The 52,045-nt window shown below is 36.1% G+C and overlaps 3 protein-coding genes across 3 annotated transcripts; 2 read left to right on the forward strand and 1 right to left on the reverse strand.

Annotated features, from left to right (window-relative positions):
• Positions 1 to 951: 951 nt before the first annotated feature.
• On the reverse strand, positions 952 to 15,884 carry LOC132551176 (mucin-2-like). The gene is made up of 13 exons (XM_060215284.1): positions 15,796 to 15,884; positions 14,461 to 14,542; positions 13,711 to 13,899; positions 11,165 to 12,482; positions 10,849 to 10,886; positions 9,588 to 9,702; positions 7,085 to 8,772; positions 6,513 to 6,671; positions 5,508 to 5,861; positions 4,809 to 5,188; positions 3,990 to 4,115; positions 3,348 to 3,406; positions 952 to 2,715 (listed from the first exon to the last, which is right to left on the reverse strand). Exons 1-13 carry the CDS (start codon positions 15,882 to 15,884, stop codon positions 1,172 to 1,174), a joined length of 6,141 nt encoding a protein of 2,046 aa, XP_060071267.1. The 3' UTR covers positions 952 to 1,171.
• Positions 15,885 to 20,007: 4,123 nt separating this feature from the next.
• LOC132551177 (mucin-2-like) lies at positions 20,008 to 25,044 on the forward strand. Its single transcript, XM_060215285.1, has 4 exons — positions 20,008 to 20,087; positions 21,219 to 21,323; positions 23,208 to 24,495; positions 24,586 to 25,044. Exons 1-4 carry the CDS (start codon positions 20,008 to 20,010, stop codon positions 25,042 to 25,044), a joined length of 1,932 nt encoding a protein of 643 aa, XP_060071268.1.
• Positions 25,045 to 42,248: 17,204 nt separating this feature from the next.
• On the forward strand, positions 42,249 to 51,353 carry LOC132551188 (solute carrier family 49 member A3-like). Its single transcript, XM_060215296.1, has 11 exons — positions 42,249 to 42,410; positions 43,132 to 43,290; positions 44,793 to 45,009; positions 45,460 to 45,542; positions 46,260 to 46,394; positions 46,774 to 46,890; positions 48,547 to 48,699; positions 49,026 to 49,183; positions 50,076 to 50,167; positions 50,447 to 50,494; positions 50,687 to 51,353. The coding sequence occupies exons 1-11, from the start codon at positions 42,249 to 42,251 to the stop codon at positions 50,830 to 50,832; spliced, it is 1,470 nt and encodes a 489-aa protein (XP_060071279.1). The 3' UTR covers positions 50,833 to 51,353.
• Positions 51,354 to 52,045: the final 692 nt, after the last annotated feature.

Here is a 52,045-nt window from a genome sequence, read left to right on the forward strand (position 1 = left end):
AAAACTACTGTAAAATACGTAAAAATGAAAGACTTCAAAATTTGATGACTACACTTTTGTATCAATGAACTCCTTTCCTCATAGTTAAGCGCTAAAAGATTAGACCAGTTCAACCAGTAATGAAATACAAAAAGAAGTACTATTAAAAACAAAAAATTTAAAAAGCACAAAGAATAATGAACATTGCATACACATGACTACAACAGAATTCAGTTCACCTTTAACCACTCAAGTATTACAGTCTGGTAATTTCTAAACCATACATATGGCTTTTGTGTTAATTTACGAATTATGCTGCAGAAATCCATATGATAAGGAAGACATTGTTCACCTCAAGGACCAATAGCTTAATACATGTCATGCAAGATTTCAATTAAGCAATGGATGTACAGTAAAGAAATGATTGATGAGGATGATGATAATGATGTCGGTCAAAGCAAATGATAAAGACAACAATACAATACATGGTATGTACAATGACTGATTTAGTTCAGGGCTTATATATTAAAATTTTAAACACAACTTTTAAATACACGAAACAAAAATTTCCAAAGAATGAGAGAGTTGTACAGAAAGACAGAAACAGAATGAAAAATAAAAGAACACAATTCCACTAACAAAGTGAATGTGTGATGAGCCTTAGCAAAATAAAAATTTCATTTTTTACAATTTTTTCATAACACATGTTCAATGCTATTTAGTATTCCAGAGGTATTGTTTAGAGGTAAAATCTTAAACATTTCAACGGAAACAGAATGAACATGCCAGATAGTTATAATATATGGTCTTAAGAAGACAGTTACACAAAACTATAAATTTGAAAACATTTTCATTTTTTAAAATTAATCCCCAAAGTCTACTAAGTACAGAAATTGGAAAATAATGCAAATTTAGAAGTGTTATAAAGAATGTAAAAAAACATGAATATGCATGAATATATACTCTGTCAGTTTTGTGATATCCAAGTTAAACTGAACTTCTTAAAAGAGCAATTATTGATAACTTTCAAAACATATGTTAATTGAGATCAATTGAAATGTTTTTAACATGATACATCTAAGTTGAGGCATTTACAAAAATATATATAATTACATTTAGATATTTACAGTGAGAATACTTCTATATAAAATATGTACATTTCAGAGGTATGTGTGGAAAGTTTTAAAAGATTTCACTTCCTACTCCTTGTTGTACGTTTGACAGGAGTGGATGCTTTTTTGGCAGAATTTGCCTTTTTCGTTGCCTTTGCTGCCACTGTTTTTGTTTTCACCGGTGATTTTTTTGTTGGACTGGCCGGTTTTCCCCTGGTGACACGTTTTGCTTTAACTGGACTATCTTTGGCTGGTGTAGCAACTTTGACTGTTTTAGTAGCTACCTTTTTACCTTTCTTTGTTGTAGAATCTTTTGCTGGGGAAACAATTTCAACAGGTTTGGTGTCTTCCTTAATAGCCTTCCTTTTGTTTCCTTTACTAGGTTTAGAAGCAGGTGAAGGTTTAACTGGACTTTCTACCTTTTCTTTCTCAGCATTCTTCTTTACTGGTGATGCAGCCTTTACTAGTGTGACTACTTTTCCTCTCGTGCGCTTTACCTTCACTGGACTGACCATGGCTGGTGAAGCAGCTTTTGCTGCTGCCCCTCTTCCACTTTTCTTTACAGGTGAAGGCTTCTTATCCTCAACTGGAGCTGCAATTTTAGGTACCTTTGCTGGACTCTCCTGTTTCTCAGTGGCTTTCCTCTTTGTTCCTCGGTTTGACGCAGGCTTTGCTGGAGCTTCTTTAACAGGTGTGATAACAGCTGCTACTCCACGTCGACCCCGCTTCAATGGAGTCTTTTTAGGAGACTTTGCTGGAGTTGCTACCTTTGCTGGAGTTGCAACTTTTTCCACTTTCTTTTGTGTCTTTTTTGCAGGAGATTTTGCCTTTTCCTCTTCCTTCTTACTTACTTTCATTTTCTTAATTGGTGATTTTACTATTGGTGCACCCCTTCTACTTCTCTTTACTGGAGATACTGTTGAAGCTGTTTTGTCATCCACATCTGATGCCTTCTTGACTTGTGCTTTCTTTCCACTAGTTGGTGCTGCCTTTGCTGGAGTTTTGACTTTTACCTCTGCTGTCTTATCAGATGTTTGTCTAGCTGAGCTACCCCGTCTAGTCCTTTTCACAGGTGTTGTTGTCTTGACGGGTTTCTCAACATTATCAGCAATTTTCTTTGTACTCATCGATGCTACCTTCACTGGAGTTCCAGCCTTCTCTTCTGCTAGTTTATCAGGAGTCTGTTTAACTGCACCACCTCTTCTTGTCTTCTTGACAGGCGTTGCTGCCTTTGGAGTATCTGCCTTGACTGACTTCTCAACAGGAGCACCCCTTCTGCTTCTCTTTGCAGGCGTTTTCTTAACAGGCGAGGGTGTTTTGACTGCAGTGCCTCTTTTCGTCTTCTTCACAAGAGAAGATTTCTTTGGGCTTGGCACTAATACAGTTTTTGCAGGTGATGCTTTAGTTTCCTCTGCACTCTGTGCTTTATTTTCAATAGCAGCTCCCCGCTTTCCCTTTTTTACTGGTGAATCCTTTTTAGGAGTTGGGAGCTTTTTCTTTGCAGGTCCTCCTCTTCGGCTTCTCTGTACTTCTACCTTGGGAGAATTAACTGCAACTGGTTCTGGTATTGTCTTTGTTGTAATTGTTGTCTTTTTGATTGGAGATTTGGCGACCGCCTTTCTCCCTGAAAAAGATGGACATTTACTAAAATGTTAGTTTAACATAACAAATAGTCAATTTTCTTCTTTTTTGAGCCTTTAACAGTGTATCGAATAAAGAGAAGGACTTGTGTGACATTTCAACAACAATAATTTTTAATATGGATTATAAGAAAGATCCAACAAGTCCCATCTGTCATATCCAATATATCAAGAAATAATGCCAACTAACTTGTATAAAACCCAAGTTGCCAAAGTAGGTACTTTTGCTCTACTTTTATAATCAAACTAAAATGGAAAGACGACAACTAGGAATAGGGATAACAAACTTCAACAGTCCACAACCTAATGATGACTACAACACTGTGAAAATGACTTAAGAAGGAATAAAAAAAAACTGGGCTCCTATATTATGGAATAGATAAAAAGTAAGAATTTGTTGAAGGATAATGATGGGCTAGCACTCAATGTAAGCAAAGGCATACCAGTCTTACCTTGACAAATACACCAATGACATTAAAATGAAAGGCAGTATCTTTGCTAAAAAGTCTTTAAAATTTTCCATCTGTAAAAATCATGACATCACTGATTGAGCACTAAATGCAATCAGAAATATTTCCGAAAAAGTCTAGTTCCACATAAGCAAAACCATGTATACCTCGTGTTGATCTTCCTTTAGCTGGAGACTTTGTGGGCGACTTCTTTACACTCCTTGATCTGCAGGGTGGCCAAAAATAAAAAAGGATGATTAACAGCAGTCCTCCTTAACTATAAATTCAGTTAGCTTGATGTCTGTATCATAGTTGAATACAAAGTTAAAGTATCCAACAAAGCAAAGCTGTTCCTTGTCAACTAAAGCTAAAACAAGAGGCTAAAGGCCATAGCAGTCATCTAAGTTCTATAAAAACTGTTTTTGTTTTTGTAATAGCGTAAAATGTGAAGTGCTATCCAGAGTAATTCACTCAATCTTAACATGAATTATTTCTAAAATAGGAACTTTCCTGTATCATTTCAACTGATAGTAAATGCTTTTCAAAGTAGTGTCAACAAAACATCAATGTAACATTTTCAGTTTTTTGATCCATAAATTTTTTTATGTGTAAACATCAATACAGATTTGCTGGTTATTTTCAAATGTATTTAAGTGAACTACAACAGAAGGAAGAAGATACCCATTAAGTAAATGATAACAGGTTGCTTAGCGTCTGTTAAATCAAGGCTTGCACAGAACACATGGAGGTCACTTGTCAACCTGTACTTGGGTGTGAGTAAATGAAAGAATATTTCCAATCACTTTTACCTTGACAATGGTTTTGTAGGAGTGGATTGTTTTGGAAGAATGGATGATTCTACAGCATCATTGGTTTTCACCACCTTACTAGGCACAGCTGGCGATACAGCTTCTGTGGCTGGCCTTTTTCTTCCTCTGTAAAAACAAGATATCATAAGCAAATATCTTTAAGGAATTAAATCTGAATAATTTGTTAACATTTCAAAATACATATACTGATATTCAAATTTAAACAACTGCCTGCCCTGTAAATTAGAAACTTAACTTGATCTTTGACCTTCAGTCCTAAAATGTGTGGGTTATTTCTTCTTCTATATTTCCAGCAGAGAAAAGAAAAGTGAAGCAAATTTCAGTCTGCTATCTGTTTCGTCCACATTGGACAGAAATATGCAAACTTTCTATCAGAATAAGATAAAGATGTTTCTATCCTTTCAGAGAAAGATATCCAGCACACACTGAACATTAATATGCAGAGATGAATTGTTCAAGATGTACCATGGTCAATGGACTTTATAAATAGTTGCAATCTAATCCTCATATGTAAATTAGAAACTTACCAAAAACAATGTAGTTATACAGTCACATATTCTGAATGACCAGTAAAAATTTATGGGGCAGAAAAAGGATCATTCCTAAACTTTAGGGTAAAATAGAGAAATTCCGAGTTTGATATTTTCAAGGATCAAATGTTAACGCAATGAAGCCATTGTTCAGATGACTTATGCCTACAAAGATCTGAAGTTTTCAAACATGTTCCATCTTCAAGCTAACAACCCAGACCCTTGGACTTAACTAGCAAACTTTGTAGCAGTGGGTATAATCACTTACCTTCTGGGTGATGACACTTTCTTTGCAGCAGATTTCTTTGTTGACTTCAGGTTCTTTCTGCTTGATGAAGCAACTTGAGGTGTCTTTGCTGCTGGTGTGACGCTGGGTGTAGCTTTAGCTGGTGTAACCTTAGGTGTAGCATTGGCTGGTGTAACCATGGGCGTTGCCTTAGCTGGTGTAACCTTGGGTGTAGCCTTGGCTGGTGTAACTTTGGGTGTTGCCTTAGCTGGGGTAACCTTGGGTGTTGCCTTGGCTGGCGTAACCTTGGGTGTTGCTTTAGCTGGCGTAACCTTGGGTGTTGCCCTAGCTGGTGTAACCTTGGGTGTTGCCTTGGCTGGCGTAACCTTGGGCGTTGCCTTAGCTGGTGTAACCTTGGGTGTCTGTATCAAAATTAAAGAGATGAAAATGTATGCTCACGATGCATTCTGTCTGAAAGTGAGCTATATTTGTTATTGCACAGCTTATTAATAAATTCGAAATGATCACATAAAAAAAAGCAAGCAGAGATAAAATTCGCTACAAGCGATACTATGCATATCGGCACGAAACAGATTTTCTCTAAGAAGAGTCATTGCTCAGAATTAAGCAGGAAAATAGACAAGCCTCATTACATTTTTGTGCATGTGTACAAATGTATCAGGCTTACAACAAAACTGAGATGTGAAAAAAGCATCTGAAACAATAAATCTTAAAACACACCTTGAATAAGTCAGCGATTCCTGATGGACTGGCTGCCAATGATTTCTGTTTTGGAGTAGCTATCAATCTTTTTATGCCAGTTGGACTTGCTGCCTTTGGAGATTTTTTCCTGTTGAAAAGGTTTTTAACACCAATAAGTTTAGGAGAAGGAGCAGATTTGCGTTTCTTTCCAGTAGAAATGGGTGACACAATCATCTCTCCAGGACCATTTGGTGTATCTGGGATGTCCGAGTACAGGGAATGAGGTGTACCTACAGATGCAGGTGTTTTTGGTGATGATTTTGGTGTCCTTTTTGGGGACTCAAACAGATCAGTCAAACCAGAAAGCGTCACGTTCATATCACCTGCAATTTTCTGAAAAGAAACAATAAGATTAAGGCAACTCGCCAAAACGCAATTACCAAATAAAAAAGCATTATGCAAAACAAATTTTGGAAACACAAAGTTTTTAACAAACAGTAAGACTTCCCATCCTTTCTAAATTCTACCAAAATTTCCTTTTTTGTGTGAAACATTTAGGTGTCAGCTTTTCTCAGGAAAAATTACCTAGCTTCGGTCGGAAAACCCAGTAAAATCGGTCAGTCTTACCTGTTATTGAGCCCTGTTGCAAGTTTCCATTGAACATTAACCATGTGTTTGAATTTAAAAAGAATTCAACAAAAAAAAAAGAGAGAAAAAACCCACTGTAGTCTTTTAACCATAAATCTGTGTTCTGTTTACAAACTTGGCTAAAGGAAACCAGAAGGAAAAACAAGTGATAACTATCGTGCTTATGCAGATTAATACAAACACCAGTTTGTCGACACATTAGTTTACAATTGAAACATTTAATGGATGTACATGTACATAAAAGAAATGTTCTATTTTAATCTTTTTTGGGGTTTATGCTGTTACAGTGTATTTATGCTTCAGTGACGTTGCCACATATTTCATTTGGTCCTGTTGACTTTGATTTATCAGTGTTTTACTGCAAATAGAAACAAAAGCTTTATGAAATACACAAACCTTGACAACCTTTCTAGCTACACTCTTGCGGCCCTTTTTAGGCAGAACTTTTGGTGTTTTTGATGATTTCTTGTGAATTACCAGGGTTCCTGGAGAGTTGACATGTCCTGTTGTAGGGGCTTTTTTTGCAGCCATAGTTCTGGGAGTCTTAGGGGGAGCCTGAAATAGACATTTATGTGTGAATTAAAAGTTACAAAATCTACATCATTTTCTGTGAGTTTTTTTTGCATTTGACAGGAAATTTGGTATAAAATTGATAATGGAGCAAATACAACAATGAATACAAAATATAATCCCTTATGTATTTCACAGAAATGAAGGAATAGCGCGCGACATCAAGCAATATCAAATACTGAAAAGATGACCAGCAAACAGAACGGTAGAGGATTTTCTTATCGACATTAGTTCACTAGTAATTTGCAACAGCAATACATAAATATGAACATTACAATTTTATCTTTCATGAATGTTATACATTCATCTTTTATGGGAAGAGTTTGCACAACATTGGGCTTATCTATTCCCAATGCTATACTATGTTGAAGGCAGGTCAGAGACTATAATATACAAACCTTAAGTGTTTTAGATGAAGTTTTCTTTACATGTACAGGTTTGGGACGAATTGGAGACATTTTTCTGGCCACTCCCTTCTCCATGATTCCTTTCTTGAGTATGTCGGACCAACTTCCTCCCAGACTTGGCACTGCAGCCTTACCATGGATTGCTCTTAAAGCAACAGCATTTTTAAGAGCAGTTGGAGGGGAGCCTTTCTTGGCTGATTTTTTCGATACTGATCTGGGTGTCTTTCCAAGCTTAGGTGTTGTTCTGGGTGTCTTTTTAATCAATTTTGGTGTCTTCTTTGCAGATTTAGGGGTATTTGGTTTGGGGGTCTTTTTGATAACTTTGGGCGTCTTCTTTGCAGATTTAGGTGTATCTGTTTTGGGGGTCTTTTTGCCAGATTTGGGAGTCTTGGGGGATTTAGATGTTTTCTTAACTGATGTGGGAGTATCTTGCTTGGGAGTCATGAGCTTAATTGGAGATGAAACATTCCCATCTGCCTTTGGTGATTTAACTGGACTTTGCATCACAGCTTCCAATAAATCAAAACTCCTGTCAAGGGTCTTGTTCTTTGCAGACTTCGATGGAGTTAAAAGCTGTTTCTTTGTGGATAATCCCAAACTACCAGTGCTTACTCGTCTTTTCTTTTTGCTAGACATTTTAGGTGTACTTGTCATCACAGTTGGTGTCATCATCATTTCCTGGATGCCTGTGAAACTGATGTCTGCAGACACATTAGCTTTTGATTTTGGAGTCTTTAATAGACGCTTTATCCCAGTGAAAGAAGCATCACCGATTCCTCTCCCTTGAGATTTTCTTTTAGAGGCTTTGGAGGAACTCTTCTTTGCCGGTGTTGTAGCTGGAGATGTTGCCTTGGGAGTACTGGCTTTTGGTGACACTGTAGGAGATTTTGCTCTGGCAGGTGTTGCTGCCTTGGGAGTAGTGGCTTTTGGTGACACTTTTGGAGAATTTGCTCTTGCAGGTGTTGCTGCTTTGGGAGTAGCGGCTTTTGGCGACACTGCTGGAGATTTTGCTCTTGCTGGTGTTGCAACCTTGGGTGTAGAGGCTTTTGGTGAGGTTACAGGAGATTTTGCCCTGCCAGGTGTTGCCCCCTTGGGGGTAGTGAGTTTTGGCGACACTGCAGGAGATTTTGCTCTTGCTGGTGTTGCAACCTTGGGTGTAGAGGCTTTTGGTGACGGTACAGGAGATTTTGTCCTGTCAGGTGTTGCCCCCTTGGGGGAAGTGGGTTTTGGCGACACTGCAGGAGATTTTGCTCTTGCTGGTGTTGCAATCTTGGGGGTAACGGCTTTTGGTGAGGTTACAGGTGATTTTGCCCTGCCAGGTGTTGTGGCCTTAGGGGAAGCAGCTTTTGGCGATACTACAGGAGATTTTGCTGTTGATGGTGTAGTAGTCTTTGAAGATTTAGATGTATTCGGAGACTTTGCAGGACTTTCTTCCTTGATTGGAGTAGTCTTTGGTGCAATTGATCTTCGTTTTAACAATGACTGGGGAGACGTTCTTTTTAGAGGTTCCGAGCGTCTCCTTGGAGTTGCTCCTTTCCTGACAGGAGTAATAGGTGGCAATTGCTTGTCAAAATGTTCTGGACTCAATTGAGGACCAAAAGATACTCGCTTCCTTTTAGAACTTGGTGCAATAGATTCTGTTGATTTTCTTTTCCTGTTATCTGGTGTCTTTGGTGATCCTGCAATACAACAAAATGTACATGTGTAAGAAAAATAAGTTTTTAAAACTGCAGTAAAGAAAGCAGAAAATGGGAAACATGAATGCTTGCACTTAACTGGCTGTGAAAGATATATGATGCATATATCAGTATGCCACTTTCTACAAAATATGTATCTGAAAGCCATTTGACGATTTTTCATATGTAAACAAAATGGAAGAGCAAAATAGATGAATATATTACCAGTATTTAAATTAAAAACAACACACTGCAGAGAGTTAAATTCTGTATCCAAATTTCATCTTATACTCTCTAGGTATCTCAATCTTTTCAAGGATGGTGGTCAAGCCCTTGTCCTTATTTTCATCAAAATATGTATAGGTATGTTAGAGTAAAAATTAATGTTTGTATTGAACTTGAGACATAATGTTGGTACATAACTGTCTGCATTACCATGCAAATATTTAAATACACATATACACTGAATGAATAATTGAATACCAAAATCTGCTCTTCGTTTCAGCTCTAAAAAACTGTCACACCCTCTTAAGAGCCTTGAGAGACATTATGGATGCATTTAAAAATGATTCCTTCTGAAATTATAATTCCAATGCTGGCCTTGGTGAAGGCCATCTATCTCCCTTTCTTTTCATTGGGCTGTATTTCTCATATCCATTGGTTCCAGGTCAAAAAATAGAAAGTTAGTGTTCTTTGAAGAAATACGAGAAACAAGATACTATTTGGAAATGCCCTCACTAAAATACCATTAGACACAAATGATTTTAGGTTACGAACATGGAAATCTATAAGTGGCAAAGTTTTTTAAAAATACAAACCTGACTGTCTTGGGCTGGCTGATTCCAGTACAGGTTGTGAGCGTCGCCTCAGCTCAGATAAATTCTTCTTCAGAGATGCAGTTTTAGGAACATATGGGCTTCCTGCTGGCATTGACTAAGGAGAAATTTACATCCAATAATTAATCACATGTAAGGGAGTTAAGCATATTGATCTATAAAACATGAAAATAGTAACAAATCACCTACATTCTCAACCAGTGTTTTTTGGCAACAAGTGATTTCTTTTTTGCTCTTTATTAAATCAAATTAAAGACAATTGCCAAAAAGAGCACAACTTCGGACCAAGTGGCAATTTCAACAGCCCACCATTTGTTGATGATGAAATGGTGGGTTTATTAAAAAATGGTGACAGCAAGTTCAAACAGTTACCTTCAACCTCAAAAACATGAGAGATACTTAAGAGATATTAGTTTTTTTTTTTTTAAATTAAATTAAATTTGATCATTTTTTATATTGTACTTTTAGTATGTTGGAACAGCTTTTTACAACAGCAATAGCCAGTAGATAGATGAACATCTGACCAGGGACAAATAACCAAATAGAAAAATTCAAAAGCATAATTTCAATCGAAATATTATGCCAAAATCCCCCCCTCCCCAAAACAGACTACTACTAAACAGACTATATATGTAGCTTTATTTTATTAGCTGGATGCTAGTTTACCTCTTGGTATTGACTTTTATTCATCAAGCAGATGAAATTTCTAAAGTATTGATACTGATCTTTACAACATATGGCTAATAACACTCGTCTTTTCAATTATCAATGGCCAATATCAAATCTAAACAAGGATGTTGCCAGGTATTTCAGGAACAAAACCTTGCGCTAAAATTGAGCAGACAACTTTAGTACAGTACCTGTTTTATTCAACTGGCTAGATAAGGAAAAGGAAAAATTAAAAGCAATTTATTTTTTCAGTTTTGATTCATTCATTATTACTGGGATGTATCTTTTCCATTCAATCAGCACAGGATTAGCTATCAGTTAAAATTCCCTCGTCCCCTCAAAAATCTTTGGCAACCAAACTATAACATACCTAATGTACATTATTTTAACACGAAAAAATCTTTTTAAGTTAAGACTATCATTTCTTTTGTAAATACAGACTGTCAATTGGAAAAATAAGGCCACATTTAAAAATGACCAAGTTTTGACAACGAAAAGGGCCCATCATTGGACCCTACAAAAAGCTTCATGTTGGAAAAAAAAATCACTTGTATGTTTAAAAATTTTAAACCACCTTTCGTCTTCCTTCTGTGGAGGGAGTTGTCTTCTTTACTGAAACATAATAACAGTCAATTTACACATAAATTGATGTATACATTTGGAGTTTTTCATTACATCAACAGACCAATAGACACCAGTCATCTCCCTATTGCAGTAACTGCATTTTGGATTGTTTATCTAACAACCTTCACATGATCATGATCAATATTTTATTATTATCATAACTTCTATGAAGTAGAAAATATGGAACATGGAGCAGAATCAAATATACCATTCCAGAAAAGTGCAGATAAAAAGCTTGTATGTGAGCATTAGCCAATAAAACTTACTTCCTGCCTCTGGAGATGATGTTCTAGGTGTTGCCTTCGGTGTAGAGGCTTTAGGACTGGCAGCTCTAGGTGTTGCCTTCGGTGTAGAGGCTTTAGGACTGGCAGCTTTAGGTGTTGCCTTCGGTGTAGAGGCTTTAGGACTGGCAGCTCTAGGTGTTGCCTTCGGTGTAGAGGCTTTAGGACTGGCAGCTTTAGGTGTTGCCTTCGGTGTAGAGGCTTTAGGACTGGCAGCTTTAGGTGTTGCCTTCGGTGTAGAGGCTTTAGGACTGGCAGCTCTAGGTGTTGCCTTCGGTGTAGAGGGTTTGGGGCTGGCAGCTCTAGGTGTTGCCTTCGGTGTAGAGGCTTTAGGACTGGCAGCTCTTGGTGTTGCCTTCGGTGTGGAGGCTTTGGGACTGGCAGCTCTAGATGTTGCCTTCGGTGTAGAGGCTTTAGGACTGGCAATTCTAGGTGTTGCCTTAGGGGAAACAGCTTTAGGAGTTGCCTTCGGTGTAACAGCTTTTGGACTGGCAGTTCTAGGTGATGCCTTGGGAGAAACTGCTTTGGGAGTTGCCTTCGTGGTAGCAGCTTTAGGACTGGGAAGTCTAGGTGTTGTTTTTGGGCTAACAGCTCTAGGAGTTGCCTTTGGGGTAGCAGATTTAGGAGTTGCCTTCGGGGTAACAGTTTTAGGACTGGCAGGTCTTGGTGTTGTTTTGGGGGTACCTGCTCTAGCTGTTGCTTTCGGTGTAACTGCTTTAGGACTGGCAGGTCTAGGTGTTGTTTTTGGGGTTACTGCTCTAGGAGTAGCCTTCGGGGTAGTAGCTTTAGGACTGGCAGGTCTAGGTGTCATCTTTGGAGTCTTTTCCACCGATTTTGACTTAACAGCTGCACCATTAGGAGATCCAGAAGGCGTTGCTGACTTTGCTGCTTTTTGAACAGCTTTTGGTGTAGTGGACCTAGGAGTATGCTCCTTTACTGATCTTGCAGCAGGAGATGGTGACTGAACTCGAGTTTTTGCTGGTGTTGCGCTTCTGCCTCTTGCTTCATGACTATTCTCGGACTTGTCAGTGCCTTGACTAACAGGTGTTTTTAATGAAGGTGTCCGGGGTGGTTTAGCCTTGGGAGTTAGAATTTTATGCTGACAGTCATCACCAGATCCCCTTGGTGTTGAAGGCACACTTGCTACAGCTCCAGATGGTGTCTTGGCATTGGGCGTGGCATTCTTTTTTGAAACTTTACTTGGAGATTTCGGTGCAACAGCTGGCTGGAGATCCAACTCCCGGTTTGATGGGGATAAAGGTTTTCTTTGATTAACAGACTTAATGGGTGATGAAGACTTTGTCTGAAAAAAGAGAGAGATTAATGGACAATAATTCAACACCACAATTTTATTACATATTATATTGAATGATATAGAAACATGACTGAAACAAAACAGACACAAAGACTGCAGATTCAAAACAAAAAATGACACTTGTTAAAAGCAGTGTTGCTGGTAAGGATTTTTCTATCCTGTATACTGTATTTTCCCAATCATTAGCTTGTTTTTTTCCCTCTTTGGTTGGGTGCGCTGCTTATATACAAGTGCAGCTTTTAGGTGAATGAAATAATAATAAAATAATATGCATCTTCTAGACATCTGTTCCAAGCTGTTATGCTTTTCAGAATGACCATTTTGCCAAGGCGAATCCACATGCACTTTTAACCTGTGTGACCTCGCAACTTGCTAATTTTGGTTACAGTAACATGTCACTCTTCCAGAAAATCAAAAAATTGTTATCTAAACCAAGGGCAACAGTTCACCAGTACAAGACGTTGTTACCTTGTTTTTTTTTACAAGTACCTGTCCATCACATGTTTGTGAATGAAACAGATCAACTAGAGCTGTTGTTTGCAAATGTATGTAGGAGGATTTTAGGATTGAAATAAAATAACTTTTTCTTGGATTTGAATAATCCTAATAATATCTTCTGAACTTTTGTGGTTACTTCTGAAGCCATAGCAGAAGTTCACAATAACCTGTTGCATCCTGGAATTAATAGGTTATTGGGTCAAATTCTAGAACCGCTTTACTTGTTTACGATAAGAATGGCTTCGCCTAACTAACAAAAAATAATATGGGACTATAAGAATTTTGTCATCATGCAAGGACCTTCGCTAATATTAAACAGTACAGACACAGGTGGAGATATTGTTAACTAAAAAATATGTAATGTCAGGCCCTATATCTCTACGTAAACAATCTTCGAAGGCTCCCAAACTACCAAGTTCAATAACTGCTATTTTATATTTTTGAAACACATCAATTAAATTAAGGATAATCTGTGTTTAATTCATTTGCAAACTTGTTATATTAAATGTTTCACTGACGATCTTGATAACCTTCCGTTGTCTGTTATATCAACAAATTTTGGTCAGCATTGCAAGAAAATGTGTGGTTTATATCATGAAGCTAATATGTGGATCAAATCGAAATCATTAAAATTAGACTCATAACCCACAAAATACAGCATAAAGATCCATTTTCTAAATTCCTCTGGAATCAGGTACACCAGGAAAACACTACAAACCTTGGGGGTTGAAACTTTAGCTGGGGAATTCATTTTCTTTGGAGAGGCTGAAGATCCTTCAGGTAATTCAAAGCGAAAAGACCTATCAATAATTGTGAAAACGTCACTATTCTTCAACTGGATGTCACCGTGAACAACTTTGTCATTCACTTTAATTGGGTTTATAGTGCTCAGGTTGCTCAAGAACACCTGAAATGTGAAATAAATGCATAAATAAAAGTCTCATATGAGTTTTGAATTTTCTAAAATTTCTAAATATTATAAGTTATATAATACTGGGTTTTCCATAAGAGCCGGTCGCCGGCCAATTTGATCATTTGGCCGCCTACACCAATCCAGTTCCGTAATAATGTTCCGTACACGACAGGCCAGCTTCCTACTTTCAATACACAGCCTACTACTAACAAAATTATGGAAAACCCTGATAATATATTATCTTTTTTTTTGAAGATTAATATTTTTCTTCATTTTTTGCTTTTGTTTATAATCTTACAGATTCACAGTATTTACTGGACCATGGAATGTAAGTTTGTTCATTGTTTTCCTTTTTTCATATTTATATAAACAGTACATTGGTAATAGTATACATTTATGGCGCAGGATATGAGATGGTGATGCCCAGACAATTTTAATATGAAGAACTCTATTCACCAAGATTGAATTTTCGATGCAGCATTCAATTCATAGACTGAACTACAAAAGCATATTACCAATGACAATGGAAAAAAATCCACTCCTTCATGACCTCACCTTTCCCTTATCATCCACAGTGACTTTACAGTGTTCCCGGGATACATTTGGTAACTGGATGCGTATGTCACACTCATTGGATCTTGGAAAAACAACAAAAGATTTAAATATTGGTAAAGTATGTAAATTTACACAAATAAGTTGAAAAGAAGTTTTAGAATTGACAAATTCTAATGGCAAAAAAAATAATTCAAAAATTTAACCCACCAATGTTTAGTTTAATTAGAAATATGTTGCCAACCCTTTGTAAATAAACTGCTTGATGTTTTCTTAATTTTTTAGAAGCATAGAATAATTGGAATCCCAAAAAATGGAAGGAAAAAAAGTGTTTAAACAAACTGTTTATAATACTAAATGCTAAAATATACAATGATCTTGTGCCTCACAAAAATAGACTTTCTAAAGAAGTTACCAATCTGCAGACACAAGCTGCAATAACGTTAAGAAATAACTTTTCTTTTGTGTTGTCAACTGGTTGTTGACTTATGCATACAGTAAAAACCTTAATATGTAACTTGCCTATTTTTATCCCTAAATTTCTATAAGTGTATTTTCTTTCATAAAAAAGACATACCAAAGGGATATCTGCCCCCACAATCAATACCTGCTCATAAGAACGGATATTTCAGGATTATGAAAACAATGTATACCTCAAGTGTGAAAAAAGTTCCAGTGACTATTGGAGATTAGCCAGAATGAAATTCAAAGTTTAGACCTACTTTTGATACATGACAGCACCTGTCCAAGATAGGACAGTCACAAGGACAGATGGACACAATGCACTATGGCTATGGATTGGGGACTTTAATACAATATATAGCTATACAATATTATCCAAACAGAACAGTGAAGTCTATATTGAAAATTGAGATTATCTATGAGTTTTACTTTGAAAACATCAGAGAATTTGCATATAAAATGAAAAAAAAACCATTAAGAAATTCGTTTTTCTTGAAACTTAGATATTCATGTATCGATAAGCTTTTCTGCTTAATTAAAGGGATGGATATCAAAGTGACTTGAATGTAACATTCTATGTAATAAATAGTTTCAGGATCAGACAAAAAGATCACTGACTTTTTTAATGTAAAGCACCAGATTAAAGAGATATATTGGAGAGTGAACATGTGGATGTATATTTGCATTGATGTTATTCACTTTTTGAAACACTGGCTTGACACTATGCTTTCATTTTAATCAATATTAAAAGCACTGGCACTCAAGATTTCATGCAAATTTTGCTGATATGCAACAATCTTCATGTAAGTAGGTCTTCAGCTCATGCTTAGAAAATATTATGAAAATATCATTTCATGTCTGCAAATGTCAACTTACCTTCCAAATAAACATACTGAAGTTGTCAAGGGAAATTGTGCCCCATCTGCCCCAGTCCGTTTGATAACTACTATTTTACCATACAGCATACTGTAAATAATCAAAATTTTACCATACATAACTTGCAAAACTCATGAAGAAGTGCTTATTACAACATCTGAGAAGATCATGCTAGCATCAGTTCACTATTTTTTAAAATAGAAGTCTCTGGTGTCAAACAGTGCTGAACTAAAGGCCAATTTGGACAGGCGAGGTTAAGCATACATTGTCATTATAAAGTTAACCATGGATTGATTTTTAATCATTGTGATTTACAATTTTAAATTCAATCAGTATACAATGACTGTAGATTACATGATCTTTGTCCACTTTGCAAATTCAGGCCACTAGTTTCGGTAAATTCAGGACAACTGCCACTTTGACTACATGCTTTAATAGTGATATCCCCTTAAGAGTGTTATTACGTGGACTTACGGGTCAAACCCTTATCATGGGTCTCTTAAAGAAGTCTTTGAAAATTAAAACCGTTGAAATAAATACTTTTGTTTTACAAGTTATATATTTGATTATCACCTGCAATTGAAGATGAAATTGAACGCCTATCCTCTGAATCGCCGTGTAAAAAAATGAAAATACACCTTACAATGCTAATCTATTTCGGTGGATTATATCGTAAACAGGATGCAACACTGTACCACAAAGGAATATGGCATGAACGGCTTTTGTTTGATAGAATGCACAATGGAGTTGCAAATGTATTAAAGTTATACGTAATTCATTGCAAACCAGGCGTACAGGCCTGCATTTAGCATGATTTCATTTCATTCCTTTACACAGAAATGGAAACTTCACTTCATAAATTTGAAATTTACCATAAACAACGATCTCGACTGTGTTTCCACTTTGCAAACCATATTCTATATTCTATTTGCAACAGCCATATTCAAACTTACCCGCGGAACACCGCGAGACACTTATACAAATAAAAAAAACACACATTTCGAATTCATTTTTTAAAACGAGAAAATTGTTATACATCGCATAAATCTAGTTTGTTAAATATAAATTGTTAATTCCCTTACCTTCCTGGTGGCGGTTTTACGCAATTAATTGCGCGATGCGCGTACCCCGTTTATGTCTCCGCGCGAACACTAATACAAAAAACCCACGGGAGGTAATGTGGTCAATTTAGCCTGTCCGCCGAATAAAGTATAACCGGAAGTGTTATTAGAAATTGAATTATTCCTCATTACATCAATACTCTTTAGCAGAAATCAAGTCAACGTCTTACAAAGTACGAATGGTAACTATTGATTAGAACCTTTTTCTAGTAAAATGATATATTTGAAATGCAACTGCATAAACATTGACAGCGCGTATTAATACACTTTCTTTTTTCTTGTGCTCGATTTAAATGTGTCCAAAACAGTGAAATGATTGGTTGATTGAAATCACCCGCCATTTTTATTGCCTTATATGCAAAAGTTCAAAGGTTATTATTGAATATGACTAGAAACCTAATTTGCATTTGGCGTTGGTCGTGTCGGGAATGTTATGATTTAGGCGGGTAAGTACATTACTATCTTTATAAATTGGGGATGTTGTCAAGTAAATCTATGATTCAGTTATATATTTACTTAAGTCGTTGTGTGGGAAAAGTTGATTTTCTTTGAGTAATAATGTCGTATTTCTACGAGGCTAAAGAACGGTCAGAGATCATTCATAAACAAACGGTTTTCAAGATACAACAGTTTATTTGTCATCCTACTTTACGTTTTAAATTCCTAGCTATGTCACATACTATACTTTACTTTGACATCTATAATCAACAATAGCAGTTTAAGATTGGCAAAGTTGTCGATTTTAAGTGGGGATTTTCACATGAATGTGCGAGTAAGAATTTGAACGGTGATATATCGGTGTTGTGATTTCAACCAATCGTTGCTCTTTATTCACAAGTACTATGTCACGTGTGTAAACATAGTAGTAAATCTGTAGTAGGTATAGGTTTTGTGTATTGAGGGCAACGTGCAATTTATAACGGAACGAGAAAAAATGTTTTTATTAACTTTTCTCATCCGTTGTTCATATATTCTGAATGAACTGGATTGAACTGATAAGTAAAGTTAAATACTGTTGGTGTGAGCGTATTATGATCACATCTAAGAATTAATAAGATACATTGTATCATTGTTTCCTCCGCTTGGAGACTTGTTTTTTCTGTGTTTTTAGTTGTTTTTTTATATTTAGTGAAGTGTTTCTACGTTCTATGATTAATGGTTGATACTGAACATTTTTAGAGAGCATTGAATCATTAAGGTTAAAACATTGAAATTTGTGAAGGTGGCCATGATAAATCCATAACACAAGTGATTGAACAAATGGCTACTAAAATTCCACCCTTATAAATGTAAAGTTCTTTCGCTCAAAGCAACTCAAAGATGAAATACTATATGGATGGAGCTGGAGGAGAAAGAATTGTGCTCGAAAGTGATCATAGATGAGGATTTACGCACATACAGTTAATGGTCAATAAAGCAAACTGTGAAGTATTATTAATGAGAAGATCTTTTGTATATCTGGACGAATCCATGCTTAAGATGCTATTTAAAGCACTTGTCAGACTCCATCTGGAGTATCCTTCGAGTGTCTGGAACCCGTCAAAACTAAAAGATATAGAACTCATAGAAAATGTGCAGAGAAGGACTACAAAACTACTCCCTGGACTTTAAAATCTGTCTTATCCAGAACGGTTACAAAACTTAAATCTGCTGACACTACAACACTGGAGGACCAGAGGAGATAAGATAAATATTTTCAAAATATTAACTGATAGATATGATAGTAGGGTAACAAGAAACTTTTTCCAAATGGACAATATGAATAGGACCAGAGTTCATAAAAAAAAAACATATAAGAGGTTATGTCATCTTGATGGAAGGAGCATTTCTTCAGCAATCAAGTTGTTGATTTATGGAATAGCTTACCCAAAAATGTTGTCAATGCTGAATCTGTTATACAATATTCAATAAGGCTAGATGAACACTTGAAAAATAACCCTTTACAGTAACTTATGTTAAGCCATTGTACAGAGGAATTATTTACATTATGCTATGTATTGATAATGATATGGCCATAGAGGCTACAAGCTTTTGTCCATTATTTATGCTAATAAATAACAATTATACATGTTCTACTTTTACTATAGAATACCACAGACTTATGTCAATATCCAAGTCTGTGAAAAGACTGATAAAACATCATCAATGCAATTTATTGAAGATGACTGCAAGGCCTGAAAAAATTACCGCTTTGGAATTTCATTTGCCATGTTAATGTTTTTTTTTCATTACTAACATTAAATCTTGAGAGAAAACGATGCAGGGTTTGGTATGAGCACATCTTCCCAATGTTTGAATATTTGGCAAGAATGTAATGTACTTGTATAATGCTTCATTACTTCCTTTTTTATCCCCACTTTCACCAAAACGGGAGCTATTAATTTGGGTTTGTCTGTCTGTCACACTTTCGTTTCCATTTCTAACTTATCCAGATGTCATCCAATTTTGGTGAAACTTGGTCAGCAGATGCATGTTGGGGTCATTAAGGCTGAGTTTGACTATCAGTGTCATCTGTTAACAGTTATGCATACTAATGTGGTATTCTTTGATTTCATTGGTCGGTTTATTTCCGCGCTCCAACTTCCCTAAATATAATCCGATTTAGATGAAACTTGGTCAGCAGATGCATATTAGGGCACATAAGACTGAGTTAAGCAATCAGCATCACCTGTTAATATCTATGCATACTAATTAGGTGTCCTTTTATTTCATTGGTTGGTCAGTTTTTGTGGGCTAACTTTCCTAAATATAATCCTTTTTAGATGTAATTTGAAGTCCCACAAATATTATCAATTTATCATTAAACTAAGCACCAGAGTTGGTTAATATTTGATATGTCCAATAAACGTCTTCTCTATATAATCCTTTACATCTTTCTTTGGCTTTAAAGCAATACATCATTGCTCAAGAGAATATATCATTCTACATAGAATTATGACATGTTTACTGCTAACCTCTAAAATATGTACTTACAATATGTTTGAAAAGCGGGGGATATAAATTCCATGAATTTGCTTGTTCACAGTATTTTTTACATAATTATCTAATATTGTCATTATGTTACTGTAGGCTCTGAAACGGTTTCATCAGGATGCCAGTGAGACAAACAAGAACGCCCAAGAGGACAACCAGTCGGTTGACTACTGATCCAGAAAGTCCCACCAACATTGGGTAGGTCGACATTATGATCAGAAAGTAGTTGGCAACAATGAATCAACATAACGACATTCACATGAATGTGCTTGCCATAGCATTTAATTGGTTATCAGGGGAGGAGAGGGGGTGTTGGGGAAATTAATACTATCAAAGTGGAATTGTGTGATTGAAATTTGGTGTTCTATTCTGTAATTTAAATGTAATTATATGTTTGACATGATATCATCTACATATTCAGGTTTACATACACACTATAACCTTACTCTATACATTAGGAGTATATGTGGTGATCATATTAAGAGTATTCACTATATCAGCATAAGCTTTATCATCTATCCTCTTGACAAGCTTAACATTAATGATAGTATATATTTACAGAAGATAAAACGTAAGAAGGATATAAATAAGTTGATGAAATTTTAAAAATGAAATACCTTCAATATCTGGGAACCACTTACTATGGTTCTCTTCTCAGATTATTTCAAGAAATCCATATGTTAACATGCAAGCGCACACAACCTTGTTAGTGCTAAAATGTTCTGAGACTCAATATTTTGTCTTATAAATACTAGTTGTAAGTACTGTATCAAACAAAAGTGGTACCCAGCAGCCTAAAGCTTTACCTACCTGGGATTAGAAGGACTACAGGTAGAACAAGTAGCAATGCCTGAGGTCACTAGAAGTGTGGAGTATCATAGATATTATAGAGTGCCACAAGGAAATAGTGATTACTATCAGATGGCAATCACCACCATAATTACACCAGACAGGTGTCTGTATTGTTGATAGTTTAACTCAATTGACATTACATGCCAAAGGCCTTCTATATATTTTACTTTGCAGTCAGTTTGATTTGATTTAAAAACTGATGTAACATTCCTTTAAATTCCCTTAAAACATTTTTTCACAACTCGGTGGCATCTAAGTTAAAAAATAATCTTTTTCTACCTTTAAGTTGATGTTTCAAAGGAGAGCTCTGCAAGTATTATGAAATATGATTGGATAAGTTCATATTATCTCAAAGAGTTCTGATACCGTTGACTTACTCTCTGAGTGAACCCTGTCACTTCCTTGGTTTATAACAGGGTAAGATTATCACTGAATGATATATTGAGTTAAAGCTTAAGTCATTCCATTATCTTTCAGCACTTTCAAGTCTTTAAGTCCAAAAACACCTGGATGGATGTCAGGACGGCATGCAGTTTTCAAAACTCCGGAGTCTCCTTCTGAAAAGCGACCTAGGACTCGCAGGTAAAAGAAGTTGTTTCAGCTAATCATAGTTGTATTTAGCATTACAGTAGGACATTTTTTTGAACAAGCATTTGTTTAATTCCTAAACAAATATTATATGATTTTGTTTTTCACCAAATATTATTCTTGGAACATATCTAACTGGTACAAGTATATTTGGGTCAGAATGGTCGAGTAGTTTAGATGTCTGAGTATCTTCATCACTAGCGTTTCAACTCTGGCTTGCGGGTTCAAGACCTACAGTACATGGAGCAGTCACCAGTTACTGGTCGTAGGTTGGTGGCTTTTCTCTGGGAACTTCAACTTTCCTCAACCACCCAAACCTGGCATGTCCTTAAATGAACCTGGCTGTTAATAGGATGTAAATCTACATTAAAACTAAAAACAGTAAAATACACTCAGGTGATATTAGTTATTACAAATATCACCAGAACATTCCATGATTGACATCTGAGATTCTTAACATATTCCACTCCAGTTATAGCCATACCTGGAATCTGTATGGTTTATATTTGTAAATGCTTGAAGGCCCTGTTCTGGTTAGAACCATGCCTTGGATGGTGAAGGTATCAATTACCCTGATGAGACATTCAGAATATGGTACTATGTATTCCATTTAGATGCTCATTAGATGTTTTTTCTGAAGATGATCAAAATGTGGTATTCTATGAAGATGATCATAAGATGGCATTGCCTTCAAATCATTAAACAGTATTCCATTAAGATGATCATAAGATGGTATTGCCTTCAAATCATTAAACAGTATTCCATTAAGATGATCATAAGATGGTATTGCCTTCAAATCATTAAATAGTATTCCATTAAGATGATCATAAGATGGTATTCCCTTAAAAAGAATGGAGATGGCATTCCATTAAGATGATCATAAATTGGTATCCCTTTAAGATGATCATAAGATGGTATTTTTGTGTGGAATAGTAAAGAATTGAGGATTTGGTTATCTTATGAAGATTTTGAGTACACATGCAATTATAGATTTGAAAAAATTAAGTCTATCCTGCTTGACAGTTATTAGGTAGAACACGGATGATGTTTATTGTGTTACTCTGTATTATCTCCCATACACTGTAAAGTCGAGAGAGGAATGGTAATGAAATACGAATAACATTGCATGGACTTGGGCTTAGTTAAGAGTTTTGGTACAAATACTTACTGACTGAGGAGAACAGGTGTGTGTATTGTCAGTAACACTGATAGACTGAGGGTAACAGGTGTGTGTATTGTCAGTAACACTGATAGACTGAGGGTAACAGGTGTGTGTATTGTCAGTAACACTGACAGACTGAGGGTAACAGGTGTGTGTATTGACAGTAACACTGATAGACTGAGGGTAACAGGTGTGTGTATTGTCAGTAACACTGATAGACTGAGGGTAACAGGTGTGTGTATTGTCAGTAACACTGATAGACTGAGGGTAACAGGTGTGTGTATTGTCAGTAACACTGGTACACTGAGGGGAACTGGTGCGAATAATGTCAGAAACACTGATAGACTGAGGGGATCAGCTGTCAGTATTGTATCTATGGCAGAATTATTGCCCTTTTGTTAAATTTTGTGTCCAATAAATTCGTTTCGGGGAGTATTCATAAGTTTCACTGATGCTCTTTTTCAACAAGTTCTACAAAATCTTCAACATTATGGAATACAGTGCACCATGTTTTCATTCGATAAAATCATTTCTAAATCAAGTGAGTTTTCTGCCTTGTTTGAAAATCAGATTTTAAAAATGAATGAGGTCATTTTCAGCTTTTACATTTTCATAGCACAGCTCAAGCTCTAATACATAATCTGATTTTCAGAATTTATATGCAACATCAGTGTTTAGTTATTTTAAAGTAATTTTAAATTTTGTTTTATTTTTAGGTCATCTATGTACCAGTCAAAGACGTTGAAAAATACTTCTGAATCACAAAGTAAGGCTACAAATGGTACTCCTCCTGTTGCTAAACGCACAAGAAGATCTTTTTATCGAAGCACAACCCTCAAATTGGTTGATATTCCACTTTCTCCTGAGCCATTGAGTCCCAAGACAACATTTGCAAAGGGTGTCTCGACCAGGACTCGGAAGTTGTCTATGTATCATAAGGAGAATGGTGTCAAGCTTAACCAGATCACAGAGGAAACAGTAGTTACACAGAAAGGAAGAAAAGAATCAGTGTCTAAAGAATCCTTATCTTCTGTTGATTCTCACAATAAACAGGAGGAAGCTAAAACATCACGATCAGCACCACAGAAGAGGAAAGCTCAGACCCAAGTAAAATCACCAAAAACAAAGATGGCCAAAGTCAGTAGTCCAATAGTTCCAGGTGTGAAGGTCAAGCAGCTGACAGAGAGAAAGACTGGTGGAAAAACTGCTGCCAAGTCTACAAAAAAGAATCCTCAAGCAAGATCTTTAAAATCAAAAACTCCTGCAAAGTCTACAAGGTCATCTGGAAACACTTCCCTGGTACAAGATGAGGTCTCCCTTGCAACAAAATCAACACCAGTCAATAAGATGTCGGCCCAAAAGAGCAAGAAAACAAACACACCAGACACATTAACTCCTGTGGTTCCAAGTAAGACAAGTGTACAAACTACTAAAACACCAGCCAGTCAGAGAAAGGCAACAGCACAAGGTGCGAAAACTTTAGCCAATCAGAATAAGGCTAAATCACAAGTTTTGAAAAATGAGACAAAGACTCCTGTAAATCAGAGTAACGCAAAAACACCAGTACTGAAGAATGAAACGAAGACATCAGCCAGTCAGAATGAGGCAAAAATACATGCTGCAGATAAGAAGACTGAGACTTCAGCCAATCAGAATAAGGCAAAAAAGCCAGTTGTGAAGAATGAGACAAAGACTTCAGTCAGTCAGAATAAGACTAAAACACCAGTTGTGGATAAGAAGACAGAGACTCCAGCCAATCAGAATAAGGCAAAAACAATATTTGTGAAGAGTGAGACGAAGACTTCTGCCAGTCAGAATAAGGCAAAAACACCAGTTGTTGATAAGAAGACCGAGACTGCAGCCAATCAGAATAAGGCAAAAACACTATTTGTGAAGAATGAGGTGAAGACTTCAGTCAATCAGGAGACTCCTGCTTTAAAATCTGCAGCCAATCAGAGTAAAGCAAAAACACCAGCTTCTGAGAAAAGAACAAAGATTTCTACTGTGAAAACTCCTGTTGTTAAGAGTAAGATCTCAGTATCAGAAACATCTGTATTGAAAACAAAGACACCTGTACGTCCTGGAAACAATCAGGTTACTTCAACACCAGTGAAGGAAACGCCAGTTTTCAAGCCTCAAATACCATCACTGACACAGAATATGAGTGCAAAGAAAAGAAAACTGTCTGCTGCAAATGGTGCTATTATGAGTCCCCAAGCTTCCAAAAAACTGAAGTCAGGTGACAGTGAACATGGGTTTACAAATGTGAAGAGTAAATCTGTTGTTGTTCTGTCTCCACATGATAGTGGTGATAAAAGACTGAAGACACCAAAAGCACTTCCCAAAACACCAGTTGTTAGACGGAAAGTAACACCAGCACGCCGTGCTGAGGTGCTGTCCACAAAGATTGATAATATTCCTGTTCATGAAGACAGTGAGAATGAGCCCTTCAACATCACCTTAAATGATGTAGCAAACACATCCATCACCAGTCAAGACAGCAATGAATTGAACTCAACTTACTCACACTCTTCACGGTGTATCATTCTCTAGTTTTGGTGTATATAAAAGACTCCTGTCCTACATGTGTTCTTGACAGGGACACCCAGGGTTTGTACTTCACACAGTAGAGTCCCCATGGCATGCCCAAGGCAACCATAGATCTAGCAGTTGTAGACCAAGACTCAATGTAGTCATGCATAATTACTTCACAGTACTTCTGATATATGTCTATAAATTGACTCAAGCTCAGTCTGATTTTCATCCAACATGGATTATAAACTATGTTTAGAAATATCTATTGTAGCGTCAACTTCACACTAAATAGCAATTTGTGAGTTTGATTCAGATATAAATTATTTCTATGTCATGTTAAATAGTATTAGGGTAGTTGTCTATTAATTTAATGTAATTTTCATTATATATTTTATTTTACAAAGATTTTAGGTCAAGTTTTTTTACCAGGAAGAAACATCACTTTTTTTGTCATAAATTTTTACATTTGTGGGTTTTGTTTTGTTGGGTTTTTTTTAAGTGTTACCATCTTATATATGGTATTGCTGTAATTTTATTTTATGCAGGTTTTATCAACATGAAATTCAGACTTGGTGATGAAGAGTTGAAACACATTGTGTTAAGTGTTTTACTTATGCATAAATTCCAGATGTCGACAAGTTCAGGATCTGTAGAAAAGAATCCTAGAGTCTCATGTTAAACTCCATTGTGAAATAATTGATTAGAGTTTAAAGCATTTTTTTTTATCCATATTAAGTTAAATCAAAATATGAATATTTTAAATTTAAAAACAGAAACAAATAGCAATCAGCAAACTCCAATAACATTACCACAATCCATGGATATTCTCGGAGTGGGTTGTGGGGTGGAATGATATTGGTAGTGGAAGGTAAGTATATATACTCGTGTATAGTTACAATTTATATAAGTGCAGGGATTTTTTAAGATTATATCATTTAATTATAAAATGTACTAGATTTCTTTTTCTACTGCACATGTATTCTATCTGCAGGGCTCTCAATCTGCCAGATTTGGAGCCGATATTCGGCCCCATTCCCAATGCAAAATAGTTTTTTTTTTCCAAATTTAGACCCCAAGTTTTCCCAATTCTAAGGAAAACACCATTATTTTCCCCAATTCTAATGGCCCCGGGCCCCAGTCCCAAAATGGGGTGTGAGAGCCCTGATCTGTCATATTTCAGTCTTCTCTTTTTCTTCTTTATCTTTCTTTCTATCTTTGTTTTCATGTAATTTCCCCTTTATCTAGATGAATTATGTCCGTCCTTCATCACACCATCTCACTGTTTTATATTCTTAGTTTTATTTTTAATATCAGAGTTTATTTTGTTTAAAACATTGCCATTTTTTATATTGAAATATTCGTATTCTTTATCAAGATAAAGCCTTCTAAACTGACTCACTGCTTATAAATTTCTGGGCTTGTCAACAGGACATTATTGTATCCGTTTATGTAGAATTCAATGATAGAATTTGAAAAAAAATTGATACTTTTTTGCATATCATCATATGTGACTTCACCAAGCATTTCTGATTCTAAAACATGAATGGCGATGATTATCGCTCACCTATAATACCAGTCTTGTTTTAATTGCATTCAAACCTATAAAAAGACTTAATTAAAGCATATTGCTTTTGGTCATCAGGGTTATACATAGGAAGAATATTTAAAGGTATCTTTTTTAATGCATTTAAGAGTATGAAATACTGATATTTTTCACTTGGGGGAAATGTACAAAGCATCAATGAAAAATATATGTTTGGCTAATACTATGACGAAAAAATTTTGAAATATCTAAATAGAAAAATAGTTATATGGGGAAATGTCTGGAATGAAAAGGAAGAACAGGAATGGACCATTTAATACGATTTCATCTGACTGAACAGTCACTCACTCCATCCTAGCTTCATTCACGTTTGAGCATAAAATGGTGGATTTTAACGTGGCCAATTGAAAGTTTTTTGATTAGTCTAGGCTTAATTGTAGTGATCATACCTGAGTATATTATATACATTGTATATGAAATAGGGAAAGAGAGAAATTTTAGTACTGATAATATGTCATAGTATTTTACTAGTCACAAAGGAAGTGGATTAGATGATTGACAAGTCAAGTTCTTAACATTATTCATTTGATTTTATACTCGATGATTAATTATTCTACAATCTTTATCAAGACTGAACTTTAATTTTATGTAGTTTGCTAGGTTATAATGTGTTATGTGTTATTTGTTGTAACATAGTTTATGTGCATGCATTTTAATACATTATGACCTCGAGATGGGTGTTGTATGGCGGATCAGTTATGATGTTAGTGTTGTTCGAACATTTAATTGTATGGGTAACATGGTATGGACATTTGATTTGTGTGTGGGTAACTTGGAATGGACATTTGATGTGTGTGGGTAACATGGTATGGACATTTGATGTGTGTGTGGGTAACATGGTATGGACATTTGATGAGTGTGTGGGTAACATGGTATGGACATTTGATTTGTGTGTGGGTAACATGGTATGGACATTTGATGTGTGTGGGTAACATGGTATGGACATTTGATGTGTGTGTGGGTAACGTGGTATGGACATTTGATGAGTGTGTGGGTAACATGGTATGAACATTTGATGAGTGTGTGGGTAACATGGTATGGAAATTTGATGTGTGTGTGGGTAACATGGTATGGACATTTGATGAGTGTGTGGGTGACATGGTATGGACATTTGATGAGTGTGTGGGTAACATGGTATGGAAATTTGATGTGTGTGTGGGTAACATGGTATGAACATTTGATGTGTGTGTGGGTAACATGGTATGGAAATTTGATGTGTGTGTGGGTAACATGGTATGGACATTTGATGAGTGTGTGGGTAACATGGTATGGACATTTGATGAGTGTGTGGGTAACATGGTATGGACATTTGATAAGTGTGTGGGTAACATGGTATGAACATTTGATGTGTGTGGGTAACATGGTATGGAAATTTGATTGTATGGATTTTAACATTTCTTGTTTGTGTTTCAAGCATTTTATGCATGTATGATATGAGGATTTTATGTGTTTGGTATAGCCATGTGTCGTGTTATGTTGATATGAGTGACTACTGGTATGTGTGTAATGTTTTGGGCATATAATGTAAAAGTATGTTAGAAGGATGTGATTTATGTGATAAGGATGTGATGTATGTTATAAGGATGTGATGTATGATATAAGGATGTGATGTATGTTAGAGGGATGTGATGTATGTTAGAAGGATGTGATGTTATAAGAATGTGATGTATGATATAAGGATGTGATGTATGTGAGAGGGATGTAATGTATGTGATAAGGATGTGATGTATGTTAGAGGGATGTGATGTATGTTATAAGGATGTGATGTGATGTTATAAGGATGTGATGTATGTTAGAGGGATGTGATGTATGTTATAAGGATGTGATGTATGTTAGAGGGATGTGATGTATGTCATAAGGATGTAATGTATGTGATAAGGATGTGATGAATGTATATGTGTATGGATCATGTGACGTTACCAGTTAATCACTCAGGGAACATTTCCTCCCTCTAGTGGGGTGGAATTAGTGATAAATTGCTACATTCTTGTAGCCATTAAGTGTGTCAGTGTGATATCTTTCCTCTGGTGAAACAGAATTAAAGATAAATTGCTACATTCTTGTAGCCATTAAGTGTGTCAGTGTGATATCTTTCCTCTGGTGAAACAGAATTAAAGATAAATTGCTACATTCTTGTAGCCATTAAGTGTGTCAGTGTGATATCTTTCCTCTGGTGAAACAGAATTAAAGATAAATTGCTACATTCTTGTAGCCATTAAGTGTGTCAGTGTGATATCTTTCCTCTGGTGAAACAGAATTAAAGATAAATTGCTACATTCTTGTAGCCATAAAGTGTGTCAGTGTGTTATCTTTCCTCTGGTGAAACAGAATTAAAGATAAATTACTACATTCTTGTAGCTATTCAGTATATGTAATATCTGTCCATTTGTGGAGCAGAATAAGTGATTTCTACACTCTGGTTTCCTATGGTTGGACAGAACAATCGGTAAAATTCTACATTCTAGTAGCCATTTAGTGTGTTAGTAATATTTTTTTTCTGGTGGAACAGAATTAGCAATGAATTGCTTAATTATGTCACCCGTTTTGTGAGTATGAGGATGGGCATGTAGTGGTGGATGTGAGGTGGTTTGTAGTTAGGAGTATGAGGGTGTGTATTTGTCTACTTTGCGACACCTGGCAATCTGTTAACTTGTATGAACCTCATAATTTATTGGCAATCTACAAAGTTACATACTCAAGGTTTGAGCACTTTCTAAACGGGTGAAGAAAAGTTGAACAGAACACTACCCATGAAATCGTAGTGTGCTTTTGACAAGGTTTGTGCTGTTAAATATTTGTATACACAAATTTTATCTGTTAAAACAGAAAAAAAACCAAAAACTAAAACATTGAAATATTTCTATGTGGTCTCAGTTTCGTTATTGGTTGATTGTCCAAATCCTTGACTAATGTGTGTTGTGCATCTCTGAGTTTCATCGAAAGATTGGCAGTAAAATGGCATATTTGTTTTAAATGGCAGTTTTTCCCCATATTTGTTGTTGAAATTGTTATTTAAAGAGAGAGTTGAAACTACTGTTGAATTTATTTTTTCCAATATCAACACTGATCAGTGTTCTAGTTTTCACAATTGTAGAATTTTTATGATGTCTATGACACCATTATGATTACCATATTTGTTCATGTAGAAGTTCTACAGTAGAACCAACATGCTGCTTCTGACTATAGTATTATTACAGGGCAATGAACAACATTTGTTGGTAATACTAATGAACTTGGGTAGATATGGGGAAAATATGAAATTCTCCTTTTACAGATGAAGTAATGTAGTTTAAAACTGCTGACTTGTCATTAAGTGTCAGTATCATTGTAATTAATTAGTAATATATAGAATTCTATGTATCCTCATTAAAATGGAATGGATATCTATGCCTGTCATCACAAATGTAAGTTGATGTTTTCAAAAGCAACCATATCTTTGGAAGAAAGAACAAGAGCTGTCCAGTTAGGTTGTAGTCTGTGACAAAGCCAGCAATAGGAATTCTAAACATGGAGACTAAGGATAAAACCAAAATTTTAATGAATGGCTGTATAATGTTATATACCATTAATGAGAGTAAGGTATAGCTATTTTCTGTAAACCTACTTAATATGGCACAGTCAAATTTTAGGGCATTATCAATTTTTTGGAAAATTAGCACAACAATGAATTCCTATATAAATAACATTCATAAATTGATATTAAGGCGATGATACTTTAGTACAATATTTTCAGCTGGAAAAGAGCTGAAATAAGATAAAAGTTAAAGTATGTATTGTTATAGTGTACTATATATAGACAGGTTCCCACAGAACAGCAGGAAGCTTATTGTTTAATGTCATGTTTACTGTCAGCTATTTGAAACTTTCGAACACTTATATTTTTTGTATTGCAATTGGTTGAACATTATCATTATAAATCCAAAAATCCAAAATAACAGAACAAGTTCACAAGATGTGACTTGAGTTCTGAGGGAACCTGTGATAAAACATGATAGTGTGATTCCTTAAACAGTATACCACCAGCAACATTCCTCATTGTTAAGGTAATGTATTTTATACCTGTGTGTAGTGTAATACAAAATTTCTTTTTTATTTCATTGTAACAATCCCTCATGAATCTTAAATGTTATATATCTTCCCTCCTAACAAAAAAAAAAAAATAAAAAAACAAAAAAAGGCGAACAAAAAATATACAGAGCATTGTAGAACATGCTTTACGGAAGGCAAACACAAACATGCCAAACTTGGGAAGAAAATGAGATGCGTTTAAGGTTGTATGTGATGTTTTGTTTTCTTTGCTGTTTGTGCACTACACTCAGCTTTTTGTGAGTATGTAACGGTAATGAGTCCAGAGACAACTTCTAGTACTTGGGCTATGTTTAGGTGAGCACCTATGTTTTCCTATTTCAAAGACTTTTATTGTTAATTTTCCTAATAACTATTTGCTGAATTCATGTTGTTGAACTACTGCATGTTCAATAAAGAATTCAGGATTTGACAAAATAGTTGAAGGATTTAAAAATGGAGGGAAGAAGTGGTTAATAAAAGGAGTGATTGTGAACCGATTTATATGGAAGAGGTTGAGGGGATTGGACAGGATTTAAAGGGCTTGATACAGGAGAGTTTGGGGTTAGTTTAACATAGGTGACATGGTTATATGTGGAAGGGAAGGTTACTTAAAAATGAAGGAGTGTGCAAGATTGATCAGTTATGTGGAATAGGAATAGGTTTTTGTGAAAAACGTAAGGAGAAACATTGCTTGGATTGTAAGTAGACGGTAGTACATTTACACCCTGCCCCACCCTCCCCCTCTGCTTTGGAGCTTCACTCAGGGTAGGAAGAAATGAGGTAGGGTTGGGATGGGAGGGACTAGTGAAGCTTTGTGTGAGGTCTGATAATATGTTATGTATGACCGGTGAATGTTTTATGTGAGAATGTGGCAATGACCCAGAAAAGATGGGATGAAATCAGCACATAGGATTGATTGAGAGGATGGAGAGGCATGCTGGGATTAGAAAAAGGGGTCAAAGGACGTTGGAAGGGTGATGAAGAAGGAGGGGTGCAGGAAGCTGACAAACGTGTAATATATTAATATGTAAATAGACAAGGAGTCGTTGGCGACAGTCAGCTCTTCAGAAGGCAGCTCTTAAACAAACTTGAACATATGCAGACTAAAGTAGTTTTTATTAGCTTGCTATGTTTCTTTTTTGATGTACTAGCTTAGAAAATATTCAAGTTTACCTGTGTAGTCTTTAGCTTTCAATGTTACTTGGTGGTATACTGTTTTTAAGAATAATTCTAAATATATATATTTCTCTCGTTTCTGCCTGGTCTGTCCTAGGCAATACAGGCGACAGTGCGTAGAAATATGACACGTCCTTTCGGACCTGATGTCATTGCCCGATACATTGTATACACATTTGTGTACAAAAAAATTTTTGTTTTGATTTTCTGGGAAAACTTTATTTACCATATTTAGGAAATTTTTTATGTCAATTTGTCAATTAATTGCATAATGAATTTTTGTTTTGTTTGTTTTTTTTTATATGTTAGGGTGAAAGATAGGATATTTCACTCGCTCATGAGGTCACCAAATGTGGGGAAATCCTTGGCAAAGTTACTGGTTTGACGCCACTGTGTGCCCTCTGGTGGAATATCCCTAACCTACACTCCCACATATGAACGAATCTTATCATATGCTATGTTTGGAATTTCTTCGATGGTTTGTCACAATAAATAACTGGTTTCGTTTTTAATAAATTAGGTGCAATGAGGAATTTCTTTCTGTTTTTATTGCTAATCAACAAGACCCAGTCAGTGGTGTAGCAAATTTTTTTTAAGAGTGTTTGCTTTCAAGAGAGGGTTCAGGGGCGAAGTCCCAGTGGGGAAGCAAACCCCCCTGAAGCTGTTGGATTTTTGGAGTCTCATGGCGACGTATTCAATTTCAATGTAATTTTGCAGAAACCTTCCGTGGCCTAAGATGAACAAAAATTCTACAGTCCCCACCCCCCAGGGGCCTGAGGGATGGGGCCAAAAGGGGTCAAATTGACTCAGATTTCAACAAACTTCTCAAGATCCAGATATGGTATAATAAAATGCATCTTAAGGTGCTTTAATTACCAAAATGAGTCACATTTCTTCCTGGAGTGGAATTTTGTTAGACTTTACACTGTAATTTTCATAGAAAAATTGTATTTTTGAACATAACATTGGTTATTTCCCACTGGAAATAACTTTATCAGAACTTTCAATATAGAATGACAGTTGATGAAATGCATGTATTGACACTGTCTATATTCAGTGTCAAAATTTCTGTTTCATGACACTTCATAACTATCCTTTAACCTTTATATTCAATATTGCTTATCTCAGGTGACTGTCAAGGCCGCTAATAGTAACAATAATCGCTGATTCAAGCGTTCAAGATCAAGATAATCTTCAGTAGCAGGGAAATAAATGGTTTATTCTAACCTGATAGTTTAATAAAGTCGGTGACACACACGATCTTTAGATTATTTGGGAAGATTTCTGAGAAATATCTGGACATTTTTATATTCCTGTCAAAAACTTCTATGGTACATGTCAAAGAATGGTATTGTCCATCCGTCCGCAATCATGAATTTTAATTTGTTCTGACGATATTGTAGTTTTCAACCAATCCTTTTCAAAGCTGGTGTTGGCATTATAATCTTTAAATTTGTGGAAGAGTTATTGCCCCTTTGTTATGTTTTTTTAGCCTTATTTATGTATATATTATAATATTCGTAATTAAATCTAGATATCCATAACACTAATGTAAAATCTAAACAGGAGATATATACACTCGGCCTTTAGTAAGGGACCATCATATCCATCAATTTCAGTTTGAAAATTTCAATCAAAAGTTATAAATTCCTTTCGTAAAAATGCCTTGTGTTAAATACATGGTATCTTCTTGTGTTTGGTGCCGTATAATTCGAGCCACACACCCAGATTAAACTGGGGTACTCCATACTCTAACACATGTTTGCTTTGCCACTTAAAGCAGCATTTGCACGTGTAGTACTGGTATATTACATACGAGCTCATACTATATTTAAAAATCATACGTCGATGATTGCCAAATGCTGAAAAATGGTAAGCTTCTTGATTGGTTCAAGTTGGTGTACCATACAGGCGAATATCTCTCTGTTTTAATGCCGTCTAATCTATTATATCTCGGTTAATGCAGCTTCTGAATCAAACTGGCCATGTTGCCTAGCATCCAATATCTTGCCGACTTCGAAAGACCAAGAAGAACAGGCACCATTCCTAACAGTCTCGCACAACAGTGGAACGTTGATGTTCGCCTTAGCCGGAGTACCGTCCACAGACATTTGAAGAATGTGCGATTTCGCTCTCGACCACCAGTAGAACTTCCTCCGTTGACTGTGGTGGCGCGAACAAGCAAGACTGCGATGGGCACGTGATTGCTGGACATGGAATATTGGGGTTTGGAGAAGATTCAACCAGTCTGATGAAAGCAAGAAATACACAAACCATTACAAGCACATTCTTCGTACAACGGCATTTATTTGTTGGTGGTGTTACTGTTTGGAGATGCCTTTCTCTATGCAGGGTATCCAAAATGCCATGAAATTATAAAATTACGTGTATTATGGACATCGTGATATCGAGTAAAAGCCACGAACAAACGAAACAACTACAGAAAGTAAACGCCATGTGTTGGGGAAGCAGTCTAGTTGCTATCAAGAAATGGAAAATCAATAGTCACGCGGCTTGTATAGAGGAATCTGCCGTGTCCTCGATTTCTAAACCCGGAGAGTACATCCGATAGACATTGCGAATATTTTCGTTCGAGTTTATTCAAAGGCGAGACATCAATTGTAAATTCAATCTCGTACGAAAATAAATCACAATTACTTCGCATGCTTTTGTAAATAATTTGTTTGAGAATTTCGCCACCACATGTATATATTTCAATCACATAACTTCACTGGCGAATCCGTCTTTGGAATTGCAGTTTGGTAGAATAAAATGGATACCCAATCCTGCTGCTTGGAACATGGAAAAGTTAAAAGATGGAAATTTTGCGATAATGTCTGCTCTCTCTCCAACTAAACAAGAATCAGATACTCTAAAACGGATGGAAAGGCCCTCAAATGTGAATTTCATTACCTCTAGATCGCTCATTCACCTTCAGATGGGTAAGTTTACTACACATAAATTTTAATTGCTTAAACTTGGTCCTCATCCTCGCTGGATGATAGATTGGAAAGGAACTCAAGAGCACCCCAAGGGTAAAGAAGTGAAAGTTTGAACTTCATGAATTTCGATTCTGAATCCATAACTAGAAAAAAGTCTTCTTCTTATGATCTAGATATGTTTAAACAAACTTTCTTCGTGACAAGAAATGTTCGTTCATCAGAACTGTGCATTTCATCACTCCGTATCATCTGCTTCTTTTTTTTTTATTGGAAAGTGTGTGAAATTTCTCATATATTTTTATCAAGATAGTTATAGATCAGACAAAATATCGCTGGGCTGTAGTTTGGTAATATATTGAACAGTGTAGTAGTAGTAATATTTTCTTGCTAAGTCAACTTTTTTAAGCCTGTGTTTGTAAGCACCTCAAAGATATCGACGTCCGTTGTACAGAAGATACACGACAATGGAATATAATTAATAAGGAAAGCAACGTGGTTATATAAATTGTCTGTACACCCAAAAGGTTTGGTTCGGGTAAATAAGTTTGTGCGTGCCATCGTGAAACAAAACTCTGCACACATCAAGTCTTTTTTTTAGGTCAAAACGTCTATGTGTCCCTATTTTGAAAAAAAAACGTTAAATTATAAGCAAGCGAAGACTAACGTGACCATCTCGTCCATTAAATTTATAACCAACGAAGACCAACGTGGTCCTACTGAGAACAGTCTGTTTACTTTTTCGCCAGAGACGTGAACAAATGTGGAAAGTCCGTTAAATGAATAGCAAACGAAGACTTTGCGTGACCCTACTTTTAATTAAAAAATCGTGAAATTATCCGGAAACGAAGACTAACGTTGATTTGTTAGCTAACGAAGACTAACACGAAGGCACTGATGTGCAAACTTGAAAAGTTCAATCAATTATTACCAAATAATATTTCAAGCGTTGTCCTATTCTAAAAAAATGTCGGTAATTTCTAGTTTTATACAGAAAGCCGTTTTCGTGACAGAGCAGAATTTAATATCTGTTTGATGGTGTTGTGTACGTGGACATCACGGTGTCAAGTATATCATACACCTTCTGGTAAACTAAGACGCGTATACACCGTCAAGATATCATTTTTCGCTCTTTTCTTTCTAAAATATCCATTTCAGATGCATATGAATGACCAGCAAGGTAGGTTTAAAAAAAAACCTTATCTGTAGCTTGGCTTGATAATATTCTTACTTCATCTGGGTTTATACGATTTATCTAAACAGAAATAAAAATATGTTACTTAAATTACAAGATTTAAGCTTTTAGCTGGGAATGGACGTGTCATGAAATGTTTTATCATTATTTTCTATTTAAAAATATCCCTTTATCGTACACTAGAAAATACGTCGCTTTTGATGATTTTACGTACATCTTCTGTAAGGAGGCCGTGGTTCGATTCCCGGAACGGACGTGAAGTGTTAAGGGGTCACTTGTTCGACCACGCGGGGTTTCCCCGGGGACACCGGTTTCCTCTCACAAGAAGATCCCTCGTGCGATTGCATCCAGGGCAACAAGAATGATCAGTACAAGTTGAAATAACTTGTTTTACAATTGGTGTAAAATAGAAAAAGTTTATATTTTATAAAACAAGTTGTCACAGCTGAGTTACCAGGTGGTGGGAACAACAGCGTAGTTACCTGAAGTAGACAACAAGGCGTCACATCTCAATTCAAAATGAGGATGTGAAAATAAGGCGTCACTGTCCAATTACCAGGAGTAGATAAGATGGTGTCAAAGCACAATTACCGGGAGGCGGAAAACAAGTACGAGTACTCAAATAGTACGAGGTGGACAACAATGCGTCACGGCTCAAATAGTACGAGGTGGACAACAAAGCGTCAGGGCTCAAATATCACGAGGTGGACAACAAGGCATCACGGCTCAAATAGCACGAGGTGGACAACAATGCGTCACGGCTCAAATAGCACGAGGTGGACAACAAAGCGTCACGGCTCAAATAGCACGAGGTGGACAACAAGGCATCACGGCTCAAATAGCACGAGGTGGACAACAATGCGTCACGGCTCAAATAGCACGAGGTGGACAACAAAGCGTCACGGCTCAAATAGTACGAGGTGGACAACAATGCGTCACGGCTCAAATAGCACGAGGTGGACAACAAGGCATCACGGCTCAAATAGTACGAGGTGGACAACAATGCGTCACGGCTCAAATAGCACGAGGTAGACAACAAGGCGTCACGGCTCAAATAGTACGAGGCGGACAACAAGGCGTCACGGCTCAAATAGCACGAGGTGGACAAAAAAGCGTCACGGCTCCATTACCAGGAGTTGACAAGAAGGTGTCAAAGCACAATTACCGGGAGGCGGACAACAAGTCGTCACGGCCCAAATATCACGAGGCGGACAACAAGGCGTCACGGCTCAAATAGTATGAGGTGGACAACAAGGCGTCACGGCCCAAATATCACGAGGTGGACAACAAGGCGTCACGGCTTAAATAGTATGAGGTGGACAACAAGGCGTCACGGCTCAAATAGTACGAGGCGGACAACAAGGTGTCACTGCTCCGTTACCAGAATGTGGAAAATAAAACGTCAAAGTTCAATTTAATACGATGATATGAAAATAATGTATTATAGCTCAGTTACCAAGAGGTTGAAACGAGGCATCGTCGCTCAATTGTCACGAAGTGGATAACAATGTGTCACGGCTCAAATACCGAGAGATGGAAAACAAGGCGTCAAACCGAAGATTAAAATCAGGACGTGAAATTAAGGCGCTACAGCTCAGTTATCAGAAGTTGAGAACATGGCGTTACAAGTGTGTTACCAGGTGGTGGATAACATGGTGTCATGGCTGAAATACCAGGATGTGTACAAACATTTGTCAACTACCAACGTATAATATATATCTAAACACTTGAAATGTAATGGACAACGGTATCGGTAATGAGACCTACTTCTCATTAACATTTTGTTGTCTGTTACTAGTACACGTGGTCATGCTGTATAATTTCCGAGATCAGAATTCCACCTGAGAGGCCTTGTATAGTGTCATCATGACATAACACTTTTGTGCCGAATAGGAATGTGGAGAGAGAGAGAGAGATGGCGAGAGAGAGGACGGGGGGAAAAGGGGGTGGGGTTAGCATGGTGCATCGATGAATTCCAGAATGACAAAGCAGTTTTAGAAAATTTTAACTAACTACATCAACAATTAAGTGACCTTTGTCCTGAAATATGGCGTGTAAACAGCCACGCTAAGAATTGTTTTGGAAACACAGTTTTCCGTGCAATGCATTCCGGGTAAACTAGAGTAAAGGCTGGATGAGGTATATTTCTGTGTCGGTAACAAGCCCATTTTCCATTTTCTGTCTATGATTTGTTGAAGATACTTCCCAGTGTTTTCAGGAAAGTTATGGAGGAAACAGTCTTGATGTACCTGCCTACAGATGAACAGACTAAAGAATGTCCACTTGAGATCAGGTAAATTTATTACCCCATAATCATGTAGCTAAACTTATTTGATAAAGGACTAAATATATTCATATTCGTAGTAGTTTCACGAAACTGTCCTCTCGTTCAGTCAGATGGAACGGCTGTATTATCGACGTGACACTGGTTTTTGTGTGAATGCTATTTAAGTCAAATGCGATGATTTTGTCACATTTTGGTGAAATTATCGGAAAGGAGACTGGGAAGGGGTGGTAGAGTTTTGTATTGTGTCCGTTGTGTCTTTAAGTCCGGTACTACCTGACATCATATCTCCATACTCGGGGTATGGGTCACATTGGTGAGGCAGGGTCATATGTCGAGGGTAGGGTACTTTGCACATTTGATCTTCGACCTGCATCTAACAATAGTTTGTGTGGCCGATATATACCACACACTATATTATTGTAAATGAGTTCAGTGGATGGGTTCACTTGCAGGGCGTTCTTGACTTTGCCATTCCATGGGCACTGTAATTTGCCGAATTATTTTGTTGACAATCACCTGTGTAGAAAATCAAATTCTGGACCTGGAAATGTTTTCCGAGAACAAAATGGATCGCATATCTCATCACTTGTGTATGGTCTCATTCACACAATAACCAATAGATTAATTTGATTTTCTTGGATTTTATTTTACCTTTGTAACCTTCATAACGTTTAGTGAAGTCACATGTGCTCAACTGTTAAATGAGTTTGAACAGTCTTGTCTACGATATGTTACTTAGCTTTACTTGTAGTGTTGCTTGTCTATATAATAAGACAGTTTGAAGTTTTAACATACGACTGAGCTATAGTTCGAGAAGAAAGCATAGTACTCCACTGTAATGTCCCCAGCTATGACTAGAGATGTACTACACTGTAATGTACCCAGGTATGTCTAGAGATGTATGACACTGTAATGTACCCAGGTATGTTTAGAGATGTACAACACTGTAATGTACCCAGGTATGTTTAGAGATGTACAACACTGTAATGTACCCAGGTATGTTTAGAGATGTACAACACTGTAATGTACCCAGGTATGTTTAGAGATGTACAACACTGTAATGTACCCAGGTATGTTTAGAGATGTACAACACTGTAATGTACCCAGCTATGACTAGAGATGTATGACAGTGTAATGTACCCAGGTATATCTAGAGATGTATGACACTGTAATGTACCCAGGTATGTCTAGAGATGTATGACACTGCAATGTACCCAGCTATGACTAGAGATGTACGACACTGTAATGTACCCAGCTATGACTAGAGATGTACTACACTGTAATGTACCCAGCTATGACTAGAGATGTATGACAGTGTAATGTACCCAGGTATGTTTAGAGATGTACAACACTGTAATGTACCCAGCTATGACTAGAGATGTACTAGAGATGTATGACAGTGTAATGTACCCAGCTATGTTTAGAGATGTACAACACTGTAATTTACCCAGGTATGACTAGAAATGTACTACACTGTAATGTCCCCAGCTATGACTAGAGATGTATGACAGTGTACCCAGCTATGACTAGAGATGTATGACACTGTATCCAGGTATGACTAGAGATGTACTACACTGTAATGTCCCCAGCTATGACTAGAGATGTATGACAGTGTACCCAGCTATGACTAGAGATGTATGACAGTGTACCCAGCTATGACTAGAGATGTATGACACTGTAATGTACCCAGCTATGACTAGAGATGTACGACACTGTAATGTCCCCAGCTATGACTAGAGATGTACGACACTGTAATGTACCCAGGTATTACTAGAGATGTATGACACTGTAATGTACCCAGCTATGTCTAGAGATGTATGACACTGTAATGTACCCAGGTATGACTAGAGATGTATGACACTGTAATGTACCCAGGTATGACTAGAGATGTATGACACTGTAATGTACCCAGCTATGTCTAGAGATGTATGACACTGTAATGTACCCAGCTATGTCTAGAGATGTATGACACTGTAATGTACCCAGCGATGTCTAGAGATGTACGACACTAATGTACCTAGCTATGTCTAGAGATGAACAACACTGTAATGTACCCGGCTATGGCTAGAGATGTATGACACTGTAATGTACCTAGCTATGTCTAGAGATGTACAACACTGTAATGCACCCAGGTATGTCTTGAGATGAACAACACTGTAATGTACCCAGCTATGGCTAGAGATGTACGACACTGCACCCAGCTATGGCTAGGTGTGTACGACAGTAATGTACCCAGTTCATGTTGACAATGAGCATTTATATTAAAGTGTGCTCTGTATGTTAAATTTTTGTTAGCGAAGTTGTATGCATTTCCAAGTTTAAAACATTGAAAGCTGTCATCATTTATATTACATGTATACATCTAGCTGCATGAGGTTATGTAGCTTTAAAAAATGTTGAGAAGGACAAAAAGCATTGGCAAATGCAGTTCAACTCATATCTTAGTAACAGCCAAGTTGACGGTTAGACAGCGTTACGTCATCGTATTGATCCATGTTGACTAAGAAGTATGTTGTTGGAAAAATAATGTGGGAATCTCCCTAAATCCGCTGTGCTTTGAAATTTATCGATTTTCTAGATCGCCCCCTTTATGATTTCTTATCAATGACCAGATGTCCCCGTCGACAAACGTCCTAGGTATGGAAATGAGGAGTCCGAACGATGACAGGTAGGTATTGTTGGAACAGAATTCGGATTCCTGAATTTTACATGGTATATAGAACTGGTTACATACGATGCCGACCTAAATTACCATTATCATTTAAGCTCAGAACGTGCACTCCTAAGATGAATCGAGGCGTATACATGTGTAATAAGAAGGAGTAATGATTGTGAAAACACTGTCGTCGCTGAGGTTCGAACTCGCGATTCTTTGGTCAGTAGCCGGACTCACTATTGCTCGACTAAAGAAAAGGGCTTGTAAGGAGACCTTGGAGTGGTTACCGGCACCAAAGTTTTTTGAACTCTGGTGGGAGAAGCTTGATTTTCATTACTACTTCCTATTGCACATATGTATATACTGAACACCTGTACCTCTGCGACAGATTTATGACACGCGTTTTAGAGCCTTTCATTCTACTAAGTGTTAATTAATCTGGATTGTGTTCGCAGTAGTGTAGATACATGTACACTCTTCACATTCTAGTTTGCCGTTGACCAGCTTCACGTCACCGACACTTTGTCCTAAATACACACTCGTCATAGCCTTATAACAATCATTTAGATTAGCATGATTAGCAGAAAGTACCTCCATTAAATGAATATACCTAAAGTTAAATACCAATATTATATCCTGACTGTAAAAAACTATATTTCAAAATAATATATACAATGCATACATATATATATATATATACGACTTCATATACAGATTATCAGATTATAATCATTGTCTCTATGATACGTCATATGTTACGGACGATATGACGTTTTATCGATCATAGATCATACTGCATTCATATAAGCTATGAATAAAATCTGACGACCATTTAATGGTTGAATGTATTCAATTCAACTCTCAACTTAATCATAATTTGATTGCTATCACGAACTGCATAGAAATAACGATTAAGAGACTATGAAGTTATGACGTCACAACGGGAACAGTGGGTACACTTAGCTCATCAAGTCTCCGCTATGTCATGCTATAATTAAATAAATTGGCATTTATGTGATGAATAGACTTATGTTTGAGAAACGTGTAATCAAATGAACTTTGATATGCTTTATATTCCTGAGTTATGTGGGACTTGAACAAGTCTATACGTATTAATGGTCGTAGTGTTTCATGTTAATTTGTTATATTATTTCCTATATTAATTAATAAAAAGATATATATATTAATTCAATTGATATGCAACTATTTGTTCGTGTATTGTTAACTGGGGAAATAAAACTAAATATATAGGGATGCGCATCTTTAAGACCATGTCACATGATCCATGTGAGGACAAAATGGCGCCGACGGGCGGTGGACAAACTGTTGTTGTAAATGAACGAAGTGTAGTAACTAATGATTTCTCTTCCTCGTCTAGTACACCATCGGAGTACAGGACTTACAAGTGGCGATGGTTCATCCTCATCGTTGTCAGCATCCTAAATTTATCAAATGCTATGGTAAGAGACTTAGAATCATGTGGTCAGAACATAGTTCGGTTGCCTGGCCGAAACGATGTTAAAATGTGGCCCGATCTGACGCGTTATCACCCGATCGTTTGCCTTATAATTACATAGTGTTATGGACAAGTAGAAAGATTAATAAGAAATACAGTTCATTTCAATAAACATTAGGGGTTGCTCATATGTTATTTTTTTGACATGAAACCGAAAATAGGAATTAAATTGCACAAAAACCATAAAAAATAACGCCCTCTGTTGAGGAACCTTTCGATCAGTTAATTTTCTGTCACGGTGCACGGGACCTGCATTAGGTTTCATTATTATAGCTTGTCAGAGATTAATGTAGACAAAGTTTAGCAAGGCAAAAGGGTAGTATTCCTCAAGTAGTTTGGTTTCCTCTCTAAATATTTGCTTGGTGGACTGTTTCCCCGAAATAGGGAACGTTTTCTTGGAAAAAGAATAAAACATTTTACTTCACATATTTTCAGATCATGCAACCAGGAAAAAATATCAATCTAACCACAACATTGTCCAAAATTTCTCCATGTTCTTTTTATTCCCAAAGTTCTAGATTTACCCATGCTTGATATATGTACTTAGATACCCTGTTCAGTTGTTTGTGTCTCATTCAGTTATATCTGACTATATACATTAAGAATGATCAATGTCTCCTTTGACAGGTTACAAATACCTATTGCTCTGTATGATTTGGTTCCAGGTATGGATTACATTTTCTCCTATAGCTGACCTGACTACAGTCTACTACAATATAAATTCTTTCCAAGTTAATATATTGTCATTGGTGTTTCTCATCGCCTCCATTCCTTTTGGACTGACAGCATCATGGATATTAGATACTTTCGGCCTGAGAGCAAGTGTGAGTATATACATATATATATATATATCAAAATAGCCAACAAACTAGACTCACAATATTAATATTGATGTGATCTTCAGTCCGTCACACTGATATATAAAATCTACCAGGGAAGTTCATTTCCAATGACTGTCATTTTAATACAACACCATGATTCTGTGGAAAAAATATGTTCTCCATCAGAAGGTCATATAGTCATATGATATTTATGTTCAAAATCATATTGCATACATTTATAATATTGTAGCACATATTTTTTTCACATGCATGTAAATTTCCTTATTTCACTACAAATTTTGAATGTGACCATTGGAACCTCATGTGGATAACTTCAACAGGATAACTTTCTGATTTACTGATTATAGATATTCATCCAAAAATACAGAAGCCTTTTAAATAATCCAATCTATCTTACTTGTTGTAACAAACAAGTTAATGAAATCTATAAAAATTACGAAAATTGCTTTTTATATCTAATAAAGAATGGATGTATATTTCCATAGAGTGCAATTATTTTGATGGGCGTCACCGGGCTCACTTCAGTGTAACATTAACATCAGGTAAATAGAGATTAAATAGCCCTCACAAACCTTTGAAATTTCTGTAATCTGAATTTTCAATAAGTGTTGCAAGATGTCTTAAAATACAAACTACATTGTGGCTTGGGACAGAAAGACAAAAGTGGCTCACTAAAAGCTTGTTACTAGTGTTATTCTTAACTGTTGCCAAAATACAGCTGATATTTAAAGACATTGACCATATTTTCCCTATATAGACATTTACTTGAGGTAGTCACTCCTCAATATTGCCTCTATTATGATAAACATTGGTCTCTAAAGGAAAAACCTTTGGGCAGTGTAAGAGGATTAATGCTATTTTTGTACCAGGGATATCTTGAACATTGAAGTAACAATTGAATCACTTCAGGATATTTGTTCTTATGGATCAAAGGACCTTGAATTATGGGTGTCACAAAAAAATTTTTCATCATATTATGAAACAAAATTTTATAATTTAGCAGTTGTTAAACCTATTTTATGGTACATTAACACCCATATGGTTGTATCTGTCTAATACATTGATGTAATTCTAATTTTGTTATAATAAGCTATGAAGAGTTATCTCCTCTTGCTACTATGCAGATCAGCGCCATATTAAGTATTGCATATGGATTGACCAATCAAATTGCAACGATAAAGCCTGTCCAGTCCATTATAAAAATTTGATTCTGAGTTTTAACTGTGTCTCCGAAAGTATCAGCATGATGATATAAGTACATAGGATCTGAAATAGCTGTAATACTTGATTCTGATTACTTGGTAATAAAAAATATGAAGCTTGACTATGAAATAACCACTTTTTTTATATTAGGTAAGACATTTCTCTGTAAGTGTGAATTGGTAATTTATGATTTAAGTACAGTGTACATGTTTATGCTAAGGAATGTGAAATAAAATGAGAACCTGAGGGAATGTTAATCCCATCTCTCTCTTTAATTTCAGTTGCTTACTGCAGCATGGCTGAATGGTGTTGGGTCATTGCTTCGGAACTTCAGTACATTCAACTTTGTCCCAGATGATTCCAGGTTTGCAGTGCTACTGGTTGGGCAGATCATGGCAGCATGTGCTCAACCCTTTGTCATGTTTGCCCCAACTAAACTGGCAGCTCTCTGGTTCCCAGAAAACCAGAGAGCAACTGCCAACATGTTAACATCCATGGGTAAGGTTTTTAATAGTTTTAAACCAGGGTTGGAATGCTGTACCATTTAATTTCTGTTTTAATATTTTTTTCTGGTTGCGATGTTGCAGAGTTGGCATAATACATAATACCCAGTGTTTGCTCATTAATTTTCTTTAAAATTTCAGACTCTCTTGGAATTTGCATACATGTTTGAAAATTTGTCCTTGATATTATGATAAAAAGATCACGTTTATTTTTTTTTGTTTCAATTCTATGTCAAATTAATGATTTATAACATTTGCTTTCTTTTCACTTTTTCTTGAGAATTCTAATTCTCATTAGATATTTTAAATTTCTTGCTCACTTTCAAAATTTAATCTGTTAAAGTTATTACCAAATATGGTAGTGATACTTAATGTCAATTTTCTGTTTGAATGAGTGTAAAAATTTCCAATGACAGGGACTTTATTTTGTGTAATCTTTTGATAGCAAATCCATTGGGAATTCTCGTCACAAATGTCTTACTGCCGGCAATTGTCAATGGCTGTAACAAGAAGGAAATACCGATTGCCGTAAGTGTCTGTGTGTAATGTTGATGAAGTATATCTCATGTGTTGATATTTGTTAAGATAAGCTGATATGATGTATGGAATATTTTGTTTTAAGTCATCTTTTTAGCTCACCATCATCAGATGGTAGACTATTCAAACTGCCCTGCGTAGATGGTCCGTCTGTTCTTAAAGAATTTTGGTGCCTTTTTGTTTGAGGAACTGATCAGAAAAAGAAAATGGCAGACAGGCAGCCATCTTGGATTTCAACAATGAAAGCTTTTTATTGCAATTTCTGGAGAGGTCCTGGATGTATCTCTCTCTTTTAACTTCCATATGTAGGCTCCCCTTGCTCCTTAGTTGTGCCAATTTGTTATGGAACTGGTCAGAAAAGTAAAATGTCCAACAGGCAACCATCTTGGATTTCAACAATGGAGATTGTTATCACTATTTCTGGAGAAGTACTGGATGGTTCTTTCTCTTTCTCTCTTGTTGCCTTGTGCATTATGAGTTGAGTGTAAACATCAACCTTTCAGATGAAAACTATGGAAATCTGTAAAGGAGAGTTCTGTATGAGGGGATCCAGTGTGATACAGAATCCAGCCTCACAATAACTTGTATCAGGTTATTGATTGTTATTGTGTTTTTTTTTCAATAATATTCATTCTACATGACAAAAAATGATTGTATATTAGAACTTGAATGGTATGTAGTAAAATATAATTTCACATGATATTGCAGCTGTGGGTGGTCACAGGACCTGCGCTAATGGTGATGCTGATGACCACGTTTGGTGTTTGTAGCTCTCTACCTCCGACACCTCCATCAGCTAGTGCTGATGAAGCCTCACAGCCATTCATCCAGGGATTCAAAAAGGTGCATAAATATTTTTGTATACCTAATGTTTGCTTATTGATTTGAAAAGTCTCATACCAAATTTTTTTACTGACAAGTGCCCTCTCTCCAGTAATGTCCATTATTGTTTCCAGTTTTAATTTCGGTAAAATCAGGTTTTTTTGTTAAAGTTTGTCTTTGAGGTAAGTTAAAATCATTGTGTATCTTGATTTAATGGTGGAATTTGTCTGAAATGTGAAAAAAAGAAAAAAATCAATATCACTTGAAAGGGAAAAAAATCCTAGATTATCAAAAAGAATTTTTTTCTGCGGTAGTTTGTGTTTGTACTCTTACATCTCTTTACTAATTAAGAACATCTTAGATGGTGCATGTAGTTTATGTATGTATGATCCTTTTACAGATGGCTAAAAACAAGAACTACTGGATACTTAACTTTCTGTTTGGAGCTGGTCTTGCCATTTTTACTGCCTTTACGTCGTTTCTTGATCAGATTCTCTGTCCACGAGGATACTCCAATGTAAGTATCTGTCTGAGGATACTCCAATGTAAGTATCTGTCTGAGGATACTCCAATGTAAGTATCTGTCTGTGTGAATACTCCTATGTAAGTATCTGTCTGTGAGGATACTCCAATGTAAGTATCTATCTTTGAGGATACTCCAATGTAAGTATCTGTCTTTGAGGATACTCCAATGTAAGTATCTGTCTGTGAGGATACTCCAATGTAAGTATCTGTCTGTGAGGATACTCCAATGTAAGTATCTGTCTTTGAGGATACTCCAATGTAAGTATCTGTCTGTGAGGATACTCCAATGTAAGTATCTGTCTGTGAGGATACTCCAATGTAAGTATCTGTCTTTGAGGATACTCCAATGTAAGTATCTGACTGTGAGGATACTCCAATGTAAGTATCTGTCTTTGAGGATACTCCAATGTAAGTATCTGTCTAGGAGGATCTCCAATGTAAGTATCTGTCAGTGAGGATACTCCAATGTAAGTATCTGTCTGTGAGGATACTCCAATGTAAGTATCTGTCTTTGAGGATACTCCAATGTAAGTATCTGTCTGTGAGGATACTCCAATGTAAGTATCTATCCACGAAGATACTCCAATGTAAGTATCTATCCATGAGGATACTCCAATGTAAGTATCTGTCTTTGAGGATACTCCAATGTAAGTATCTGTCTGTGAGGATACTCCAATGTAAGTATCTGTCTTTGAGGATACTCCAATGTAAGTATCTGTCTGTGAGGATACTCCAATGTAAGTATCTGTCTGTGAGGATACTCCAATGTAAGTATCTGTCTTTGAGGATACTCCAATGTAAGTATCTGACTGTGAGGATACTCCAATGTAAGTATCTGTCTTTGAGGATACTCCAATGTAAGTATCTGTCTAGGAGGATACTCCAATGTAAGTATCTGTCTAGGAGGATACTCCAATGTAAGTATCTGTCTGTGAGGATACTCCAATGTAAGTATCTGTCTGTGAGGATACTCCAATGTAAGTATCTGTCTGTGAGGATACTCCAATGTAAGTATCTGTCTTTGAGGATACTCCAATGTAAGTATCTGTCTGGGAGGATACTCCAATGTAAGTATCTGTCAGTAAGTGCATGCCAATGTAAGTATCTGGGAGGATACAGCAATGTAAATATCTGTTTGCAAGGATACTTCTATATAAGTATTTATCTGAAAGAATACTTCATTGTAGACATATAAGTATCTTCAGGTTTTTCAATGGCTTTGCATATGTATCTATCAATAATAAACTAAAGTCATATGACAAAAATTTGAAAACCAGAGAAAACAAACATAAATGAGTTGTTATATTGGCCAGAAACGTCACTGAAGTAAACCTGTATGATCACATAGATTATACTTTATTGTGTCAGATGCTGAATTATAATACAGGTATCCTGGATAAAAGATGAGCACATAACCCAATGTGTTATCTTACCATTGTCTACCATTTATTGGTGAACATTGAAAATTGAAGTATCAGAGAGTCAATACAATAAACAGATAAAATGTCTAATTCACACCGCTAAACAAATACCAGTTAAATTCTGTGATATGTGTTTGTTAATTCATGAATATTTATCTGATGGCGAACAGACTCTGTATATATAGTACAAAGTCAGTTTACATATTACGTGATGTGCATTTTTACAGGACTTCTCAGGGATATGTGGGGCGCTGATGATCGCGGGTGGCCTGTTTGGGGCCATCATATCTGGTATCTATGTGGACAAGACAAAGCGGTTTGAGGAGGTTGTTAAGGTGTCTTATGGGACGGCCATTGTATTCGCTGTAGGTTTCATGGAGGTGAGAAGTATATCCAATCTTTAACCTGTGTGATTGAGTTTTGGTGATGATTTGAATGTTTGGAGTTCCTAGAAAGCTGTTCGGGTTTGACCATTTCACATATCTCTATGATATATAGTAGGATAATTTTGTATCTTTTGGTTTAGCAGAATATTCTATAGAATCTGTTTAAGCAGTAGATCTTATAGAATATATTTCAGTATGATTAATACTGATAGACGTAATTTTTTTCCCCAAGAAATTATGAAATATGCATCTTTCAATTTTCTTGTCTTTTTAAAAGGAAAAAGAAGAAATTAATATGCTATACTTGTATGTTTTGGCAGGTTTCCCGATTCAGAGACCAGGAAGCATTAATCGCAGCATCTATCTGTTTATTTGGAATGTTCGGGTTTGCTCTGTATCCTATCAGCCTTGAAATGGCAGTAGAAATTACATATCCTGTCGCCGAGGCAACAAGTTCGGGTCTGCTTGTCGTGTCTGGGTAAGTGTGAGTTATAATACATCAGATACATATTTAAGTCTTGTTTTAGAGACATTTTGGTGTCAGAGTCTACTACAGTATGAATCTCTTCAGTCAATTTTCATTGCAGCTGCAATGGATATACCAGAAGTGAAATTTATCAGCTTGAAAAATGTAATTTAAGAGTATTATTGTAGACTGTGTGCTATCTCAATATCAAGTTTGTAAAACGTCAGAATGAAGTGTGTACTTGGGTATGATGTGTACTATAAACTGCGAAAGTGTGAAACATGTGTAAGTATGAAGCATACACTATGTCAGTCTGATATATACTAAATCATTATGAAGTGATTACTTCATCAGTATAAAGTGTATATCTAAGTCAGTGAAATGCATAATGTGACAATCTGCTCTCCAGTTTTGTGTTATGTATCTTATCTATTGTGTTATGTATCTGATCTATTGTGTTATGAATCTGATCTATTGTGTTATGTATCTGATCTATTGTGTTATGTATCTGATCTATTGTGTTATGTATCTGATCTATTGTGTTATGTATCTGATCCTATTGTGTTATGTATCTGATCTATTGTGTTATGTATCTGATCCTATTGTGTTATGTATCTGATCTATTGTGTTATGTATCTGATCCTATTGTGTTATGTATCTGATCCTATTGTGTTATGTATCTGATCTATTGTGTTATGTATCTGATCTATTGTGTTATGTATCTGATCTATTGTGTTATGTATCTGATCCTATTGTGTTATGTATCTGATCTATTGTGTTATGTATCTGATCTATTGTGTTATGCTATCTGACATATTTTAGTATGCTGTATGACATACAAATGATATGCTATCTGACATATTATGTTATCTGAAATATTGTTACCTGAAAAATTATATTACAGACAGGTCCAGGGAATCATTATGATATTGGTGGCACAGGTTTTAGCCCAACCTCTCCCTGCTACTGAAATGTCCTATTCCAGATGTGTAGTTGGTAGGTACAGTTTTAGATCTTGTTTGTATGATGCATTCTTTTGCCTATCTAAGATAAGTTTCAGTGTATTTAGCCTTCAAAATTTATCTCTATTAAGATATTTCCATTTTGAATTCATTTGTTTTTACATAATCTTTCATTTTGTTAAAATATCCCTATTTTGAATGTCTGTTTTGAAATTAGAAACTAATTTCTTTCCAAAATTCCTTGATTCATCCAATTGCTTTGCTTAGTGAATGACAGAATGTGATGAGGTTTAAGCTGTTTTACCTGTTGTAGGTTGTGGAGCAGCTTCTACCAATAGCTTTACTCCTCAGGATTGGACAGGTCAGTGATCTAATGTTTTATCTGCTCCAGCCACAAAATGTTGGGCTATGTACTCCTATTACAGATGTCTATTTGTCTGTTACCCTAGCTTTACTATATATAGTTGCCCCTTTTTTGACCAACTTTTGGCTCACGTTACTTTTTTTCTGGCTAGAAAATTTATTTTTATCTCATTTTGTTTTTCTTTTTCAGATCCTATTATATTTATGTTATGTTATGGAACCGTTGCCGCAGTAATAGGTATTATCTTCCTGAGGGGTGACTACAAACGCCTGAAAGCCGAACAGAAAATCATGGCTGGAAAAATATTACAGAATTCTGTTTCAGTTTCTGAATGATCTATATCCAGGATATAGATGAATGTTCTGCATTAAAATGGAAGAGCTTGGATGACAATTTGGTTAATTGCTTGCAATTTACACATCTGCCTCTGTATGATTACATCTCTTACAGCAGGGATGAGGTAATTCATTAGTGTGTCCCTCTCTTCAACAAACTCTTATGGAACTAGGTATAATACATATTTTTATAACCTTAAGTTGTGCACTTGTGATATATTTTTTATTTCCATTAGTTTCATCAGAGTTGTTTACCCTTATTAAAGGTGTTCACATCGAGTTGATACAGGGTTATCATGGACCCTAGGGAGTGAGAGTAAATATCTATATTAGAACAAATAGGAAATTTTGTACTGTTTGAATGGAAGTCAATTTGTAAATTCTTTTGAGGAATAAAGAAATGTTTCTATACACTAAAATACATTTGCATTGAACACAAACACATATGAAGATTTTTCTTTATATCATCAGTGTTTAAAAAAAGATATTGTTGGATTTACAGAGATGTTTATCTTAAGCACAAACAGCAATTAACAACCATATTTTTGTGAGATTTTTTAAATGGTTTCCTTTATAAAAGAGAGTGCAAATCAAATGAAATCTCCGAGGAGTTTACAGTTTTCTGTAGACAAAACTTCTCCATTAGTTTCATGATGAGCTAGTTTTCCTGCCAGATTAGTATGACCTCCTTTTGAACAATTATTGATAATGTATTCTGTTGTAGTAATTAACATACTTCACAACTATATCTAAGGTTGTGTATCAACAGATTATGGTGCTTGATGTTGTATAACTTATTTAGCTGGAGTGAAAACATTCGGAGAACATATGGCACTTATCACAAATGTATGTTTTTATTTTTCAAAGTACTTTGATATATCAATGAACCATTAATAATGATAAATAATGTACAACCGGTCATAACACTGTTACTATTTTTTTTTCAATTTCTTCAGGTGCAATGCAGAAGAATAACAAATTGTAAAGAAGTGCAATTTCATTGTCTCCAATCAAGCCCATCCCTTCACCCCACGTCCCTTTAGAGGTATTGCGTTGCCCTTCCCCTCCTCCACAGGCTTATATGCCTTATTGCAGGATAAATATGGTTAATATTTATTGACAATATTTAATTGGTGGGCTTTAATATTGTACTTTAATGTACAGAAAGTTGATTTATGAAATGGAATGCTAATGTTTTGCTGTTGGGTATATC

Source organism: Ylistrum balloti, unplaced genomic scaffold, assembly GCF_031769215.1.
Source record: "Ylistrum balloti isolate Yb309-2 unplaced genomic scaffold, AGI_CSIRO_Ybal_v1 Utg370184, whole genome shotgun sequence".
Lineage (NCBI taxonomy): Eukaryota > Metazoa > Mollusca > Bivalvia > Pectinida > Pectinidae > Ylistrum > Ylistrum balloti.

What these genes read in the sequence shown, in the direction of transcription:
- LOC132551176 (XM_060215284.1), bottom strand. Translation starts at nt 15,884, where the DNA reads ATGCTGTATGGTAAAATAGTAGTTATCAAACGGACTGGGGCAGATGGG. An exon ending in TCAGTATGTTTATTTGGAAG is followed by an intron (nt 14,543 to 15,795) that starts GTAAGTTGACAT and finishes TGTTTTTCCAAG; the next exon opens with ATCCAATGAGTGTGACATAC. An exon ending in CTAAAGTTTCAACCCCCAAG is followed by an intron (nt 12,483 to 13,710) that starts GTTTGTAGTGTT and finishes CTCTTTTTTCAG; the next exon opens with ACAAAGTCTTCATCACCCAT.
- LOC132551177 (XM_060215285.1), top strand. Translation starts at nt 20,008, where the DNA reads ATGCCAGTGAGACAAACAAGAACGCCCAAGAGGACAACCAGTCGGTTG. An exon ending in GAAAGTCCCACCAACATTGG is followed by an intron (nt 20,088 to 21,218) that starts GTAGGTCGACAT and finishes ATTATCTTTCAG; the next exon opens with CACTTTCAAGTCTTTAAGTC. An exon ending in AAAGAACAAAGATTTCTACT is followed by an intron (nt 24,496 to 24,585) that starts GTGAAAACTCCT and finishes GGAAACAATCAG; the next exon opens with GTTACTTCAACACCAGTGAA.
- LOC132551188 (XM_060215296.1), top strand. Translation starts at nt 42,249, where the DNA reads ATGGCGCCGACGGGCGGTGGACAAACTGTTGTTGTAAATGAACGAAGT. An exon ending in GTCCACGAGGATACTCCAAT is followed by an intron (nt 46,891 to 48,546) that starts GTAAGTATCTGT and finishes GCATTTTTACAG; the next exon opens with GACTTCTCAGGGATATGTGG. An exon ending in GGTCTGCTTGTCGTGTCTGG is followed by an intron (nt 49,184 to 50,075) that starts GTAAGTGTGAGT and finishes ATTATATTACAG; the next exon opens with ACAGGTCCAGGGAATCATTA.